Consider the following 72,089-nt stretch of genomic DNA (forward strand, 5'->3'; position numbering starts at 1 on the left):
TTTTGTGCACTATATAAAATGTCCCCAATAGTACATAAGTATTGCCATACTGGGAAAGACCAAAGGTCCATCAAGCCCAGCATCCTGTTTCCAACAGTGGCCAATCCAGGTCACAAACACCTGGCAAGATCCCAAAAAAGTACAAAACATTTTATACTGCTTATTCCAGAAATAGTGGGTTTTCCCCAAGTCCATTTAATAATGGTCTATGGACTTTTCCTTTAGGAAGCCGTCCAAACCTTTTTAAAACCCTGCTAAGCTAACCACCTTTACCACATTCTCTGGCAACGAATTCCAGAGTTTAATTACACATTGAGTGAAGAAATATTTTCTCCGATTTGTTTTAAATTTACTACATTGTAGCTTCATCGCATGCCCCCTAGTCCTAGTATTTTTGGAAAGCGTAAACAGACACTTCACATCTACCCGTTCAACTCCGCTCATGATTTTATAGACCTCTATCATATCTCCCCTCAGCCACCTTTTCTCCAAGCTGAAGAGCCCTAGCCGCTTTAGCCTTTCCTCATAGGGAAGTCGTCCCATCCCCTTTATTATTTTCGTTGCCCTTCTCTGCACCTTTTCTAATTTCACTATATCTTTTTTGAGATGCGGCCACCAGAATTGAACACAATATTCGAGGTGCGGTCGCACCATGGAGCGATACAAAGGCATTATAACATTCTCATTTTTGTTTTCCATTCCTTTCCTAATAATACCTAACATTCTATTTGCTTTCTTAGCCGCAGCAGCACACTGAGCAGAAGGTTTCAACGTATCATCAACAACGACACCTAGCTCCCTTTCTTGGTCCGTGACTCTTAACGTGGAACCTTGCATGATGTAGCTATAATTCGGGTTCCTCTTTCCCACATGCATCACTTTGCACTTGCTCACATTAAACATCATCTGCCATTTAGACGCCCAGTCTCCCAGTCTCATAAGGTCCTCATATTTTTTCACAATCCTCCTGCGATTTAACGACTTTGAATAACTTTGTGTTGTCAGCAAATTTAATTACATCACTAGTTATTCCCATCTCTAGGTCATTTATAAATATGTTAAAAAGCAGCGGTCCCAGCACAGACCCCTGGGGAACCCCACTAACTACCCTTCTCCATTGAGAATACTGACCACTTAACCCTACTCTCTGTTTTCTATCTTTTAACCAGTTTTTAATCCACAATAGAACACTACCTCCTATCCCATGACTCTCCAATTTCCTCTGGAGTCTTTCATGAGGTACTTTGTCAAACGCCTTCCGAAAATCCAGATACAGTACATCAACCGGCTCGCTTTTATCCACCTGTTTGTTCACCCCTTCAAAGAATTGTAGTAGATTGGACAGGCAAGATTTCCCTTCACTAAATCCATGTTGACTTTGTCTCCTTAATCTATGCTTTTGAATATGCTCAATAGTTTTGTTCTTAATAATAGTCTCTAGGTGGTTTATGAAACATAAAATACGGTATTTGAGAGTTAGAAAGGAGATTGCATTAATGATAGAAAAGAATAGCAGAGGAGAGGAAGGGTAGAAGAGGATAGGGAAGGTAAGAATATTGAAGTTACAGTGGTGGAAATAAGTATTTGATCCCTTGCTGATTTTTTAAGTTTGCCCACTGACAAAGACATGAGCAGCCCATAATTGAAGGGTAGGTTATTGGTAACAGTGAGAGATAGCACATCACAAATTAAATCCGGAAAATCACATTGTGGAAAGTATATGAATTTATTTGCATTCTGCAGAGGGAAATAAGTATTTAATCCCTCTGGCAAACAAGACCTAATACTTGGTGGCAAAACCCTTGTTGGCAAGCACAGCGGTCAGACGTCTTCTGTAGTTGATGATGAGGTTTGCACACATGTCAGGAGGAATTTTGGTCCACTCCTCTTTGCAGATCATCTCTAAATCATTAAGAGTTCTGGGCTGTCGCTTGGCAACTCGCAGCTTCAGCTCCCTCCATAAGTTTTCAATGGGATTAAGGTCTGGTGACTGGCTAGGCCACTCCATGACCCTAATGTGCTTCTTCCTGAGCCACTCCTTTGTTGCCTTGGCTGTATGTTTTGGGTCATTGTCGTGCTGGAAGACCCAGCCACGACCCATTTTTAAGGCCCTGGCGGAGGGAAGGAGGTTGTCACTCAGAATTGTACGGTACATGGCCCCATCCATTCTCCCATTGATGCGGTGAAGTAGTCCTGTGCCCTTAGCAGAGAAACACCCCCAAAACATAACATTTCCACCTCCATGCTTGACAGTGGGGACGGTGTTCTTTGGGTCATAGGCAGCATTTCTCTTCCTCCAAACACGGCGAGTTGAGTTCATGCCAAAGAGCTCAATTTTTGTCTCATCTGACCACAGCACCTTCTCCCAATCACTCTCGGCATCATCCAGGTGTTCACTGGCAAACTTCAGACGGGCCGTCACATGTGCCTTCCGGAGCAGGGGGACCTTGCGGGCACTGCAGGATTGCAATCCGTTATGTCGTAATGTGTTACCAATGGTTTTCGTGGTGACAGTGGTCCCAGCTGCCTTGAGATCATTGACAAGTTCCCCCCTTGTAGTTGTAGGCTGATTTCTAACCTTCCTCATGATCAAGGATACCCCACGAGGTGAGATTTTGCGTGGAGCCCCAGATCTTTGTCGATTGACAGTCATTTTGTACTTCTTCCATTTTCTTACTATGGCACCAACAGTTGTCTCCTTCTCGCCCAGCGTCTTACTGATGGTTTTGTAGCCCATTCCAGCCTTGTGCAGGTGTATGATCTTGTCCCTGACATCCTTAGACAGCTCCTTGCTCTTGGCCATTTTGTAGAGGTTAGAGTCTGACTGATTCACTGAGTCTGTGGACAGGTGTCTTTCATACAGGTGACCATTGCCGACAGCTGTCTGTCATGCAGGTAACGAGTTGATTTGGAGCATCTACCTGGTCTGTAGGGGCCAGATCTCTTACTGGTTGGTGGGGGATCAAATACTTATTTCCCTCTGCAGAATGCAAATAAATTCATATACTTTCCACAATGTGATTTTCCGGATTTAATTTGTGATGTGCTATCTCTCACTGTTACCAATAACCTACCCTTCAATTATGGGCTGCTCATGTCTTTGTCAGTGGGCAAACTTACAAAATCAGCAAGGGATCAAATACTTATTTCCACCACTGTAGTAGGGTGACAATCTTACAGTGCAGAAGGATCTACCAAAACACAGGCTGAAAATCCAGGTCTTAAGTAGGATTTTACATTTATTGAAGGATGGTTCGCTACAGATATGGTCTGGAAGGGAATTCCATAGCTGAAGACCCAGCTAGTTGAAGGTAGTTGTGTGTGGTCAGTGTCAAGCCAAATGTGAGAGGGTAGGGATAAAATTAAAAATGAAGCCTGAGAAGATAGAAGTGGAATTTAGGGGATGATGAAAGAGGATAGATAATCAGGAACAAGTTGGAGATAGCCCTTAAAAACAAGCATCAGAATTTTAAATTGAAGTCTGGCAGGTCTGATAACCAATGTTCTACTGAAAGAAGGGGTGTGACATGATCATATCTATGGGCATTGCAGAGAATTTTACAGCAGTGGATTGGATGAATTGAATTTTCTTGATACTTTTCAGGGGAAGAGCATTATAAAGAGAGTTGCAGTAGTCAATTCTAGAGATCAAAAGGGCTAATATAAGAGTATGGGTTAGGTAAGATGGAAGAAGTGTTTTAACCATATGAATGTAATGCATTACAAAAATGAGGGTATTAATCTGAGGGGTGAAATAAGGTGGGAATCGAATAAGATACCTAGTATATAGACTATTGCACAATAGGGAATGATGATGTCATTAATAATTAAGGGTGGTGGGTGTTTTGCCTGTGGGTAAGGAAAGTGAATAGCTTCACACTTAGCTGAATTTAAGAAAAGATGATTGGAATGAAGCCAAGCCAAGACTGCACTAAAGTAATGATTAAAGGATATAGAATCATCAGAGGGAGAACATGAAACAAGATCTGAATATCATCAGCATAACAATACGGACTCCCACTATGAGACTGAATAATTAAGAGAAGAGGGGAAAGGAAAATATTGAAAAGAGTAGGTGCAAGAATGGATCCCTGGAGAATACCATAGAGTGAAGGGTAAGAGGAGTAAAGAGCTAGAGGAAAAACAGACCTTAGCAGGATCTGTTAGAGAGATAAGTTTGAAATTACAGGAAAACAGAATATGCTTAGTCAAGAATGCATTGAATCTCATTAAATAATGCAGAAAATAGGGTCTCAGTACTATGAGACTGGTGGAAGCCCACTTGGTAAGGGTGAAAAATCACAGTGTTTTCTAGAAACTGGTGAGTTCAGAGGCTATGATACATACCAGAAGCTTGAAGATAAGTGGCAAGTGTAAACGGGCCCATAATTGGATCAAGGTTACATTTTTTTGAGTATGGGGATAACAATAGCATGCTTCCTTAGAAAGGAACTAAAATGGTAGACAACATAGTAAACATAGTAGATGACAGCAGAAAAAGACCTGCACGGTCCATCCAGTCTGCCCAAGAAGATAAATTCATATGTGCTACTTTTTTATTTGTACTGTCCTCTTCAGTGCACAGACCGTATAAGTCTGGCCAGCCCTATCCCCGCCTTCCAACCACCAACCCCGCCTCCCAACCACCAGCTCTGGCACAGACCCTATAAGTCTGCCCAGCACTATCCCCGCCTCCCAAATACCAGTCCCGCCTTCCACCACCAGCTCTGGCACAGACCGTATAAGTCTGCCCAGCACTATCCCTGCCGCCCAACCACCAGCCCCGGCACAGACCGTATAAGTCTGCCCAGCACTAGTCCCACCTCCCAACCACCAGCCCCAGCACAGACCGTATAAGTCTGCCCAGCACTAGCCCCGCCTCCCAACCACCAGCTCTGCCACCCATTCTAGGCTAAGCTCCTGAGGATCCCTTCCTTCTGCACAGGATTCCTTCATGCTTATCCCACGCATTTTTTAAATTCCGTTACCGTTTTCATCTCCACCACCTCCCGCGGGAGGGCATTCCAAGCATCCACCACCCTCTCCGTTATACAGGAAAGTAGAGGGGAAAGACTAGATAGGCAAATTTGCAGACAAGAAGGCCTGGCCAAGGATGACATGGAGAAGAAGTGGGATGGAGGGTGCTGACATGTCTCTCTAGGGCTGTGAGGGTCAGAGAATTGAAATGAGGACTATTTAGAGCAAGTGTTGGAGGGCAGAGATGGTTCTAAAGAGGGCATGATGGATACATTACAGTCAGGAATTGAACAGGAGGAGGATAACCCTGAGAGAGGTGCAGTAGATAAATTTCAGTCAGGAGTGAGATGGGAGGAGAATAAAGAGGCTGGAAAATGTTGGATCTAAGGGTGAAGACGGCAATAAGGGAAGGTCAAGAGCAGAATGGAATGAGGAAGTCTTAGTTTGTCATGCTTAAGGTGGCAAATAATTTCCCAAGGTGGTATCCAAAGCTAGATGAATACTAAGCTGCACAGAGAGGGACATAACCAGCTGAAAGGAAGAGGTGATAATGCCCTGGCCTGTCCAGGTAATTGGTAAGGGTTACTTGGAGTACAATGTTCAGTTTTGGAGGTTGTAGCTCATGTAGGATACAATGTAAGGAAACTGGAGGTGATCCAGAGAAAAGCAAACAAAATGGTCTAAAAGGTCTGCATTAGAAGATGCATAAGAAGAGACTAGAGGTTTTAAATACTGTATGTATATCTTAGAGCATAGGAGGAATAGAGGAGATATGAGATATTTAAATTAGCCTTGTCTAAAGGAGGGAAGTTGTATAACTAAAGGAAATGATAAGAAGCTACAAGCAGGAAGATTCATGGGCATACATTTTCATGGAAAGAGTGGTGGATGCTTGGAGTGCCTTCCTGAGAGAATTAAAAAAAGAGAAGAAAGGAGTAAGAGGATGCTTCAGCTCCCAACAGCAGTGAAATGACTTCTTTATCCTTTCAAAGAAGGCATGGGGGAGGTTGTGACTAAAATTTAGGTGTGACTATTTATGCCAGCAAACACCTGGTGTAAATGCCCGCTGCTAACTTAGGTGCGGATTGGGCATATTCTATAACAGTGCATGTCATTTTTTTGAATGCCCATGACCCACCCATGGCCACACCCCCTTTTGAGAGCCATGTGTTAGAATTTACACACACCATTTTACAGAATAGAAAGTTGCATGTGTATATTCTAATTAGTACCAAGTGGAGGGGCATAATCGAAAGGAACGCCCAAGTTTTTCTGAGGACATTCTCGCAAGATGTCCCTATGAAGGGGCGAGGAAACCCATATTATCGAAACAAGATGGACGTCCATATTTTGTTTCGATAATATGGTCGGAGACGCCCAAATCTGGAAATTTAGGTTGACCTTAGAGATGGTCATCCATAGACTTGGTCGTTTCTGATTTTCGGCGATAATAGAAACTGGGGGTGCCAATCTCAGAAATGACCAAATGCAAGCCCTTTGGTCGTGGGAGGAACCAGCATTCGTAGTGCACTGGTCCCCGTCACATGCCAGGACACCTACCGGGCACCCTAGGGGGCACTGCAGTGGACTTCAGAAATTGCTCCCAGGTGCATAGCTCCCTTACTGTGTGTGCTGAGCCCCCCAAAACCCACTACCCACAACTGCACACCACTACCATAGCCCTTATGGGTGAAGGGGGCACCTAGATGTGGGTACAGTGGGTTTCTGGTGGGTTTTGGAGGGCTCACATTTACCACCACAAGTGTAACAAGTGGGGGGGGGGGATGGGCCTGGCTCCGCCTGTGTGAGGTGCACTGCACCCACTAAATCTGCTCCAGGGACCTGAATACTGCTGTGATGGACCTGAGTATGACATTTGAGGCTGACAAAAAATATTTTTAAATAATTTTTTGAGGGTGGGAGGGGGTTAGTGACCACTGGGGGAGTAAGGGGAGGTCATCCCCGATTCCCTCCAGTAGTCATCTGGTCAGTTTGGGCACCTTTTCATGGCTTGGTCATAACAAAAAAAGGACCAAGTAAAGTCATCCAAGTGCTCGTCAGGGACGCCCTTCTTTTTTCGATTATGGGTCAAGGACGCCCATGTGTTAGGCATGCCCAAGTCCCGCCTTCACTATGCCTCCGACACACCCCTGGGAACTTTGGTCATCCCTGCGACAAAAACCAGTAGGGGACACCCAAAATCGGCTTTCGATTATGCTGATTTGGGTGACCCTGTGAGAAGAATGTCCATCTTGCGATTTGTGTCGAAAGATGGGCGTCCTCTTTCGAAAATAAGCCTTTTAGTGTCAATAATTGCTTGCTAGTGGCCAATTGAAAAATGTCTGGGTTTCCATTTTGAAAATGGCTCAATGATGGACATTATTGCATAGAAGACATCTAAAAAGAAGAGCCATTTTCCAAACTGACACATCCAACTTATAAACACCAAAACAAACAGACACAAGAGCGCCTGTGTGGCATCATTTTGAGACAAATGAACACATCTTAGTCTCTGCAGAGCAGAGGGACAGCCTAGTAGTCAGTACAGTGGACTTTAAACAATGGCACCCAGGTACAATTCCCACCATAACTCCTTTATTTTGTATTGTGAGCCCTCAAGGAACAGAATAAAACCTACTTTACCCAACTGTACACAATTACAATTTATTTATTTATTTATGCATTCTTGTAGCCCACTATTATCCAAAAACAAGTTTTGGTTCAAAGTGGCATAAAATATATTTTGGTGGAATTACAATTCATGCTTAGTAGTGTGGAAAGGACATCTGTGATTTGTGTATTTGTTCAGTGGAGTTTGTGAAGCGTTTGTGACGGGGAAGGTAATTAGTATTCTGTGGTTAGCTGTAGAATTTTTTGAAAAGGTAGGTTTTCATTTCTTTCCTGAATTGAGGGAGGTTTGCAATGCTTCTTATTTCTTTTGGTATTGAGTTCCACCATTTGGAACCCAGGTAGCTAAAACCTGCTGTGTAGATGGTTTTGTAGGTCATGTTTCTGCAGTTGGGTAGATGTAGTAGTAGGTTTCTGGGCTTGCACTTCTTGGGGATAACTCGATCATGTCCAGCATATAGTCGGATGCCATTCCGAATAGTATTTTGAAGATTAGGTTGCTCATCTTGAAAAAGTAGTCTTGCCTTAATTGGTAGCCAATGTAGTTATTTGAGCAGTGGGGATGCTCTCTCGTATTTTGATTTCTTGAATATCTGTGTTTTGGACTGTTTGTAGAGATTTTAGTGTGTTTTCCTTGTACCCTACATATGCTGTGGTACCCCACACTCTGAGATTCATGGGGCAGATATCTGGTTGGACATCTTCACTATATAGGATCTGGTCCTTAGATAGCCACTGAATCAAGTTGCCACTGCACCACTTATTCTTATGTTGTTGAGCAGTATCATTAGTGTAGTGTGGTCTACTAAGTTGAACCCGATAAACATATTGAATTGTAGTAGTAATATTGTTTTACCATTGGAATATTATGCTTCTGAATTTTGTTATAAGGGTGGTTTTGACCGTCTCAGTACTATGTTATGGACGAAAACCTGATTGTGAGTTATGGAGGATAAAGAATTTTGTCAGATATTCAGTTAGTTCTTATGTTACAAGATCCACCATCATTTTGGTCAGTAATGGTATTGAGGCCACTGGTCTGTAGTTTGTGATGTCGTTGATCTTTCTGGTTGCATTTTTGGTGTGAGTACTATGTTGCCTTTGTCTGTTAGAAATTGGCCAAGTTCAAACATGTATCTGATGTGTTTGGTGAAATTCTCGATGAACCACTCCGGTGGGTTTTTCATCATGTAGCTGGGGCAATTGTCTAGTAGGCAGTGTGTATATGCATATTTTGTCAGTAGTGGCTTTACTGTGTTTAGATGGGTGGTGTGAAAGTAGTCCGTATTCTGTCAGCTGCGGTGTGGTTGCCATTTGTTTCACAGTCTTGTAGGTATCCTGTGATAGTTGTTTGAGGTTTTGCAAGGTTGGATCTTGTATTAGCTATTTTGTTTTTGAAGTACTGTGCAAGCTCATTGGCGGAAGGTGATGTTTCAGTTGTCACAAGTACATTCTAGGTTTTCAACAGTTTGCTCAAGAGTTCAAATACTTTTTCATATTTGTCTGTTTGGGATTTGTGTATGTTCTGTAGTGTTCTGCTTTCGCTTTCTTTATGCTATTTGAGTATGTTGTTATCGCTTTTCACCATATGGTTTTGTTCATGTCTGTTTTGGTTTTGGCCCATTCTCTTTCAAGTTTCCTGCATAATTTTTTCATGTGTAGTAGTAGGTTGTCATTAAACCAGGGTTGTGGTTGTTCTTTGTTTCTTGTTTTGGTTTTGATAAGTTGTTGTATTTGTTTTCATTGTGGTCCAGAAGATATCGTTGTCCACTTTCCCTCTGGCTATGAATCTGTGTGGAGTTCTGGATTCTCTTTTCTTGCCGTTTTCTCTCCATTGCAATGTGAAGGTGAGTTTGCTATGGTCTGACCATGGTACTTCTTCCCATTTGTGGTTTTTTAGTTTTGTGTTGAGAATCTATGAGCTAGTATGACTAATAGGTGTCCTTTTGTGTGCATTGAACCACCTTGTGCAGCTATGAAATGCCATTGATTTAGGAAGTTCATGAGAGTTCTGGTGTTTGTGTCGCTTTGTTTTTCTAGGTGCAGGTTTACGTCTCCTATAAGTAGGACATTTGGATGGTTGGTGCAGATGTTTGATATGAAATCCATAAAGTAGTCTTGGGCATTTGTCCAGTTTCCTAGGGGGTAGTAGAATAGTATGATATATAGTTGGTCGGTTAGTGTTTTGTCAGTGGTTTTGCATGCCAGGATTTGGATTGCTGAGGATGCATGTTTAGCAACTGGTTCTACTGTGAAGGAGGATTTGTATATATTGCTACATCTCCTCCCCTCTTTTTGTTCTGTTGATGTGTATTATTTTGTATCCTGGTGGTCAGAGGTCGTCTTCAAGGTGTAGCCATGTTTCTGTAGTAATCCCAGTTGTTGTGTGTCTATCCAGTCTTTTAGTAGTGTTGTCTCATTTACAGCTGATCTTGCGTTTATGTAACCTAAGCTGATCTTGCGTTTATGTAACCTATAAGTATCTGGGCATACATGTCATGTTGGTGGTTTTCACTGTATGTAGTTGTCTGTGTGGTTTGTCTATTTTGATATTGTGGGGGTTTGGGGAGTTCTTCATGTTTGGTTTCATGTTGCCGGTTGTATAGGCTGTATTTGGGCTCTTCTGGTAGTTGGAGTGCTCGTCTTCTTCCTGTGATGCATTCTGATATTTTGTTCCATTCTTTGGGAGTTGTTGCTGACATTCCCAGTATCCACATTGTTATTGTGTAGTAAAAGAACCACGCTTTTATGTTGGCCATTATGGGGTTTGCTTAAGGCTCAGGGTTATGTGCGTGTGGTTGCTTGTGCATTTGGGCTCTGTGGTGTTTGTGTGATTTTGTGGTAGTCTTTATTCATCTACATGATTTTCAGATGTGTCTTTCTGTTGTTTCGGTTTATTGTGTTGAGGGACGTCTTTAAGTGTTGTAATTGATCGTTTCTTGCATGGGAGGTTGGCTTGTGGTTAAGGGTTCTATGCTGCAGTGCCCCATGGAGTCGCAAGTGATGTGCAAAAACGTGGGTTGTCCAAATAAACCAAATATTTACAAGTAGAACTCAGGCAGTGCTGACATTTCCATGTTGAACTATATCTTAATTCCTACCTCGTGGAGTGTAGAACCATGATTGTCCAAGTGAACCAAATATTTATGAAATTGAACACAGGGCTAAACTGACATTTAAAGGGTCACATCTTAAACTATATCTTAGTCCCTCAACTATATCTTACATTTCAATACGATTGGGAAATATGCACATAGAAGTGTGCACATAGAAGTGTGCACATAGAAATGTATACGTAGAAATATACACATAGGAATGTTCACATGGAAATGCACACATAGAAAATTTCTAACAGCCTTGGTTTCAAATTGAGCATGGCTCAAATTTGAGAACCAGAATTGAGTATTCTGGTAGGCATTGCCTTGTACCTTGGTTTTTAGGACAAGTCATTTAGGACCTGTTTAAGGGTCCCTGAGTTATTGCTTCAGCTCAGTAAGCCAGATAGAATCCTTTTGGTAGGCAGAAACCTTTTCCCATTGCAGGTCTAGTCTGGGTCTGTGTAGTTCTTCCCTATCTAGTTATGCCATGATTCTGCGAGTCTCATTGCGGCTCTTGTTCTGTCGCTGGCATCATTCTGCTCATCCAGTCAGCCAACCGGGAATCCTCTGGGTTTTTGCATTTCTTCTCGAGGATCCTTCCATCGCAGAGCCACTTCTGATGGGTTCTGGCTTTCCAGCCATAGAGCAGACTAGCGCTACTCCTCTCGCATGCCTCAAGCTCATCTGGTCCTCAGCCTGGCTGCGTGGAGTCCTGGGCTCAGCGCCTTCTTTCTGCTTGCTAGCTTCGGGCTGTCCCAGCACCTCAGCTCTGTCCAATCTCCATCGCCACTCCAACAGCTGGCCGCGCCACTCTGCCTCAGTGCCTCTAAACTTGTCCAGTCCTCAACCTGGCTGCATGGGGTCCTGGGGTCTCAGCTCCTTCCTTCTGCTTGCTTAGTGTCATGTAGCCCCAGCGTCTCAGCTCCATCCAGTCTCCGTCTCCACTCCAATAGCTGGTTGTGTTATGATTTCTGGCCAGCAGCAGTGCTTCTCCTAGTGCTGGGCCAGCCTGATGGCTTCACTCTATTCTGACTTAGGCTCCGGTCTAGCAGCTGGCTGTGCAGGGTCTCAGGCCTGCCACCGCAGGTCCGGCCATGATGTTCATCTGGCATCATGCCGATTCTGGCTCCAGTTCAGCAGTTGGCTGTATAGGGTCTTGAGTCTTCCATCGCAGGTCCGGTTGTGGTGCTCAGCTGGCGTCACACCGATCTGAGCATTCTGGTACCCAGTTCATTCAGCTGTTGCCTCAGCCGCGTTTGTGTTTTGGTTCCCCTTCTCCTTGGTGGGGCTCGTGGCTCCGTTGCCCGGTTCGGCCTTTGAATCAGGTGAGTGCCGTTGTGGTTGGTCGCTGCAGAGCAACCTAACAGGTGTTCCTCTCAGTCCAACATCTCCAGTAAATCACCTTTCATCTTGTAGGTGCCTCCTATGTTTAGGTACAATATGTTTATATTTATTAGGATTTTTTAAATCATTTTTTAAGGTGTAAATCAAAGTGATGTATGTTATAAAAATGAAAAAAATAACAACTGAAAAAGGAATGCCAATAATATATAGGAAAGCCATCAATCACATCAAAAAACTTTCAACCTCTTTATAAAACAGAAAGAGGGAAATTCTATATATGGTGTCTTAAAAATTGATGCTGTAAAACCATGCAGTTAGTGTAATTCTATAAACTACACCTAAAGTTAGGTGTACTTTATGGACTATATGCATGTACCTAAAATTTAGGTGCACCCATTTAGGCCACCTAAAACTAGGCCTAAATACCCGTGCATAACTTAGCTGCACAACGGGTATATTCCATAACAGTGCCATAGTTTTTTGGAATGCCCACAACCCGCCCATTCCACGCCCATGGCCATACCCCTTTTTGGCTGTGCGCATTAGAATTTAGGCGCATTGCATTATAGAATACGCCTGGAAAGTTGTGCATGTAAATTCTAATTAAAGCCAATTAGTGCTGCTGATTGGTTAAGTACCAATTATCGGTGCTGATTGGTTTGTTACTCAATTAACTTGTGCACACAATTTGGCCACAGGGCCAAATTAGCACGCACAATTTAAGGCGCCCTATATAGAATTTGGGGAAAAGTGCATGCCACTCCTCTCCTACCTGGAAAACAGAATAATCTCAAAAGAACACTTTGGTAAAGAAGCGGGTGTTAAGGTGGACTTTAAATTTTTGTAAAGATGATTCAGACCTAATACTCAGAGGGAGACCATTCCAAAGGAAGGGGGTCAGAAATAGAAGGCACTTTTTTGGGTAACTTCATAATAGGCTTGCTTGGGGTTAGGTAAAATAAGTATATGGTTATTTATAGATTGAAGACAATGAGAAGGAATATAGGGGATTATTAGTTTTGCCAAATATTCAGGGAGTCCTGTGTGAACAGCTTTATGAGTCAAAATAAGCTTTTTAAATAGAAGGTAATTTAGTGGTTTGGGAGGGTTCCCTATTTCCACCACAAATGTACTAAGCAGAGTGGGATTTGGACCTGGATCTCCTTGTTCATAATGCACTGCACTGACTCCTGGAAGCTGCTTGCTGCTGCTTTGGATATGCCCATAATACCTGCTGCTGTCATATCGCCTGGTATCCCCTTTCAGTTTCAGCTCTTAGGGGGGTGGTAGCCTTAATCCACCTAGTAGTAAACTGGTCAATCACGGCATCGTTTTAAAGCTTGGACATGATTGAAACAGGTCTAGATAAAAATTCACTTCTTTTTAGACTTGCTGAAAGACGTCCTATTTTTGGGCCCAACCTAGTCCCACCTAACACACACCCCCTTGCTGTTTGGATGAACTCAGTGGAAAACGTCCAAATTCTGCCTTTTCAAAAATCGTGATATCGATATTTTCAGTATGTGGACTTTTTGGGGGCCATTTTGAGACATCTATCTGCTTTGAAAATGAGCTACAAAAAAGGGCACACTATTTACCAGTAGTGCGTATGCTTAGCAAAGAGTGTGCACTACTAATGATATTGCTCCCGAAATAAAAATTAACATTTTCAAAACTAAACAAAGTGAAAATTCTCATAAATGGTGCAGGAAACTAAACAAAATGAAAATTCTTGGGCTGCACACCTTTAGCTGTTGCACTTGCTAAAGAAAGTGGATAATGTCACACTTGAAGCTATAGAGACATTCACATGCAGCAGAACCATACAATTCACACAACCTGTACTCACTGTCCTTCTATCAAGGATATATGTTATTGAATAAAATGATTCTGGGTGCAGTATGGTGGTGAAAATGAACTTGCAGCGCCTCCAGACCTGGAAAAGGAACCTAGCCCCCCCCCCCCCCCCCCACAAGCTTCAGTCTGAAGACTAAGCCAAGGAGAACCATATTAACAACTTATACAAACTGTGAGGTTGGGGACGGGGTGAGGGCAAAAGGAGAACAGGGACTGGATGAGGGAACAGAATGACTGCCTTGTTCCAAGCTCAACCCTTCCTCTCCTCTTCCCTGCAGGCTGTTCGGAAGGGAGAGGTTGAGGCAGAACACCTCTCATCTGGAGCCTGAAAGAAATGGTGGACTTCATTTCATGCTGGAAGGGGGTTGCAGCAGGACGCCCTTGCTGGTTTGGAATCTGAAAAGAAGTGGCAGATTTTGTTTCGGACTCCCCTCCTGTACTGTGGCTTGAAAAGAAATGGTGGACTTTGTTCCAGCTGGAAGGGAGGGAGTTGCAGCAGGACACCCCTGCTGCCCTGGAGTCTGAAAAAAAGTGGCAGAACTTTGTTACAGACTATTCCCCTACATATTAAACCCTGCTTATAACATTATATAACCTGTAATGTTGGATTAGTTAGTTGTGGACAGATCTGGCTAGAGTCTAAATGGGTGATTACTTTTCCCTGTTCTTTCATTTCTACAGCTATTTATTCCCTGGTAGTCTAGTATTCCTCCCCCTCCCTCTAGTCCCAAAAGAAATCCCTGGTAATCTAGTATGCCCCTCTATCCACTCACCCCACGACCCCAAACCAAGGCCTCCCAATCTCATACCTTGAACAATGCAGAAGTGATCTTCATTTGCTCTTGCCTCAGTTGCCATCATCTTCAAAATGGTGGCACTTGTCCCACATGGTGCATCTTGGGATGTACTTAAATGGTTAACTGGCCTGACAAGTGCATCCGAGGATGAACTGTGTGGGGCAGGGCATTGCTATTTTGAAAATGACAGTGACTGAGGCAGGAGTGAGTGGCTAATGCTCCTGCCTTGTTTTATGTAGGGGGTCAGTGGGCTTCAGTTTGGGCTTGTGGGATAGATGGGGGGGGGCAGTAGATTACTAGGGATTTTGGGGAGTGTGTGTACGTGTGTGTGGGTGGGGCTTGGGGGGCCACTAAACCATTGGGACATCTCTTTTTTTAATATTAGGAGGGGGGTTGGGTCAGTAAGGAGGGGTCAGTCGTATGTTGGCAGGGTGGGTGCCAGTAGACACCATGGAAATGTTTTGGGGGAGAGTGGAAAGAGGTGTCAGGTTGGGGGGGGGGGGGGGTAAGTGGCTGATGCATGCTGTGATATGCTTGTGTCTTTTTTTTCTTTTTAAAAGTCAACTTTCCTGTCAGTTTCTGAGTCAATCACCGCTCAGGCACTGACAGGAAAATTAACATTTAACGATGAGCCGCAGATTACTGCTGCAATTTTAATGTGGCAGTAATTTGCATGTTCACTGAATATAGCATATCGTGGATTTTATTTTTTGCGGTAATTTTGTGGTAGAATGCAAGCTCTACCGTAAAGCTTTCTGCATGGGCCTCTCAGTCATGCAACGAGGAAACCCATTTCAGATGCTTGTGGATGAAGTTCACATGTGTGGCCACAGAGGCAACACTGAAATGGATTTTAAACCACCAGGTCTAATTCACACATCTGATACAGGTGAGAATATAAAGGATTTCCTTAAAAGGCTCACATCCTAAAGAGGCCAAGGTTAGTGATGTGACTTTGTATACACTTGCTCTTGATATAAATGGTTCTCAACCCAGCCATACAAACCTCTTTCATGTGCATTCACTGTGGACAGCTTGCAAACAAAACCAGCTGACTGTATTCTGAGGATGTGGTTAAGAACCCTGGCTACATAGGACAGTTTTGCATTCCAGGGTCCTGATATCAAGGTTCTAATTATACTTTTATTTTATTTGTCTCCATTGAATCTCATAGAGTAAAGCACTGTAAATGATACTGAACACATTAAAATGAAGCCGTTTAGGTGTAGGCAAGAGTTTTGGACTTCTTAATTTAAGCTAACATCCTAGTGGGAGCCTGCTCAGTGAACTTCCTCTGCCCACTTACAGATGATGTGATGTCAGCAGAGTGACTCCAAAAATCTGAACGGGGACCATAATTATATGTTGATAATACACTATGGCGCTTATTTTTGAAGCATATAAATAACTCAGAATTCCCCAAATAGACATCCATGTGCATTTTGCAAAACCAGAAAAGGATCATCCAACACTGCAGTATATCCAAACAGCAAATGGGTATGTTGTGAGCATATTTTGGGTAGGACTAGGGAGGGCCCAAAAACAGGATGTCCAACAGCGATAAATGAATGGGAAGAAACATCCAAGTCTAAAAAGAAAGACATCCTAAGTTAGACCTGTATCAGTCACATCCAGGGTACAAAAAGGTGCTCTGATTGGACAGCTGACCACTGAAAGGGTTAAGGCATGAAACCTCCTTAATCGTTCAGTGGTTACTGACCCTTCCCTCTCCCCTGAAAATGAAACTGAAAGGGGGGCACCAGGCTCTATGATAATTTCAGGTATTATGGGCATTCTTGGCAAAACAGGAAGCAAGTCTGTGAAGCAGCCTAGTGGTTATTGTAGTGGACTGTAATCAAGGGACCCAGGTTCAAAATCTGCTTTAACTCTTTTTTTTTTTTTTTGTGAGCCCTCCAGCAACAGAAAAATACTTACTGTATCTGAACATATAAGCTACCTGCAAGTCTGAAAGTGTACATTCAGGTACAGTAGGTATTTTTCTGTTTCTGGAGGGCTCACAATCACAAAATAAAAGGGTTAAATTGGAATTTGAACCTGGGTCCCTTGGGTCACAATCTACTGCACTAACCACTAGGCTGCCCCTCACCTCTGATTAGATGTTTGCATGGCCATTTGCTAAGAATGCTGCCATACTGATATCCATGTTCCTTGTTTCACACTGTTCATAATTTGGGTGTTCCAGTATGTAAAATGGCTGTTCATGCCACAAGGACATCCTTCTCACTTATTTTCAAACAGGAAATCTTGATGTATTTTCTGTTCGAAAACACCTATGAGATGGACGTATGTTTTGGACATTATGACCTGGATGTCCTTTCGAAAATGCCCCTTTGTGATTCCAAGCCTGGACCAACTTGAAAGCTTGAATATTGAGAGCTTATATGTTGTAGAGCCTGTAATCCACAAGGTTTAACTAAGATGCTATTCCTTGAATTTACACTTGTGCCAAATATCTTTTGGCAGTTGCGTTTTTATGTCCTGGCTTGGGTTAATTATGCCAAACAGAGATGTGATCCCAACAGAAATAATAATAATAATGGGCCAAGCCTTAAATTTTTACACCTGTTTAATGTTGCCCATGGGTGACTGCGTTAATGTGTCCTATTAACTAATCAGTATAAAATGGGTGGTAAGAGATGAATCACAAACGCCTGCTATAAATTATAGCTTCCTGCAGAAAATGATGAAAACTTCACAGGGGTGTCATGCAAAGCCTTCCTAGCAATGAGATATTGCTCAATAATTCATTCCATGAGTGAGCAAATATTCAGCTAACCTCCCAGGATTTACTACAGACACACAATAAAAAGGAGTCTCCCTCCTGTAGCCTTACAAATTTTATCAGCAGAGACATGGAATCTGAAAGAGAGTTAAAAAGGGATGCACCTTCCCGAAGACATAATGTTGATTCCATGATTAAATGGGTTTAAAGTATTCACTTGAAAATACAGCATTGGTCCAGCAAAAAAAAAAAATTGTCACTGTTATTCTTTTCTTCCAAAGGACTTGCACTGGGACAGCCTGCTTGAGAAAAATGTTTCTCAAGTTTAAAAACACACAAAGCTGCACAATTTTTGCTAATAACGTTAAGGGGGGTGTGGGGGTGTGGGGGGGGAGACAACCCATACAATGCTTGTGCTTTTGGAACAGGAGTCAAATACATTTTAAGTGATTTCTCATCAGAGGCAAAAATAATCGGCCAATTCACTTTTCTCTGTATGAATGTTTTTGGCTGCCTAGGAAGAAGTGGTAGTGATTTATCAAAGCCAATTTTATTATGAAATGCGATTTATCTTCAGAAATATATACAGTGACGTGAACGTGCCTACTCCTGCATTAATAAACACATGCCAGTTGGTCAAATAAATCTATTTTATTTTTTTAACTATTGATGTCGTGTAAGGTATATAATTCTGGTAAATTTACATTATTGTGTACACTAAACAGGGGGAATGTTAAATCAGATCTATACATAAATAGTCTTAAATCACTGCTACTCTGTTTAAGACAGCGGAAATGCAAGCGAGAGGAAAAAAGGTTTGTACCATGGCAATGAGCTGTCACAGAAACTATTGCCCACACGGATACAGAAAATGACCTTCTCCCCTTCCTTCATCCACTCAACAAAGTCTCTCTCTTTTAAACAAAAAGCCCCTTGTATTTTAAATGTATTCTTGGTTTAATAAAGAGTATAATCGGAAATAAGAACCCTCCTTTTAGAATGTACTAATTAGAGAATAGGAGACCAAGGGCAGAATTTGCTAGACTATTTATCTATACTGTGGCTACTTCAGAATGATTGTGGTAATGGCACAAAAATTACAAACGCAGAGCAGTTGAATTCTCGGCCTTTTGCAGCTCCGCTAGCAGAAGAACAAACCCCCTAATACAGTCGGTTACAATCAAACACGTTATGTGTGGGGTCTGGGACAGTTGAAAATCTCTCCTCTTTCATGCAGGAGAGAAGGAACAGAGAATATTCGGTTCTCTCACTTCAAACAAGGGGAAACGTCCTGCTGATCTTCACGTTTCTCTGGTACAACGGTACAAAGTTATTTTTATGGCAGTAGTATTTTGAGACTGCAGTAAGTGACTGCGATAAGGTGAAGGGTGATGGAGGACAGCTGTGGTTGTCTAGCTGCTGGGAAAGAGAGCAGCTCATCTTCTCTACACAGGAAAAAATGCCTGGCTTTTACCACAACTAGAAAAAAAAAGTTCTTTCTGTTGGTGTTTTTCCACTTATTTGTTTTGGAAAATAACAGGTTTTAAAGAGGACTTGGTTGGCCAATCAAGCTGCTCATATAAACACCTTTCTATGTCTCGGCAAATGACGGTGTTACTCTGCCCCCCCCCCCCCCTCCCTCCGACAAGCGATGCGTTTCTTTGAAGCCTCAGGCTGCAGGAGTTGAATATGTCCCATAGGTGGCGCTGATGTTAACGTATATCCTACGTTTCCATTAGTGAAAACGATTTACCTTTCACCATATGAAACTCATGTTGGGAACCTCAGACGTGGACGCGTCATATCAGAAAAAAGCTAGGTAAGGTTATACTCCGAATCGATCATCGGGATGACTGCTATAGTATTTCTTTAAAAAAAAACTTTCTGACTGTCGCACAGTGGTACTAGTCAGTGGCTCTCTCCCTGCACGTTACCATTTGTAATCTCTCGACACAGACTATTCGGTTGTGCTTTACCGTATGGTAAATGAAGCAATAACATCCATTAGAGGTAGGAACTTTTGCAGGACTAATTACGCTGATAGAACGATGATTACTTGTACATTTTTAGTAATTTGTCAGGTTTGCGTTGTAGGGCAGTACTATTCTTCAATACTACTACTGATCCCATGATAACATTCCTTCCCTTAACTTCCTTTTTTTTTTTTCAAGTTGCTTTCCTTTCTAGTGGTGCCATGTTTTAAACAATTTAACAAAAGTGTATTTGAATGACACAATTCAGTGTGGGGTATTTTCTTCACATATACCTTGCAGCAAGCAAATCTGCACGCGATTATAATACAGCAACATATCCGAGACCTTTTTTCAGTCAAATAGATACTGCAAAGTTACACTACCACAGTGGGGACATTAAAAAGTTGTAATGGAAAGCTATAACATCACTACTGTGCAATTATAGCTGCTCCTGTGAATCATTTATCTTTTAGATCAAACCTTCATTGCTGTCTTCTAATCCCCATAATCAGTATTTTAATTATTAAATGCCTTACCTTTCCACCAGACCTGAACTACAGTAACCAGAGAGGAATATAGCTCCACAATGTTCGATTTTATCTTTTAAGACCTGCTTCCATCATCATAGCAAGGTAAAAGTCCAGGTTCTTATTAACATGGTTTGGGGATGAACATATGTTTCTGCTTCTTTTGTACTTGATTCACCTGGCTGCCCTCACAGATTGGAACCCAACAGTAAAGCCTGGGACCTTAGCTAGCAGCCTTCGATAAATAAAATTGTAACCTGCAACACATAATATGCACTTAGGGGGCAAATCCTGACTAGATAGGAAGGCATCAGATGTTTCAGGCAGGGTAAATGTAGTTGGAGGGAAAGTAGTTAAAGTAGATGAGAGTGAAAAGAGGCTGGATGGGAAAAGGTACTGATTTATAGTAAAGTGAAAGATCAGTTTATATTGTCGTGTTTATCAGTAGAAATCAAACAAAATAAAACATGGAAAAGAAAATAAGATGATACCTTTTTTATTGGACATAACTTAATACATTTCTTGATTAGCTTTCGATGGTCGCCCTTCTTCGTCAGATCAGAAATAAGCAAATGTGCTAGCTGACAGTGTATATAAGTGAAAACATTCAAGCATTACTATGACAGTCTGACAGGGTGGGAGGAGGGGGGTGGGTAGGAAGTATGCATGGGGACATCAAAGCATATCATTGATATTCTAACAGGATAGGTGTGGATAGGTGAGGGGAGGGTGATCAACAGAGAAATACAACTTTATGGTTTACTAGTAACGAAGGCCCGTTTCAAATTGCCATGAAATGGGCGCTAGCAAGGCTCCCCTCCGTCCCTTTGTGTCGCCGCCCCCCCTGCAGCCTCCGTGCGAGAGCTACAGTGCAGTACAACGTTGGAGCTGAGAATGTGCTGCGCCCTCAACGTCATAACGTTTGACGCGAGGGCGGGGCCCAGAGACTGTGATTTTGTGTGGCTTCAGAGCTTCGAACTTACGAACCTGGCTTCAGTGACGTCAGTGCAAATAGAACGTTGAGGGTGAGTTTTATATATATAGATAATGGGCTAGGAACCCCAGATCCTTGTTAAGTCCTTTCTGTTGGGTGTTAAAATATTCAATCATTCTTGTCGTGTTTAAAACAATGTATGACCTGTAGTAAGTTTAAAAAGAAGGTTTTTCAATCACTGTTTTTTTTTTTTAATTGAAGGGAGATGGGATTTTCTGTGGTTACAAAGTGGTTTACATATTATATACCGTACTTATTTTATTATTTTATTTAAGTACATTTGTACCCCACGGCGTACATAGTAAATGGAGTTACAAAGTCTTGAAGAAGAGTAATAACAAGTTGTAGTAAACATAGTAAGAACAGGGTTTTAAGGATATGTAAATTGAACAAGGAGAGGTAAGCAAGATAGGATGATCAAAAGGAGAGAGACTGGGAGGGGTAATGAGTAGGAAGGATGAATAGGAAAAGGTAGGGATAAGCATAAGGAGATAGGGAGACTTGGTTTAATGTATAATAATGGTAGGACCGGAATCATGTGGGTGGGTTTAAGAAGTTAAGTTGGGTCATTAGTGTAAGCTTTCTTAAAGAGGTGAGTCTTTAGCATTTTTCTAAATGGTAAATACTTATTTTGTGCCTGGGACAATGGAGGGTAAAAGGCCCCTTTTACCACCCTTTTATCACAGTTGGTAAAAGGCGTGTTCTCCTTTAAAAAAGGAAATGGCTATTCCTTGCCGTGCAACCATTTCCTGGGTAAGGGCTCCCATTCTTACCCGGTGTTAATCCACCGGGTAAGCCGTTGGCATAAAAAAATTCATTGATGCACCAGAAATGGTGTGCGCTGGGGGCAGGCACTACTGCCCGGCAATCGTGCCAGAATGACACACGTCAACATCGGTATAGTAAAAGGGGCCTTAAGTGACTTACCCAGAGTCACAAGGAGCTAAAGTGGGAATCAAAAGCATTATTAATGTTTCATTATCAATAGTAAATATTGTTTCCTTTATAATATTAAATGGTGTTATTTGTCTTTTAAACTACAGGCCTAGAATGTTTTCTGCTTTGAGCGGAGAGACGTGGGGGAAGAAAAATTAAGACTATGGGGATGGGGTTACAAAGTCTGTTTGATCACAGGGATGGGGTAGGAATGGGAAAAAATCTTTTGTTGTGGGGAGAGAATTTTTTTTATTTTTTGTTACATTTGTACCCCGCGCTTTCCCACTCATGGCAGGCTCAATGCGGCTTGCATATTGTATACAGGTACTTATTTGTACCTGGGGCAATGGAGGGTTAAGTGACTTGCCCAGAGTCCCAAGGAGCTGCCTGTGCCCAAAGTGGGAATCAAACTCAGTTCCTCAGGACCAAAGTCCACCACCCTAACCACTAGACCACTGAATCTTTGTCCCTGCATCACTCTCTACTACTCACTACCTTAGGAATATTTTGCACAGCTTCGTATGATGATGACAGGTTTATGAACAAAATATATAAACAAAAACACAATGTGCTCTTTTTTATGATGATACTTTTATTTTTTAGTTGTGGGAGACTGAACATAGTTTTTAGATATTTACTTTTCAGCATCTACAAGAAGTATCGTTCTCGGAAATTTCTACACTGATCCAGCCTAACTCACTTATAGGCAGGTACAGAAAACGTTCATTAATAACGATCAGAATGCTAATAACAAGCAGCAGGATCAGACTTTGTCAGAGCTACCAAACTTTTAGGCCAGTCCTGATTTGTATGAACCCTATCCAGATGAATTCAAGGGGAAGAGTCAGGGACTAAAATCACCACCCTGCCTTAGCAAACATGCTCCTAGAGTAGGGTAGCTTGGCAGCTCTGCTTGTTACCTTCTTTTCCCATTAAGAATGAAATTTTGAGCAAAAGGGGTATTAATAATGATTGTATACCTCAAAACACATTTTGCAGATAATCCTAAGGGAACAGCTGACAGATACCTAATGCATGTTACACCTCAGTTAGGCGGCTGCCCTGCTCTCCTAATAATTGATAACGGGGAAGGAAAGTCGATATGCTAGAAAAAGGGTCATATTACCTATTACTGAAGAAGAAATTAGTTTTCTGTGGTTCTAGTGCTATGCATGTGAGATGAACTTTGATGCCATCAAACCAGTGACCTGAGTCCTGATGTAGTGCTTAATAAAGGCCAGAGGCCATAATGAATAGGGAGTAATGCAAAGTTATCAGATCCTTCTAGTGAAATGACTTGTTAAAGAAAAAAAAAAAAACAACAACACTTTCCCTTTGTTCCTTCAAAAGTTTTTTTCAGTATCTAGCAATGGGCCATAGCTCTCACCACCCGCCTGAAAAAAAGTTCTCATTGTAATGCAGAAGTGGGACATCCTGCCCTCCACCCCTGCTCCAACTATGCTCCCTAAGCCACACACCTAATATTCCGATCCTGTTGCTATGTCTCCATCCCACTTTTTGCCTCACACCCTCCTGTCTGGCTTCCCTCTATGTATGTAAGCAGGTTTTTCTTTCCCTCTGTCTGATTGGCTAGAGGTGTTAAGTGTACCTGAGTAAGCTGCTCCGAGATTGGCGGCGGCAGGTGAACATTGGAGAGTAGTTGGGGTTTTGCTCTGCCAGTAGCATGCATCCGGGTAGTGCCACAGTGGAGGCAGCAGAAGGTGGAGGAACGCAGACGGAAGCCTTCAGGCAGTAAACTACGGCCACCGTTTCTCTTCGGACAGTGAGTCCAAATGCTCTTCTGAGTATATGTGAGGTTCAGGTGAGGAATATACAGGCAGAGGTGCAATGATGACAAGGAGAACAACAACAAAAGTGAAGTTTCTGTGATTTGCAGCTGCGGGCACACTTGTGCTGGAGAGGGGTTGGTGTAAAAGACAGATCCAGAGGATTCTCGGGATCTCCCGGATTACTCAAGTTCTACCTTTATGAACAGAGTGCATTTGTGTTTTAACAGCTGCTGTTGATTTTGGTATGCGACGAGCCCCTGCGCTGACATGCTTTGTCCCTTTCTGCCGAGCTCTGGCCCCTCTGATGTGTAGTTCTCTTCCTGTGAGGACAGAGAAGGACAGAACACATCAGCGTGGGGCCTCCTTGCCTAATGAGAACAGCATTGGCAGACAAAACTCAATAGCACACCTTGGTTATCTACTTTACAATCCAGCTTAGTATGGCTGAGAGAAGAGAATTCTCATGGCTGGTAAGAACAGGGAGGGTGGGAGAGGGGAAGCTACTGCATGGAGGGGTAAGGGATGGAAGGGGGAGAGAGAGATAGAGAGGGAAAAGTTGGACAGTGATAGGAAGGAGGAAGCAGACATGCCAGATAATGTGGGGTGGGGGTGTGTGGGTGGCAGAGGAAGAAGATGGGCTTACCTGTATCCCTGGTGGTCCAGCGGAGTCATTGGGGGCAGGAGCGCAGCCCCTTCGCTCCTGCCCCTTGCGGCACCTCTCTAAAATGGCTGCAGCAAGGTCATGGCAGCCATTTTAGAGAGGCGCAACAAGGAGCAGGAGCGAGGGGGCTGCGCTTCTGCCCCCAACAACTCCACTGGACCACCAGGGATACAGGTAGACCCGGAGAAGGGCCTACCTGAATGGGTGTCTTCTGGGGGGTGGGTCTTGATTGAGGGGAGGGGAGAGGGAAAGAGGGGACATTTTGGGGGGGGCCTCAGGGGCTCTTTTTTTGTTGTTTTTTAAACCAAAAACAAAGTTATGTGGGCCCAGCCTGATATTCAGCCAGGGCCACATAACTCTTATGTGGGCCCTGGCTGAATATCGGTCAGGCCCGCATAAATTATGACATCCAGCCTGCCCCAAATTATCCCCTGATATTCAGTGCTGGTACCCGGACATGTCCTGGTACAGAATATCGGGGGATAATTTAGCCAGTGATTTGTGTTTAAAAAACCGATGACCTCGGATGGCTGAATATCGGGAGGTGTGACATATTCTTTTCTAGTCATTGATACCAAAGTTATACAAGAGCACTATACCAGGAACGGATTTTTAAAAAAATAAGCCCTCCTTCCCTACCCACCCCCAAAAACCAGGCCCACCTTTATCTCAGCACTTTCAAGCAGAAAAATAAAGGAGAAAAAAAGGAAATCCCCAAATATTATAAATACATTTTATAATAGTCTAGAAAATGATGGTCACCCATCCAAACATCTACTCTAGTGGAATCTTCTTTACTTCTTAAGCAAAGCCCAAAATATAATACCTGAAACCTATAACTTTTTTGAATAACTTTGACCTGACTTATATAAGATTGTTATGTCTCAGACATATACTAGGTAAAAAAAAACAAAAACCCTTGCATGCTATTGTTCCTCCTGACCCCAAGAATGAGGCTCCTTTTTTCACCCCTCCTTAGCAACAACGAGGCTCCCCTTCCTCCTGCCCCAAAAACCATGGCTTCTGCACATTACCTACCTAACGCTTGCCCCAGCACATGCAGCCAGCTTCTCTGTACACAGCCCACTTGAAACAATATCCAGCCATATAGTACTTTTCATGGAGTCAGAAGGGCTGTGTCCAGCCAGATCTCACTGTTTTTTGCAACTTAAAACCATGTACATGAAGAGATGTGTTATTCCTTTGGGAAGGATAGATCCATTTTGAGAAAAAAGGAAATGGCCCCGAGTACCTGAAGAACAGGATGATCCTCAACACACCTCTAATGACACTAAGGTCCTCTCAAGGACTATCACTAACCACGCCTCCTCCAAAAGACATTACACAATTTGATATCCGCAAGCGAGCCTTCTCCGGAGTAGCCCCCACACTCTGGAATGCACTCCCTGAAAGGCTCCGCTTAACACAAGACTATCTCTACTTCAGGAAGTAGGTGAAAGCTTGGCTCTTCAACCAGGCCTTTAATAGAAGAAGTAACTAACTTGCTAGTCTCACTCACAGACACGGGGAGTGACATGGACTGCACATACTGCAGCAGGACATGTTTATCCACTCGTACTCTACCATCTCTCTGACCTCAGGTGCACCTTTAAATTAGTCACCTTACTTTCTAACTCCTCTTACCATCTCTCTGACCTCATGTGCAACTTTCTTTAAATTAGTCACCTTATTTTCTAACTCCTCTTACTCTTTTACCTATCTATATGTTCCATCTTTGCTTATACCCTATACTGTCAGTTAAAATGTTCTATTACGTATTGTGTTAACATTGTAAGTAATATACTATGCCATATTTTGTATTGTTATTTGAATATTTTTACTGCTGTAATTGCTCATGTTTGATTTATTCTTACTGTACACCACCTTAATTCCTTCAAAAAGGCGGTAAATAAATAAATCATGGAATCTCTTTCCGGGTTTCAATTGTTGTTGGATATGGAATGATCTAGTCCTCCAGGTGTGATTTTGACCTGGGGCCAGCTGGATCCATCCCTTCTGACTCAAAATTGGTGCTCTTTTTGGTAGGATCCAGAGCTAAGGGTTGAATTTATTGCTGATTCAGGAATATCCTGCCCTTCCTTGTGTATGGAATGAGTGCTGTATCTATTTAGATCCAGTCCTTCGTGGTGTAAACGAGTGCTGATTTAGGTACATTGAGCCCTTCAGGGGTGCATTGTACCTGGATCTGGGTCGATCTAGCCCTTTGGATAGTAAAGTGTGCTGGATTTGAGTAGATGTAGCTTTTATGGTGAGAACTGGGGAAGGATCTGTGTGTATTCTTCACTTTGGGTGGGAACAAATGCTTGATCTCGGTACTTTATAACCTTCTGCTGGGATTGTTTTGCATATTTGGGTGAATCCAGTCCTCTTGGTGGTCATCAGTGCTGGACCCATGTAGATCCAGACCTTGTTATGGAAAAGAAATGCTGTACCTGGGTGCATACTGCTCTTCTGGTGTGATTCAGTGCTTAATTCTGCACATTCTAGCCTTGTTGTTGATTATGAAAATCAAAGGGAAAAAGGCAATATGGGCCACAGGAGTGACTCACTACCAGAGAAGAGGGTTATGGACCCATAGCTACTTGCCTTTTGTTCTCTTCTTTGAAATCTTTACATTTGTGGCTCGAGTGACCTTAAATGCTTTTGTTTTAAGGGGGGCTAAACTCCTAAAGAACCCCACTCCCACCAGTAAACCAGCTACGCTCATAGACCCTTCATCTCCCTCTCCCTTCACTAAATTCCATTGTTCGATAAGTAGAGAGGTGTGGTAGCCGTGTTAGTCCACTCTTAAGGTTATCAATAGAAATTGTTCGATAGAAATTGCCTGTATCTCCCGTCTCCATGCATCCAGTATCTTGTTCCCTCTCTCACTTTTCTCCTGTGTTGTACACCACTTCTATGTTTCTGCCCCCCCCCCCCCCGCCAATGCCCAGCGTCTCCTCCTCAGAAGTACAGCATTTCTCTTTTTTATTGCTTCTTTCCTTCTCCCCTTCCATGATCTCAACCATCTGTCTCTCTCCTTCTCATGGATCCAAGCTTCTCTTTTCTGTATTCTGCCTTTCCATGATTTCGATATTCTTTTCTTCCTTGCTTTTCCCACATGATTTACAGCATGTTTCTCATTCGATCTCCTCCCTCTCACTTCCCAGCATGTATTCCAGACCTTCTCCTGTCTTGTCCCTTTAATCTCCATTATGTCTCCTACCTTCCTTCCATTATCTAAAGCATCTTTTCATCACACTTCCCCCCCCCCCCCCATGGTGTTTTCCAAGTGTGTCATTACTCTTCCAACCAATGGTGTTTTCCAAGTCTGTCATTACTGTTCCATTATCCAGATTATTCATTCTCTCTCTTTCCCCCTAAAATCCCCTCCCTTGTTGCTCCCCCCCACCCCAGGCATAACAGTTCCCCTATCTGAGCTGCATCAACCTCAATTTTAAATAAATAAAGGAGTACATAAGAACATAAGTGTTGCCATACTGGGACAGACCGAAGGTCCATCAAGCCCAGTATCCTGTTTCCAAGTGGCCAATCCAGGTCATAAGGGCCTGGCAAGAACAGTACTGTTCTCCTTTTTTTTCTGCCACTGCTGGTTTTGTTATTCAGCAAGTTCCCATTTCATTGTGTTCTGCTTTTTCCTGTCATATCCCAACCCCACAAGAAGTTAACGCAAACCATATTGGATCCATATTTTACCTATTTCTAAGCCAGCTCCAGTCTTGAGTAAAGTGGTGTGGAAGATGTGTTAGTCCACTTTTAAAGGTTATAAATAAAAATAAAGGAAATAAGATGACACCTTTTTAATACATCATTTTCTTTTCTTTTATTTATTTTTATTACCTTTAGGCCAGCTCATAATCAGTAACCAGCTCCATAATGCTAGTTGCTTTTATATCAGCTCTTGTTGGTATTCAAGCAGTTTTAATATATTTAAGCCTTAGGATTATTTTTAAAATGTAATTTCTATTCTGGCTCATAAATCTAACCAGCTGCTCTGCTATATTTTTATTATATCTCCCGATTTCTTTAAAGTCATCAAGCACCCCATTTTTTCTAAAAAAAAATAACAGCTCTCACACAGAACCGTCTTTCTTAACTTTTATTTCATTTATTTTTTATATCTCTAGTACAATAAATCCAGAATACGTCACCTTTCTTTCAGCCAAATCCAATTCAGTTACACACTCCCTGCTTCACACACTTTTTCTTTTCAAAGTCAACACAGCGCTTGCTGAAAAAAAAAAACCCCATAGCTCTCTCTTCGATCTTTTAAATACCGAGGTATCACAGTAGCAGAGTACAAAAAAAACTGCTTAGCACCAGCCTCTTCACGCCGTAGTCACGTGCCTTACAGCAGATCAAAAAGCTCCCTCTGCACTGCATGCATGAGCCTTACAGCCAACCAAAAAAAGCTTCCTCTTCACCCTCCCCCCATCTCTTGCAGCCAATCAAAATGTTTCCTCCCCACTCTCCGCTGATACATGTACTCGCACTGTTGCACTGTAACAAAAATACATTTCAAAAGATAGTTTTCAGTATTTTTTTCTCTCCACACTCACTCCGTTTTTGTTTGTCCTCTTTAGGCCCGCCTCCACATACAAAAGCCGAGACCGTTCAATGGTAAGAGGCACTTCGTAGGGCCCGATCGGAAATCACCCCCCCCCCCCCCGCGCAACATACGGGTCGGTGTAAAAGACGGATCCTCGTCGCGAGTCACGCCCCTAGTGACGAAAGGTAGCTTGCCTGTGTGGGAGGGGCCAGACATAAACGTTAGAACGGGGGCTCGCGCTTGCTCGCTGTGTGATAGCAGCAGTAGGCTTTGAGCAGCACGGGACAGCAGGAGGATAAGGGGACTCGGCCGCAGCTTTACGGACATGTAAAGGTATTTTTTTTTTTTAAGGTGGAAAACATGCCGACGATCTACGTGTCAACAACGGAAACAGAAACAAGTCCGCTTTTAAAGTTTTAATTGGTGGATCCGGGAGAATCCACAGGATCCCGCACTTATCCGTCTTTTACCTTTTTCCTGCTGGGGGTGGAGCGCGAGGGAGGAAGTGAGGAGGGGCGCGAGGGTGCGCTGCTCCCGGAGCTTCCCACCGAACACAACAGTCAGCTCAGCCGCCGCCGCCTCCTTCTCGGACTCCGCTGGCGGGGCTGGAGCCAGCGGGGGAGTTCACAACACTGCGGACCCCGGGAAGAGGAGCGCGGACCTGCTGGACTCTTTTGACTGGCGGAGAGGGGGACACGGCGAGGTAGGCACGCGGCTTTTTTTTCCCCCTTTCTCCGCCCCGCCTTGCATATCGCGCGCGGGTCTCGCAGGAGCTGGAAAGCGGCGGCGGCTCCGGCAGTCATTCTGTACAAAGGGTTGCCTGCCTGTTCCCCCGCTTCCTCCTTTCTCTCTTCCAAGGGAAGGGGGCTTTCCCACCCACCCGTGGCTGCTTCGAGCTCGAATTGGAAAAAACCTGCTTCCCTTTCCAAAGAAAATATAGACTGCACTGGTTTTGTTTTGTGGAAACAGTAGCAGGAAGATTGTAGTGAGGTCGTAGTCGCCAGCCTTTGTGCGGCACCCCCCCCCCCCTACCAAATCCAGTCAATTGCCTAACCTAATTAAAATCAAGGCGTGAATTAAGCTTCCATTTTTTTTGTACTGCTGATTGCTAGCTCCGCGCTGCCCCTCTCCAGGTCTCTATGAAAATAACAGCAGAAACCTTGTGAAAAAGGGATTATTTTTGCTTGTGGCTGTCGGCTCTGTTTTCTGTTCTACAAACTCCTAAATAGCTTGGCTGCATAATTACAAGAGTAAGCTTATTTAAATTAAAAGCCTCACCCCCCTCCGCTTTCACTCGAAATGAAACTTGATGAGGGCTTGTCTGTAGTTATCTGGGGAGTCGCTTTCTGGTTAGTCCATTTGATCTCTGATTTAATCAGCGTTGAGGTGTTGCTTGTCTTTTTAGAGCTTTGGCTGATGGGGTTACAGGATGCTTTAGCGTGAGAGTTCATTTTTTTTTATATGTCTATTTACCTTTCACTAAAAGGTTGGCCATATGGGTAGCATGGAATTGTTTTAAGAAATCCGAGGCGTCGGAAAACAGTTGTAAAAGGCTTGAAGCAGGAAATGTAGGATCGTGTAGGGGAGGGGATGAACCTGTAACAAAAGCAAGTCCAGAGGTAATGCATCAGATAAATCAATTTACATAAAGGTATGATGTATTCGGATAAATACTTTGCTAATGGCTTTTAGAGTGGTTCTATTTTCCAAGCTCCAGTGTTTTGTTACAGTCTAACTGGTACAGTTCTGATTCTGGTTTATCGTGTTGTTTCTATTTTCAGTTTGTGTGTATATAATACACACACACAAAATGTACTGAATTATCATAGCATTGCTATTCAGAAATCCGCATAACCTACTTTGGCCGGGGTTGTAAAAAGTTCTCCCCTTCTTTGGTGTTTAGGCTTAAAACGTTTCTCGGTTATCTAGATGCTTTGGTAGGAGCACCTAGGGCTTACGCAGGATGAAGTCAGGCGTGTTTAATTTATTAGTGAACAGTTTGGTCGTCTTATAAGTTGACCCTAGGAACAACTGAGTTTTATTTTTATTGGACTGTGCATTAGAGGTAACAAACTTAATCAGTTTAATTAAACTTGATAAATTGATTCATATGTTGTCCCTAGTAGATACAGTACACTGCTTTGCATAAGCCATTCATTGAACCAGTTAAGTTAGCTCCTTCTGGTGACAGCAGCCAGGCTACTTTTCAGTCTTAAATTGTAACCTCCAATTGTTCGAAATCTCTCCTTTCATAGTATTATCAGTGAACGGCACTCTTGTGAAGGAACAAAGCTAATGCATTTAAATTGCTGATCAAGGACAGGTTAGCGAAACAAAAGTGGAGCCTGTTTGTATAGGAAGTTAACAAGCATCCTAAAGTTCAGTTCCCTGATCTATTATTCTGGCCACTGTCCTAAATAGGAATGGCCATTGATCTTCAGGATGAAATGAGATTCAATGAAAGTAACAGAGAAATCAGTTAGTATGGTAGCCAAAACAGCCGTTAAAGGTGTTGAGAGAACCAGTTTCTCAGGTTCTTGTAGCAGAGAACATTCTTTTCATTAATCTCAACAGCTAACCCCTTATAAGTTCTAAACTTCAGTTAGGCAAGTCCCTTTTCAATTGAAAGGAAGCTCTGGAAGGGGGGTGGGCAAGAGGGTAAGGTGGATTAATTCAGGAACAATTTGAAAGAAACTTAATGGAAAGGATGTTGGATGTGTGATTAAGATGCAGTGTTTCTGAACTGAAGACAGATTTGGTCAAACACATCTGTAAGGGAGAGGAAGGGATAGTAGATGGTATGGATGGGTAGATTAGATACAGCAGAAAGACCATATGGCCTCATTTTCTGTTTCTGTGTCAGACTGTTGAAATCCTTGTGTGTTAAAGGATGAGGCCATGGTGTTATCTTCAGCACTGTATCACTATTCAGCTTAATTTTTATATTGTGGCATTTAATTGCTTTTTGATGGTTCTGCACAACCTAGCGGTTGAAGTGGAATGTGAATTGATCCAGAAAGATGGGGCAGTGTGACTGCTTGCTGACTTAATATGAAGTTTAACTGTTTGCTACTGCTGCTAGTGTGTGTGTGTGTGGGGGGGGGGGGGGGGGCAGAGCAAAGAGATGAGGTGCTTATCTGTGTCACTGTATCGTCTTGGGTGTGGCTTTCTTTTTGTATGGATACAGTTATTGATTGAAATATGCTGACACTGTCAACTTCTCTGTTTTGCAGACCATGGTGAATCCTGGTAGCGGCTCGCAGCCTCCCCCAGTCACTGCTGGCTCCCTCTCCTGGAAAAGGTGTGCAGGCTGTGGAGGCAAGATTGCTGATCGCTTCCTCCTTTATGCCATGGACAGCTACTGGCATAGCAGGTGCCTTAAATGTTCCTGTTGCCAGGCTCAGCTGGGGGATATTGGCACCTCTTGCTACACTAAGAGTGGCATGATCCTCTGCAGAAACGATTACATCAGGTAAGACACCAGCTGCGAAACTTGCCTGGTTCTATAGAAGATTTGTATACAGTAGGTGAGAAAGGAGCATGCTTGGGAGAAAGGGAGGAGGTAGAACAGTTGGAGTAACTAATGAGAAATACTGCTTGTGGGACTGTGTAATGAGTTGAGTGGTATGGTATGAAAAAGAGGGTTTCTTTGGATTGAGCAGGGTAGACCGCTATGCAGAAAGAACAGAGCGTTGATGTCTATAAGATTATACCTAGGCCTTAGTTTCTCGTTCATATTGCTTATTTGAAAATGCGTCTCCACTTCTCATTCCTACTGCAAAAGACACATGTTTATGTGCTTTTAAACCTCTTACATGCTGGAGAAGTGGGTGCCAGATATGCGAGAACCCCCCCCCCCCCTTCAGTGAACTGGGCTTAGTCTGCCTTTAAGTGGTTTAAACAAAATACTAAATTGTTGAGTGCCGTCCAGATGGTGACTGCTCACCACTATGTGTAAAATAGCTGATCAGAGATGGTGTAGCTAAAAAAAAAAAAAAAGTAGCTTTAAATAGTCATTGGAATCTTATCTGTTTGGGGCAAGGGGGCGTACAGCAGTTTGATTTTATTGTTATAGGAAACATTGGAATTCAGGGAAGTAGGTCAGTATATGACAGATTCCATTGTCAGTTGATCAGAAGTCTGTTTTGCTAAATTTTAGACACTTTTAGACTCTTGGTTATTGTATTTTGGAGGAAATGGTCTTTCCAAGTGACCTTGAGCTTTCTAGTTTCCTTAATTTGAAAGAAGGCATTTTGAAGGATTACATGAGTTTGTGTAAATGGTTAATATTTAAGTGCATGAGTGCTTCAGTAAGTTCTGCTTTGACATCTATTAACTGAAAAAACTAAAGAAAAACCCTTGTTTATGTCAACAGGAATTGCACTGCTTGGTTTTAAGAAAAAAAAAGTTGTTTTTTTTTTTTTCAGTTTGATGTAAGTGACAAGGTCTGTATTTTCTTGTCACTAACATTTCTCTAAAAGCTGTCTCATTGCTTTTACTTGTTTTTAAAGCACTGTTGCCAAGAATTGGTATAAATCTTAAGTTGCTTCCTTTAGAGAGAATGGTGCCTCCTCAGATATAATGTGCCTTGGTGTTCTGTGCTGCATTTCTAAATATTGTTGGATCTCAGTTTTAAAATGACTAGGAAACTTCTGTCCTGTTCTTCATCTACACACTTGACTAAATATTCGGCTGGAGGAAATAGAGTGCAAGATTTAATTTTCTTGCAGGGGATTTTTATCCTTTTTTGTTTTCTTCTTCTTTTGTAAGAATTAGGTATTAGAAATATCAGCATACAGAGAGGTTAGTAATAGTTTTTAATCTGCCTCTTCTGAAGCTATAGTAAGCTTGACAGAATTTTAATTAAATAGCGTAGAATGTGGGGAAGAAGCAGCATTTTTTTTAAGTGGAAAAATTGGCACCATTGCGCTTATATACTATTATGGTTCAGATTTATCTTGCAGTAAATACCATCAAACAAAGCTTCATTTCTGATTACTACTAATTAAAAAGAATATGTAACCTCCGTATCTTCCATGCCATTTGTAGGCAAGCTTATCAAAGCATTCCTTGTTCTTTGAGACAAACACATATATTGATAAAGCAGTTTGTAATGCTGTTGATCCGAGTTTTGGTTTGGAGCTGCATTCAATCTGTCCATGCAAGGAAATAGTATAACTTGCAAATGAGTAGTAACTGTTATCTGGGCTTCCACAATTTCTTACTGTAGTTTTGGGATAGTGTTTTTGTTGTTGTTGTTTTCTATAGATGCTAGTTCTTAACTTTCTGTGAGCCTTTCTCCCTCCAATCCCATCCCTACCTCTTTGAACACTTAGGGCATTTTCATTTCATTAGACATTCAACTTCAGAATATTTAGTGTATCTTTAGGGTGGGGGTTCAGGGAGCTTTCAGGCAGTGATAATTTAAAACTAGGATAGCTGTTAAGGCTGAAGATGGATATGCTACCAGACCACAAACTTGTTAGATGTGTGGTGTTTGTATTTGTTTTGTTAACACAGCAGCTTGAGAGCTACTTTTCTGCAAAGTATCTTACAGATAGGGTTAAGAACTGCTGCTTTCATTTTAAATCCAGAAGAGGAGGGAATCTACTTCTGTTCCATTAATGAGAGTGCTTTCAGTGGGAGACTGACATTCAACTCTTAGAACCCTAGATTCAAGATAAACCATCCTGACAGTGAATCCACACAATTAAAACCTTTAATTAGTGGCTCCTCCATTTTCCCTTAGTCCTGATAGGTTTTATCTAATGAGATCTGGGCTCTGGCTTAGATCTGCTGGCAATGATGTGTCTGAAATGAATGAGAGCTGCATTGCAAACAAAACATTTAATTAACAAAATTGGCCTGTAAGAGAGGGGATTATTAACTAGAGCCAGGGCGGTTGGTTCTTAAAGGGACAGAATCAAGCAATGGGGGAAATGACCCAGGTTTGTAGTGAGATTTTTTTTTTCTGTCCCTGAGAGCTTTTGATTCATTTATTCTTTGCTATTGCTAACGTCCACAGGTGTGTGTGAGATTTTTATTTGTAGCTCTGCGAAGATATTACAGTGCACTGGGAAATCCTCCCCTAATGTTTGCCGTTGGCAGTCATACATATCTCCTGTATGTTTCTCTACACTTGAGCCCATTGCCAGGCATTTCCTCTCTGGTTCACAGCCCATGGTGCATACATGTGCAAGGAATTCTGGGCCCTTTGACATTCGAATTGCTGGAGGTGCACTTCTGGCATCTCTTGACTTAGTGGTTGCTGCAGGTCTCTACAATTGACATTTTCACTGTTGTGGTTTTATAAAAGGAGCTGAAGAGACGCCATGCAGAGTTCATTTCCCTAGTAATCAACAGCAAGCTGCTATATTCAGGGAATGCTGTCCCTTTAATTGAACTGGCTAGGTAATTAAATGGCGTTTTTCCAATAGGACGTGCTAGGTAAATCTAATAGTTGGTTATTTAATATCACTTTGAAGTCTGCCCACTCAAGCACAATGACAGCACAGGAGCATGTGAACTATTAGCTAGGAAAAAAAAAAAAACCTCGGGATCTCAAAAATTAATTAAATCGCATGCAATTTAGGGGGAACGTTTATCTTGATTTGTCATAACAGAATTAATTCAAGGCCTCCAATTCACTTGGGGGCAGATCTGTTACTCTGAATTAACCAAGCGTAATTTGGTTGATATTCTTCCCTCCCCTCCCCCCTTTCCCTGTGAAGCACTTTCCATTATGCAGAGCTCCCTTATAAGTATCAAACGCTTCTGGTGCTTTTAAGGTGCCCAGTCTCCAGTTTTTCTGAAGTACCTTTAATGGTGTTGGGCTCCAGGCAGCATTTCTGTGTTGCATTTCTTTCTAATGTTTTAATAGAGTGCAAAATTCACATTAAATCCCGATGAAAAAGTTTGTCCCTTATCTGTGGCGCATATGCACTTTTTTTTTTCTTGAAGTTTTTTTGGGCTGTGTCAAGAATAGATGTATGTGCACCCTTTTTTAGCTACAGTATTTTTCCCCAAAAAATGTCAGTGTAAACCTGGCCAAAGTTTCTATATGTGATTGGGTCTTCTCTGTTTTATGTAGCACATCTTCACCCAGGCCCAGTCATAACAAAAAAATACTGTATATATTTCCCTGTCATCTAAAATTGAGCTGCAGCTGAACATGTCTATGCTTGCAAGGTTGATAGAATAGAGTAAGTTAGAGAGCTTAACTTTCTTGCTTATTACTCAAAACATACCAGTTACTAAACACCTCAGGAATTCACTAAAAACTAACTTAACATGCATGGGAGGTTTTTTGCCATATAAGGAGTCTCTTGATGTTTGTGATTGCCTTACCCAAATGCTGAAATATTAACGACCTTCATGGGCTGAGGACCCAACCAGGAAACTGAAACCGATTCTGTCATCACAATTAGAGTCCCCTGGCTTTAATTAGCCCATCCTGGGATATCTCTCCCCATTGCTGGAATTAGAGAAGAAAAAAGCCCATTAAAGTCCAGTCTGAGACTGATAGCTACTTAATTGAGCACCTAAAGCCTGGAGCCTTTTAAATCAAACAGTGTCCTGGACAGTCCCTGCTTAGATAATTAACTCTCTGGTTTCATTGAAAGGATGTGAAAACAACTTTTCAGAGCAGGGGTAATGTTACAGTGGTGGCCTTGATCACCTGATTTAGATTTACAGCCTTCATTTTTTTTTAATGTTAGTGCTGCCAGAACCAGACTTATCAACTTAAAGCCTTTTGTGGTCACCTATATTATCCTCATATTTAAATATAATTCTGGTAATTTTTTTTGTATATAAAGAATTTATATTGTATTTCATTCCCCCACATATACATTGTGAAACTTTTATAATTTGGTAGATATACATAACCAAGAAATTATTCGCATGACGAGAAATAAACTAGTACCCTGTAAATCAGAGCATACCAGTACTACCAACCCCTTGTGGGAGGGATGATTATTTTTCACATAGCTTACATTAAATCTATTAATAGGAACTGGCCTTTAGCTTGTGCATGATTTTTTTTTTTATTTACATATGTTTGACTTCTTGTTTTTTACTTTTTAGAACTTAGTTTTGCCACCCACATTCTCCAAATTCCCCCCCCCCCCCCCCAAATACTCAAACCTGAAAGATGAGTCTGGCATTTCTGGGGGGGGTTTTCTTCCTACCCACACTTCACCAGTTTTTTTATTTTTTATTAAAAGGTCTCAGATGTATTGTGGGATTTTTGCATAGCTGGCAACTAGTCAGAGGTGTGAGGAGCACAATTGTGAGTTTATAGGGATGTTAGACGTGCTAGGGGACAGGGAGGAAGAAACAATCACATTGCAGACTAGTTGAAGGGGGGTTATTGGGGGCTGCATTAGCTCAACCCAGCCGTCTGTGTAACCTCTTGGATTCTGCAGAAATGTGTCGCTGTGTGATCGTGGATCTCAGACTAATTAGTTTTGAAATGGAGTTTTGATTGAACACTTCAAATCGATGCTGCTGCAAAATTTGTTTCTCAGGCTTCCTATTAAAAGCCATCTTAAGGGGCAGTTTTACTACTCTCCCTGTCGTTCAGTCAATACATTTAATAACAACTTACAGGCTACTTTCAATAAAGTGGCGACAGCAAATTAGTAGTTTGAACATGACAAGCTGCTTCTCCAAGATCGGAGGCAGAAGACAAGTTATTTTTTTCTGCAAAATAAGCTTGCCGGCGGCCCTTTTTGGATTTAGGAGGAAAAGGGTGTATAAAAACAATTTGGCTTATTTGGTTGGGCTGGAGATTTACAAAATTAGTACTCGAATATTGACCAAGTTCATCCTCGTACCACCCCACTCCCAATAAGTGGTGGTATCTTTTTTTTTTTTTTTTTTTTTTTTCTTTTCACCATAGATTCATTGTAAATCCCACTACCACTATTTCCATAAATATTATTTGTGGCTGTCTGAAACACGCAGGATAAAAGCAAAAGCAGCCTTCCGAAATTTAGCTAGCACTCCGCTTAAGGTATTGAAGGTTCAGTATTGAAATAGTAATGCCCCACATCAGTATATTTGCCTTTTTCAAGATATTTAAGGAATTGTGTGTGTTTCTTCACTCTGGCCCGCCTTCCTTCACCTCCCCCCTTCTTCCCCTCCCCATTGGCAGATGTTGTGGTCTCATTTGATTGCATAGGAAAACTGCAGTGATACAGCAAACACCCAGAGAGATATGATGACAAATGGGTCCAGATCCCGGTAAATTACTTTCTGCTCAAATCGAAATTTCATTCAGTTTGTTGCTAGCAGAGATGAAGTAATCTAAATTGTGGACTCAGGAGCAGATAGCGGGAAGTTGGAGCAAGCATTTCATTATCGGGAGAGAGAGAGGAGGTTAGGATGAAAGAGATGAGCAGAGGCAAATCTAAAGTGTTGACACCATGATTGAAAAGGTTAACCCATACACATTATATATCAACCTGGATAGCAGAGAGTTTCTAATGGAAACTCTGTACTGATGGAGGTTTACTGTAGTTTAAATACACTGAGCATGATGTCTTCTTCGATATACAATCAAATCCTCTTAACCCTTTTGATGACTCATATCTTGAGATATGATTAAAGTACAGGAAGAGTTGTTCGTATAATTTCAAGGACACAGTGCATTTAAACTCCAGTCATGAATTGTATCTTTTTATGATGAACACAGAAATCTGATAAAATGTGTGTAGAACAAAATTGTTCTGTATTTGCAATAGGTGTAAGTCGTGTTTTTTGATTAAATCTTGTACTTCAGTGCAGGGAACATAGCCCTATTTACTGCCTGTGTGGAGGGAAAAATGGTTTTTATTCAGTATGTTGGGGGGGGGGGGGGGGGGGGGGGAGAAGCTCACCGGCTGAGTAGAGAAGCTTTATTCTACTATATATTAAACTTTGCCGCATTATGATGAGTCTATTCTGCATTAAATTAACACTTCGCTTTTTTTTTTTTTTTTTCATTGCAGGTTATTCGGTAACAGTGGCGCTTGCAGTGCTTGTGGACAGTCTATTCCAGCCAGTGAGCTGGTGATGAGGGCACAAGGCAATGTCTATCACCTTAAGGTAACATTGTTGTGACTGCCTCTAAACAAGAGGAGTGATTTCATTGCTCATGTTTCTTCTTTCCGTGTTAGTAAGGTCTCCCGTGGTTTACTTGTAAAATAGGAATATGAAAGGATGTGCATCTGGATATATTACTACTACTACTATTTATATTCTGTAGGTACTGTTCCCATATTGTGGGAGCTGTGCTCATCATTTGGTTTGTATATTTTGACATTCTGTTAATGGCATATAATGTACCGGCGCCAAGCTCTCCTTTACTAAGTATGTTTTTCCCTTTTCAGTGTTTCACCTGCTCTACCTGCCGGAATCGCCTGGTCCCAGGAGACAGGTTTCACTACATCAATGGCAGTTTATTTTGTGAACATGATAGACCTACAGCCCTCATCAATGGCCATTTGAATTCACTTCAGAGCAACCCACTACTGCCAGACCAGAAGGTGAGTACTCTGTGTGTATTAAACCTTGCTGCTAAATGAAAAGGCACAGCATGTATTCCTAAAGTGTGCTCTTTACCTTTTGTAGCTTCTTTTGTTGTTGAAGATACAGTTTAGATCCTGTGCATGTATTCAGGTTGTGGAGGAATGCCTTAGTGGTTAGAGCAGGAAGCTGAGAATCCTGCTTCTACCACATGACACCCCTTGTGACCTTGGGCAGATCACTTCACCCTCCATTGCTTTGAATACAAACTTAAATTATAAGCCCCCAGGGTAGGGAAATAAAGTTGGGTGTAGCAGGTAACTTGCCTTGAGCTTAGGTTTAGAAAGGTGAGTAATGTTTAAAATCAAAATATTTTCCATTTCACTCTGCTTTGTATGTATATATAATGACGAGCGGTCACTTGTATAGTGCCAGAGGTGTAGTAGCAAATGGGCATAGCTTTTATCTGGGAAGTTTTTACGTATTTTAACTGCATTTATAACTTGAAGTCAAGACTACCCAAAACTCCTAAGCTTATTTGCCCAATTATATGGTATATCTTACTAAAGTGGAAAGCCTGATTAAAGTAGGTACAGATTCTAAATAGTTTTAATCTGTTAGAATAAATGTAACATCTTGCAGTACTTTAATATTGTTGTATTTCCTTCAAACTCGATTAATATGTAATAGTTTTACTCCAGTGCAGCTCTGTTTTGTGAGAGTCTGATATGTTTCATCCAGTTTTAAAATTTGGACCATGTCCAAAAACCATGAGCACAACAAGTCGGTGCAGTTTTGGCAGGGGGGGGGGTTGTTGGAGAGGGGTGTCCAGAGTCAAAATTCTGATCAACAGTTGTGCATGGTTTCCCTGGTACTGGCTCATTTTGAAACCTGTTTTAATCTCTAAGTTGTATAGGTGAGTAAGTGAGTGTAGTTTGATAACTGCTCTGCCTAATTTGTAACAATTACTGTCAGCTGTTAGCACAGACTGCTCACTCCACACTGGCCCAGGAAAAAAGCAAATGCATGACTCTTGCACATAATTTTATACACATCATATTTCATACTGATTATGTATTGATGACATTGATTCATTTACTCTTTACAGCACCACTTGCATGGATATTAAATCTTATTGACCACAGATGAATTTTAATTTCAGATTGGCAATAGATTTTTCCATCAGCTCTGATGGTATATTTGACTTTTTCATCATTAAGCTAGGCAATCGCACAGTACTGAGTTATTGCAGTGCAACAAAAGTGCACACTTCAGTTGGTAATTCTCCATAGATTTACAACAGGAACTTCATTTAATGTCTGTTGTAAAGATCACAAAGAATAACATTTTGTCTGCAAACAAATTCAGCAGTTGTGAGCAAAGATGAAAAAATGTATTCTGGTTTTTTTTTTTTTTTTTGCTTTTAGTGCAGTCAGAGCTAGGGCTGGAATCTGGCTCCATGAGCCGTCATTCACAACTACCCAGACAGTGCTGTATCCCTTTCCAGTCTGTTTTTAGTCCATTCTGATAGGTCAGTGGCTTAGAGGATTTTTTTTTGGGGGGGGGGACAAAGCATAGAAGTGTGACCCATAGAAGTTGAATTTTTTTTCACCTTCCTTGCCCCCTCGTATCAGCTTCCCTTGTGCTCTTGCCCATCTACCCAACTTGCTCACTTTCTCATCCTCATTACAACACCCCCCCCCCCCCCCAAGCCTTCCTGTGCACCTTTTGTTTCCCTGACACATTTGGGCTTTTGCTCCTTATCCAGGACCCTTCACCAATCCTTCCCCTATTTCCATGACTCTTTTTAACTACCCTGCCCCAATAGGGGGGAAAAGCAGCAGTACTTGTCTGCAACTGACTGCTTTTTGCTTGCTGGTTCACTTATGTTTGGCCCCCCCCCACGCAGGCCCTGCTGGACCTGTGCGCATTAGGCCTGTGCTCCACAGGAGGAGGAAGCAGGTGGTTGCATATAGTACTGCCATTGTTTCTCTTAATGCCAGTTATTGGGGAAAGGTGTACCAAAGGATTCTGGGTGTGGCTGCTGTAAAAGTGCCCTAATACTTTCCTGGGGTTGTGAACATTTTTAGCATTTGCATCTTCGGCTGACCCGAGTGGAGGAGTGGCCTAGTGGTTAGGGTGGTGGACTTTGGTCCTGGGGAACTAAGTTCAATTCCCGGCACAGGCAGCTCCTTGTGACTCTGGGCAAGTCACTTAACCCTCCATTGCCTGCCGCATTAAGCCTGCCATGAGTGGGAAAGCGCGGGGTACAAATGTAACAAAAATAAAATAAATCTCTGCATGAAGCTTTGGACAGAATTGGACCTTGCAATAACTATCAGTTTGTAGGTAAATTTAGTACAAAATAGCTGTCAATGGCTTTTGTTTAGCCCAGCTCAGTTCTCTTATTAACCTGTAAATTGCAGCAGTGCATTACTTTCTCTGCTTAAATTTATTTCCAGTTTCTTCCTAGCTGCTTATGTGAGCACTTTTAAACACAGAAGAATCTAAACTCTTCTGTTTACTTAATCAAGTTAACACGGTAAATTATGTCTTAAGTATAAGCATCTTAATGACTTGCTCTGCATAACTATTTTCAATTGATGAATGCCTATCTATGCAAAAGTAAAATTACATTTGATTTGCACAGTGATGAATATTAATGAAAGATTAGTATAGGGTGGAAGCAGCAATATGGATCTAAACAATTTTTTCTCTGAATAGGTATTTAAAAAAAATGCTTTTGTTCATAAGCACCTAAATGTTGGGATTGAAACTCCAAAATAAATGGGCTAGAATGCAAGCAATTTCATGGAGGTTCCACCCCCTTTTTTTTTTGTTTGTTTTTTTGTTTTGGGGTTACAGCTTGGTTTTTTTTTTTGCCACAGAATATGGTTTAAGTTGATAACTTTACCTTTGCCTTTAATTGAGGAGAGTTCAATTAGCCTTACAAAATTAACAAACAAAGCTGAGTTTTGTTAAGTTCAAGAACTGTTTGTAGGTTGCCAGGTGTAGTTAATTGAAGATACGATCTTTCAGAAATAGATTTGAAAATTGGGCTCTTTTTTTTTTTTAATTGCTAGTTGCATATAACACATAGATGGCACAGTTATTGTAAGCAACTTCATTTTGACTAACTGCTTTCTTCACGTGGTTGCTTTTTGATAGTATTAAGAATTTAAGAACTACCGTTAGATCCTAAAACTGCCAGTTAAAAAATATTAAGAACACACATTTATATGAACTTCTGTTTCATTTTCTGAAGGGGCACTTTTAATATTTTAAAAGCATCTGAAAATGCCTTCTACTTATTCCCATTACTGTGAGTTTCAGTAAATTGAAGTGCTATTGATATAATCCTTACATGCCTGCCATGCATGGGGCTCATGTAAAGCATGAATATAACATGAGCAGCTAAGAGTGAACTAGTGAGAAAAAGGAGAAAACAAAGATCATGGCCATAGCAGAGGCACTTAATTTCAAAAAGTGTGAAACTAGGGGATAAAAATACCCCCAAAGGGTTTATAATCAGGAGTTAGCACTTTTGACCAAATCACATCCATTGAAACATGACGGCAGATAAAGGCCATATGACCCATCCAGTCTGCCCATCCTCTGTAACCCCTAATTCTTCCTGTTCCTAAGTGATCCCACATGCTTATCCCATGCCTTTTTAAATTCTGGAACAGTCTTCGACTCCACCACCATCCATATTGAATTTTGAAGAATTAAATTGTGCATCACTTTTGAACAGCCTATCAAAACAAAAAAGTAGCAGAAAGTACAAAAGGAAAACAGTGTCCAATATAATATAAACACATAAGTACTGGACATCTGTCATCTATGAAGCATTTCTTCAAAGTGAAGGAGAGATGGGGAATGAGAGGAGATTCTCAGATATCACCTTGTAGAAGCCTGCTTGAGCTTGGATTCTCAAACCAACTAGAAATCAATGGCCTAATTTTTAGAACATTTGGCAGCATATTGTGCCCATTCAAAAAATGTCGGGTCCTGTGGAGTTTGATTTGTCATTGAAATCTGTTGTGTAGAATACAGAAATCAAATTTTTGTACAGATGTAGGCATGAATCGGCTCCATGATGTGGGGGCTTGGGTGGAGTGGTTATGGAGGCTTATTTATGCTATAGTTGAAGTTTTTTTGTTGATTGCATGATCAAGAATAAAGCATGGCATCAACTTGCCCAGGTGGTGATGTGTACGTGGACTACAGTTGAACATTTCTAGTTTTGAGTACATGTTTTTCCAGTTAACTCTTATTGGGATATCTACACAGCATTAAGCAACTAGCCTGTTTAGTAGCAGTTGGCAGTGATGTAATGAGCATCTATATTTACATTTCTTCTATAATTTGAATTTGACCTCTTTTTAACCATATTTCTGCTTTATATTTGTCTTTCGGTGTGAAGTAGCTTTTCTGTGTTTGTAACTGTACATTGAAGGTTACATGTATAAGTGAACTATCAACATAGTCCCGATTACATTCATACAAACTATTAACTTTCATGTTTTTTCTTTTGAAATACTGGTGGCTACAGTATAGATGAAATGGACCATGAAAAGGAGGGTTAAGCAAATTTGTCCCTTTCTATGTGAGTGAAACATTGGTAAGGGCATAAATTTGGTCTAGCTCTTTATTCTTAGCTATCTAACAGCATTCATAGTTCTAAGAATTTCATGAAATGTCAAGTCATACATTACTGTACCACCACCCAGCATATTAGCCATTTCTTTGTCAAATGTGATCACTTGTACAGCTTTAGGGGCATATACGTTTGTTACTGTTGATTAATTGCTGTTAGATAAGTTTTGGGATAGAAAGAACTCTATACAATCTAGCAGTGTTTTTAGGCTTTTAATTTCTCTTAGCTCTTATTAAGTTGTGAATAAGGTATGAGTGTGATAATGTTTCACTGTTCATTTTATAGTAGCTATATAAAAGAGCTTTTGGCATGTATATCACTCAGCAGTCCTATTGTAGTTATATAATTGGTGTTGTCTGTGTCCATAGCAGAGGACATTTGATGCTCATTTATTAAATACGCTTGCTGGTTGCTCCCTAATCTCTTTGTTCTGGACAGACAAATTACCTTTCCCACACTGAGCTTCAACTCTAGGGAATTAAGCCTCCAAGCCACCACCACTTTAATTAGCTGGAAAGTGGGGGGTTGCAGTTACTAATAGACCTCAGGCTTTTAGTAACTTAAAGGGTGAGCAGAGAACTTCCTGGGAAGCTCCAAATGCCATTTAAACCCCACTCCCAAATCTAATGTACTTAATTTTGGTAATTGCAAACAGATTGCATTTGAAGACTGATTTATCTACATATTTTTTTTTTTTTTTATCCATCCAGCTAGGCACTTTTAATTATCAGAATTCATTAACATATCAGCATGAAAGCACATGCTTCACTTTTATATACTTGAGGTGATTTTTTTTACAAGTTTATCCATATGTAAGTATGTTTTACACTTAGAAAAGGGTTCTTCTAAAATCATGCAGCCTAATTCATGTGTGTAAATACATGTCAAGAGTACTATACAGTACATGTACTACACATAAGTGTATTCAGGGGCATAGTTTCAACTCTACCAAGCTTTTCCCTGAGTGTGCATATTTTATGAGCTATGCACACTTAACACAGTTTTGAGCAGGAGTAAATTTATACTACAGTATTTGTACTATTTTTGGGAGGGGGATCATTATGCTTATTTGGTAAAGTACTTAGGTGCTTATTGTTGCCTTTTGTGAAATAGGCATTAAATGTGCATTTTTGGACTTTCACCAAGGCATCCTGTTACACAATTAGTGTATAACTAGTAAGGAATTTGGTTAACTCAAGTTGCATATAGAAGAACTCGAATATATTCTGTGTGTAGAAAGCATTGTGTGTTCTCTAGAAACTGTTGTAGAATACTTATTGGTCTGCTAACTGAGCTCCTGTAAGGATACTCTCCTTTTCTAAACAGTATGCAATAATGTCTTTAGTGGATCAGGATGTGGGAAAGTCTTAAACGATTAGCAAATACATGGTGTCTGTCCTTGTATTGTCTGTTACTCAGCATTGCATATTTTATTTGTTCTTTTACAGGTCTGTTAAAGGGCCAGAATAATGCAGAATGCGTGCCTTCATCTCAAATTTTGTTCATCACAGATGGATCCCATATGTCTCCAGTAGACAAGTCACTTTTGTAGCTAGCACCTGTGCCAGCTCCATGCCATTGCACCTTCTTTGGTCTTGATTGCCCTTCCTACATTTATTGGTGTATTACAATGACTGAAGATAAACATTAAGGACTCCATGAACCTGGGCTAATAGGAGACTAGAGAAAATGAAAATAAAAGCAAGAAAAAATCGGGACATTTTGTTTCAGGAGGGGTTTTTTTTTTTTGGGGGGGGGGGGGGTGGAATATGACAAATGAAGCTAATTAAAAGAAGCATTCAATTGTGCTTTCTACCTTCATTAACGTTTAGCAGGGCACTGGCTGGTGTTTGTACCCTGTAATTTACCTTAACAACATTCTATTTGCTCTCTATATACCTAGGTGTTGTAAGGAAATGTTTCAATCAACCTGAAACTAAGCAAGGAGCGAGATGTGGCTTTTGTGGTATCCTATCACAAACACTCTTAATGTATCTCTGTACAATACAATGTATGTATGCATGTAAGTGTTTTTTGTCCTAATGTTGCTACTTCCCATGGCAAAACAAACCGGATCTGGCTCAGCGTAGCTCTTGTGTAGAGATTTTCACCTACTTGCGAATGAAGAATCTTTTATTTGTGATATTTTCAGAGACATTTGCTCTAGTATGGTGTATTTAAATAATAAAAAATTTTAAAAAGAAATGTCTGGGCTTTGAATGTGTTGGGGGGGGGGGGGGAGTTTATGGTGTAACAGATGTAAGTCTCAAGTTGACATTTGCACAAATTAGAATTGTTAAAATTAACACCCACTTCCTCAGAGATGAGGACTTTTTGGTAGCTAACAATCTCTAGGGCTTTTAATTTTTAAAAAAATGCTGGTAAAACCAAAGCATGCTATGTAACGAATCTATGGAAATGATGGATGAAACTTGCCTTGCTCTAAAATTTCTTCATGAACAGTTTTTCTAGATGTTGAGACTCTTCCAACAAGCTCCATGTAAGATTTCTATATCTATATAATGCTTCAAGCCTTAAAAGTTAAGTAGCTATCTGGGGATGAAGAGCATGGATGTTTGAGGTGGGAGGAAAAGGAGTGGTTTGTACAGTTACCATGCCTTCCTGACAACCTTTTTTTTATTTTTTGGGCTTGGCCTTTTGTTCTTCCAAATGTAACTGGAGAGTCTCGTATGCTGCTGTGTAGGAGATTACGTGGATCCTTTTTTTTTCAGCTGTCACAGTACTGCACTCTTAGTTAAAAGTATGAAAAAACCTCAAACGGAGGTTTTTGTTTTTTGATAGGACCTTACTGCAACCTGTCACTTAACCACCCCTGGAATGTTGAGAGATGGTGAAAATACCTAAAAGCACAAACTTCTCATTTGGTAACTTTCTTTTGCATGATAGAAAAAAAGGCTGACTAAAAGCAAGTTTTGTGATGTAGAAACTGTATGAGGAAGAAAAATTCAATTTGGAATGGGAAGTAATAACAAAATGACTAACTTCAAGAGCTTCCTCATCAGGGTTGGCTCTTCTATGGTCTTATAAAGGAGACAGACCAGTAAAATACAGTCTAGATCACTATGTAAGGTTTGCTCTGGAGCTTAGGGGATGCTGTTTGGGGGGGGGGGGGGGGGGAGGAGAACTAAAAATTTATGATAGCAAGGAGGTAGAGCTGTGCTTAGTGTAAAACTGCATCTGGCTGCTTCAGCCATTCAACTGCTAAAAAGGAAATGATCTGGTGTAATAATGGTTGGTCACTAAAAGGTGACTAGGCAAGAATAGAACAGTAGCAATAGCTAGACTATGCTGAGATGCATAAAGAAAAACAGAGGCAACAAATGTTATGGACCTTGTAAGAGTAGCAGTATTCTAGCATATAAACTTGGGAAGCTATAACTTTACAGGGACACTAGCTTCCGTGCTGGGCTGAATAAGCCTTTGTCTTAGGAAAGACAGGATTGTGGAGGTGGGGGGAGGCTCCTGCTACTAGGGCAACAACCACCCTGACATATCAAATGCCGCCAAACCATTGAGCATGATCTCCAGAGCAAACCTTTGCTGATCTAGACTGGGTTTTGTTTTGTTTTTTTAACTGGTGTGTCTCCTTTACAAGAGCATAGAAGAGACAACCCTATTAGAGTTCCAGGATGAGATGTGTGATGGAGGAAGCTTGTGAAGTTAGTCACTTTTTTTATTACTTCCCATTCCAAGTCTAGTTTTTCTTCCTCATCCAGTTTCTACACCACAAAACATGCTTTGTCAGGCATTTTTTTGTTCCTATCATGCAAAAAGAAAACTACCAGATGAGAAGTTTGTGCTTTAAGTATTTTCACCATATCTCAACATTCCAGCTTATGACGTCATTAGAGACAGTGAAAGAAGTAAACAGTTTACAATAAGAGCTCCAACCATGATATGGGGCCTACTATAAATCATCTATGTTGACTGTTAATTTTGAAATGTGTAGAGGAAGAAAGGTGAAAAAATTCAGTAAAGTACAAGTGGTGCAATTTTCCATAGAAACATTAATCTAGGGGCAAGGGTTTTAATACAAAGTTGTGGATGAGGAGGCTCGGAGAAAATACTTGTACAGTAGTTAATTTTGGGGAGTAGCCTGCCAGCACGCACATTCTACAATGTTTGAGAGGCATGCAGAGGGTGGTGATAAGACAGAGTTTGGAGAAATCTGGTGTAGGACTGGATAGCAGGGATTTTGGTGTTGACTTAAGTACATAAACACAGATGCTGATTAATCCAGAATAGAGTGTGAATGATGCCAAAATCAAGCTAGATAAGATAACATAGTAGATGATGGCAGGTAAAGACCTGTATGGTTCATTCAGTTTGCCCAACAAGATAAACTCAGCATAAGCTTTGATTCAATGCTACGTATGCGTACTTGATCTTGATTTTTCCTTGCCATTTTCAGGGCACACACTTTAGAAGTCTACCTGGCACTGGCCTTGTTCTCAAACTACTGAAGCCATCAGTGAAGCCTCTTTCCTACCCATCCAAATCTGTCCAGCCATGATCAGGGCATTGGCTTTGCTGGAGTTGTCATCTAAGCACTGCTAAATTTCTTTGGTTCTATTCTTTCCATACATGATTCCTTTGTGTTTGTACAGGATCCCCAAGAGTGGAGGAATAGCATAATAGGAAGTGGGAAATGGATTATGGCTCTTTGAAATCAGACCAAAGTATACCCAGCTATTAAATGACCTCTATTGTGAGTATCTTATAGGTGATGTCACTATGTTTTGGCCAAATGTGCCTACTTCATTTGTTTCTTACCAGCACATTGCTGGCAACATCTTTCTTTGGAGTAATTAGAAAGTCTTTTTAAAGACCAGCACTTCAAAGCCCCTGGTTGTGAATAATTGAGATCCAAATTGTATAAAACACTCTTAACACTTAGACTCCTGAGGTAGGCGCATTGGGTTGAAACACAGTGCTGTGTCAAGTTTAAAAAGCTACTATCAATAAAGAGAGTTCATTTAATAGTTGGGGTGCCCTTTGGTCAGATTTTGAAGAGCCATAATCCATTTCCTTCTTCCTTTGTACCATGCATTTTTTAATTCAATTACCGTTTTCATCTCCACTACCTCCCACAGGAGGGCATTTCAGGTATCTACTACACTGTGAAAAAACTACTTCCTGATATTCTTGAGTTGGCCCTCCTTAGGAAGACACTGCTTTTAAAATTGAAAATAATCAAGTAGGGCCTCACCAGTGCCTTGTACAGGGGCATCAACATCTCCTTCTGCTAGTTCTACCCATCTCTGTGCAGCCTAGCATCCTTCTGGCTGTGGCCACGGCCTTGTCACATTGCTTCATCAACTAGAATCTTCAGATACCATCATCCCAAGGTCTGTCTCCTGAGCTGTGTGTATCAATCTCTCGCCAGATGATCAGTTTGCATGGGTGCCTGCTAGGAAAGATCATAAGTACATAAGTAATGCCATACTGGGAAAAGACCAAGGGTCCATCGAGCCCAGCATCCTGTCCATGACAGCGGCCAATCCTTTAAGAATTTATTTTTATTTATTTTATTTGTTGCATTTGTATCCCACATTATCCCACCTCTTTGCAGGCTCAATGTGGCTTACAATACATCATGAATAGTGGTAATACATGAGGAATTATACATTTAGTAATAGCAGAAGTGTTATGGTACATGATAGTGAAATGACATGGTAATATTATAACAAGCAAACATAAGAGATATATAGGAGAAATATAAGAATTTAAGAAGAGTGTGCATTTAGTGATAAAAGATTTTTGGGTAACATGAAACTGAGAAGAAAGATGAAAGTAACATGATGCTGAGAAAAAAAGATGGTAGTAGTTTGACAACCAAATAAGGTTGGGGCATTTCTGGAAATGTGTATAGCGTTCATGTTTGTTGATCATTTTTGTATGTCTTGTTGAAGAGGTGGGTCTTCATTAGACTTTGGAAGTTAACTTGCTCATAGGTCATTTTTAGGTTTCGCGGTAGCGCATTCCAGAATTGTGTACTCAGGAAAATGTTGATGCATGCATTAGTTTGTATTTAAGACCTTTACAATTTGGGAAATGAAGATCAAGGAATGTACAGGATGACTTTTAGCATTCCTGGGTGGTAAGTCTATCAGATCTGACATGTAGGCTGGTGGTTCTCCGTGAATGATTTTGTGAACTAAGGTGCAAATTTTGAACGTGATACGTTCTTTGAGTGGTAGCCAGTGTAATTTTTCTCGTAAAGGTTTGGTGTTTTCGTATTTTGTTTTACCGAATGTGAGTCTAGCTGCCGTGTTCTGGGCTGTCTGAAGTTTCTTGATTATTTGTTCTTTGCAGCCAGCGTAGAGTGCATTGCAGTAGTCTAGATGACTGAGTATCATTGCTTGTACTAGGTTGCGGAAGACAGATCTTGGGGAAAAAAGGTCTTACTCTTTTTTTTTAGTTTCCACATTGAGTAGAACATCTTGGTTATGTTTTTTGCGTGATTCTCAAGTGTTAGGTGTTGGTCAATGGTAACCCCAAGAATACTGTTGGCAGTAAGGGTGTGCAATAGAAAACCTGTTTCATGTTTTCAATTGTTTAATGATTAATGTTCACCATTTTACACCGTGTGCACTGATAGCTCCCCTCTCCACAAAATTTTCAATTATTACATTTTGAAAATGATAAAGGAAATGTTTAGGCAGGAGCAATTTGTTATATTTTTATGTACATTTTAGAAAAAAAAAAGCCTTCCACCATCATGTGGAGGGTAATAATACTGGCTGAGCAGCCAGAGCCACAATAATCAATTTGAAGGATAGTGAGGGCAGAGAAAGGTAATGCTGGGGTTAAAAATTAGTTTTGTAAATAAATAATTAAATACAGGTTTATGAAAAAAGATGTAGGAAGGATATGAATGGGAAATAGAGATTGGAGGAATTATTTTATTTTTCATTTTTGTTACATTTGTACCCCGCGCTTTCCCACTCCTGGCAGGCTCAATGCGGCTTACAGGGGGCAATGGAGGGTTAAGTGACTTGCCCAGAGTCACAAGGAGCTGCCTGTACCTGAAGTGGGAATCGAACTCAGTTCCCCAGGACCAAAGTCCACCACCCTAACCACTAGGCCACTCCTCCACTCCAATTAGGTGGTGGGGCGGGGTTTTGGAATGTGGGAATTAAGAGGAGCATTGAACAGAAAAGAAGAGGAGAAGAGGTAGGGGGGGTAGTTGGGGTTGAAGGAATTTCATCCAATTCAGCCCCCCCCCCCCGCCCCCTGGTGGAGTTAGTGGTACATTAGGAAATGTGGGAGGGATAGGGGGTTGCAGCTTAGTAGCAGGGTATTATGTATATTTTGAAGAAAAATTGGACAGAATTTTGAACATAGTCACTTTTTGGGCCTAGCAATTTTTGTCTCATGTGAGTCACCTCCACAAGCAGAAGATGGGGGTACGACCCTGTGACACTGACGATTGTGGGGTGGGGAAGTAAATTGTACAGCTAGTACATAGGCTTGTTGGGGATAGAGGAAGTTTTCATGATGTTTGTTAAAGATTAAAACTGTAAGTTTAATTAATAAAGCTGCATCCAATGTCTTGCCAATTTTGAACGTAATTTGCCTGATGTCTATTATTCAATAGAGCAGCGTGTGTTGATGTGGTGAATGAGGACTTGTGAATGCCAATGTTGGTGCTATTACATAAAGAATATATGCAATCAAGAGAGGTTTATTCTTGCAGCCCAAATTTAATTGATAATATATTGTTTTAACGGAGTTAAATTTATTTCTCTCTTTACAAACTTTATTATCTATCCACATCACCCACATACCTCTATTCAGTTTAAGATGAGATATAAAAATATCAGTCAAAAGCCAAATACATAAACAAGTATCAGCACAATACAGATAAAAAGATCAAACATAGGGCAGAAATCATATCCTTTTAATAATGACACAAGCTCTGGAACTCATTACCAGAGGATTAATTACAGTGGTTAGCATATCTGGTTTTAAAAAATTTGGACAAGCTCCTGGAACAAAAGTCCATAGTCTGCTATGGAGATAGGCATGGGGGTAGCCACTGTTTGGCCTGTGATTGGTAGCATTGAAGGGGGGCAGACTCAGGAAAGATGTCAGGAAGTATTTTTTCACAGAGAGGGTGGTGGACGCTTGGAATGCCCTCCCGCGGGAGGTGGTGGAGATGAAAACGGTAACGGAGTTCAAACATGCGTGGGATATGCATAAAGGAATCCTGTGCAGAAGGAATGGATCCTCAGAAGCTTAGCTGAAATTGGGTGGCGGAGCAGTTGGGGGGAAGAGGGGGTGGTGGTTGGGAGGCGAGGATAGGGGAGGGCAGACTTATACGGTCTGTATCAGAGCCGCTGATGGGAGGCGGGACTGGTGGTTGGGAGGCGGGCAATACTGCTGGGCAGACTTATATGGTCTGTGCCCTGAAAAGGACAGGTACAAATTCAAGGTAAGGTATACACATATGAGTTTGTCTTGGGCAGACTGGATGGACCATGCAGGTCTTTTTCTGCCGTCATCTACTATGTTACTATGACTCTTGTTACTATTTGGGATTCTGCCAGGTACTTTACTTTATTGGATTTATACCCCGTATTTGCCCAAGTCGGTGACTCGGTTCTATGTGGTATACATTAAGTTCAATCGGAATTACAATAGAGTCATATGTGCAAATAAAAGTCAATCAGGTTTACAGGTAGCAATTTGATGTGCAAATAGAAGTAGTGTTAGATTTTATTTATTTATTTATTGCATTTGTATCCCACATTTTCCCACCTTTTTGCGGGTTCAGTGTGGCTTACAATATGAGTTAAATGATGGAAATACAATTTGTTACAGATTGGTTATGGATTACATTGTGCAGAGTTATGCGAGACAATCGAGGTGTCGTTAAGGAATGTAACAATGGAACACAAACATTGAAACGTTGGAAGGAGACAATGGGAGCTTAGAGGGCGATAATAAGGCATGAAGACATATGGTATATATCTTTGTGAGTAAAGGTATGGGTGATGTGATATTACGGGAATGAGAGTTCAGAAGTGGATGTATGATGCATTAATGAACAGTAAGTATGGACTTTATGTGTTTTGGTTCTTTACGTAAATTTTTTTCAAAAAGATGGGTCTTCAATAATCTGCGGAAGGACGCTTGCTCGTGGATCGTTCTTAAGTTGCGTATAAATAAGAGTCAATCTGATTTACAGCTAGGAGTCATATGTACAAATATGTCAGGTATGCAATACAGTTGTGTCAGTTGCATGTCAGGAGTGCATGAGAGGGAGAAAAGATGTAGATGTGAGGGACTGTCTCTCTTCGTGTTTGACTGTTCAGCGCTGCGTAAGTCTGGTAGCGCTTTAGAAATGTTGAGTAGTAGTGTAGTATCGTGTTCTGGGTACATTTGTTGTGCTTTCTGCTGTTAGGTTATATCGATCATCGGGAATTTTTGTACAGAAATGTCTTGACTTTTTTGCCGAAAGTTTCATAGGTGGTACCATGTTGTGTGTCTTTTGGCAATGCATTCCACCATCTGGCGGCCTTATATGGGAAGTTAGCGGTGTGAGCTACTGTAGGTCACTCTTTTACAGCTAGGATGATGTAAGGTGAGGTAGTCTCTTAGTTAATTCTTGAGGGTAGGTTGTAATAGTTCGACTCATGACATCATGTAATTTGGTGCGGTGCTATATACAATCTTGTATACAAAGGTACAGATTTTGAAGCTCACTCTTGCTCTTATTGGTAACAGTGTAGGTATTGCAGTAGTAGTGTGGTCATATTTGGATGCTTTGCAAATCAGACGTACTGTAGTATTTTGTGCTGTTTGTAGTTTTTTGAGTATGTATTCTCTATGTCCAACGTAGACTACATTGCAGTAATCTATCTGGGACAGGATACGGCTTTGGGCTAGAATTCAGAAGGCAGTTTTTTAAAAGTATGCTCTTATTCTTCGCAATTTCCAGAAGAATCTGAATACTTTTGATGTTAGAGCAGACGCTTGTGGTTCTAGAGTCAGGTGTTGGCCAATTAGTATTCCTAGTACTTTGACATTTGATTCCAGTGTGCATTCTGTTGTGCCTATTTGAATTTTGTTGTTTGTTATTGGTTTGGAAGGGTTGGTTATCACCATGAACTTTGTTTTCTCTCTCTTGAGTTTCAGTTTGAAGATTGCGGCCCATGTTTCCATCATGTCAAGTGTGCGTACTATTTCTCTTTTTGCGATCATGGTACTGTTTGAGAAGGGGATGCAAATGATTACATCGTCAGCGTAGATGTATGTTTTAAAGCTGCTCATTTCTAGTTTGTGACGCAGGGGTGCCAGCAGAATGTTGAATAGTGAAGGTGATATGAGAGAGCCTTGGGGCACTCCACATTCTGGGACCCGTTCTGCCGATAGTGATCCTGGCATCTTCACTTTGTAGGATCTGTTGCTCAGGAATCCCACAAACCATGATAAGGCCTTGTCACTTATTCCTATATTGTTCAACATGTTCAGTAGCAGCCCGTGGTCTACCAGGTCAAAAGGTGATGACATGTTGAATTGGAGGATCATGGAATTGTGACCCGTGCTAATCACTTTTCTTAGGTCTGCTACCAGTGATGTTAGTATGGTTTCAGTGCTGTGGTTTGGGCAGAATCCTGATTGAGAGCTGTGTAGTATGGGAAAGCGTGTCATATAATCCATGAGTTTGGTTAGCAGCTATGCTCTCCATAACCTTGGTGAGTAGGGGGATGGACGCTACAGGTCTGTAGTTGGATATGACATCCTTCATGATTTTGTTTTTTGGGGGGGATGGGGGTTAGTATGATTCCTCCTTTTTCCTTTATTGTTCTGCACATGAGCAAACCCTACCGCTCATGCCATCTGGGCATGTGTGCCAGACTGTGCATGCACACAGATGGCCTGGTCTCACCACCGTGGGAAGCATCAGCTGCTTGCCGGCTCAGCGCTGCTCTTCGCAACTTGCCGGCTCCCGCTCCCCAGTGCGAACTGCAGCTCCAGGCCACTAAGCCAGGTAAATGAAAAAATGTTCACCCATAGGGTTACATTATGATAGAGACGTTTAAATATCTACATGGCAAAAATGCACAGGAGGTGCGTCTCTTTCAATTGAAAGGGAACTCTGGAATAAGGGGGCACAGGATGAAGGTGACAGACTCAGCAGTAATCTCAGGAAATACTTTTTGATGGAAATGGTGGTAAATTCATGGAATGGCTTCCCAGTGGAGAGCTTGGCACAAGTATATTGGATCTCTAAGGGGCCCTTTCACTAAGCTGCATAGGTGTCTACATGTGCCCAACGCGTTTCAATTTGGAGTTACCGCCCGGCTACTGTGTTGCCTGGGAAGTAATTTCGTTTTTTTACGCGTCCGCTATGCATGCCAGAAATTTTTTTTTAATTTTCCTGCGCGTGGCAGAAACCGGGCGGTCATTCTACGCACATAGACGATTACCGCACGATTACTACATGAGACCTTACCGCTAAGTGAATGGGTAGCGGTAAGGTCTCAGACCCAAAATGGATGCACACCAATTTTTATTTTGCTGCATGTCCATTTTCAGCAAAAATTTAGAAAACTGCCTTTTTTACAGGCGCGCTGAAAAATGGATCTGCGTGAGCCCAAAATACACCTACACTAGCGCAGGCTAGCCCATTTTCCAGCGCTTCTTAGTAAAAGAACCCCTAAGGGTGAGGAAGGGGTAGTGGATGGGCAAACTAGATAGGCCATAGAGTCTTTATGTTCCTTCATTTTTCTATGCTTCTATAAAACGGCAATAAAAGCTGGCATATAGTATGCCACTTATGGATTTAAAAATCATAAATAAGTGTTTCAACTGACTATGTTAAAAAAAAAAAATCAAAGTAGTATCCTTAAGCTGGGTATAATATGCTCATATTTCATTATATTAAGTATTCACATTTATGTTATGGGTATCCAGGGAGAGGTATTGTACGTATCTGGCATGTAGACATGGTATTGTGCAAATCAATGTGAGAACTTAAGTCCATTCCATTTTTAAACAGTATCTACTTTGACGCAAAACTGCACACATTTGCATAGCTCTGATTTAACTGTAGGGCTGAGTAGATTTTGGAGAACAGTGGAGATATGTATGGTACTGGGAAAGTCATGTCCCTCCCAGTGCTTGTATTATTAAACTCTGAGTAATATGGTTGTCTTTCTCATTTTAGACTTTAGCTAATAACCTATTTAAAAACAAATTGGCATGCAACAAAGTGTTAACTAACTGAAAGGACAAGCAAAATGTGAGTAAACGGGTAGACTTTGAAAAGCCTAATGTGTTAGGTTTTATTTACATGCTGGGCTGTATGTCCCTCAATATATTTCGCATGCTCTTTCCACTCCATAAATATTAAAGGGTCCTTTTACTAAGGTGCGCTAATGGATTGAGCGTGTGCTAAATGCCGCACAGCCAATTGTATACTTCTGGGCTGCATGACACTTAATTCACACTACTTTGTTAGCGCATTTTAGAAAAAGGATCTCTAAGTGAGTTTATCATAGGCTGGAAGTTTTCAAATAATGCTTTTCATCACGTAAGAACATAAGCATTGCCGTACTGGGACAGACTGAAGGCCCATCAAGCCCAGTATCCTGTTTCCAACAGTGGCCAATCCAGGTCATAAGTATGTGGAAAGGTCCCAGAACAGTAAAATAGATTTTATGTTGCTTATCCTAGAAATAAGCAGTGAATTTTCTCACGTCCATCTTAATAATGGCTTATGGACTTATATTTTGGGAAATTATCCAACCCTTTTTTAAACCCTGCTAAGCAAACTGCTACCACATTCTCTGGCAATGAATTCCACGTTTAATTACATGTTGCGTGAAGAAATAGTTTCTCCAGTTTGTTTTAAATTTACTACTTAGTAGCTTCATTGCATGCCCCCTAGTCCTAGTATTTTTGGAAAGCATAAACAAGCGATTCGCATCTACCCATCACATGTTTTTAGAAACAAAAACAAAAATATGATGAATCTACTAAAATAGATTCCAGTTCAGCACTCTGTACTGACCACAAAGACAAAATGCAGCTAAAAATGGTTTTGAAAGGAAGTGGGTAAAAAAAAAAAAAAATCCCTACACATCTGACGTAGAATAAACATTGAAAACGGATGAGTATAAGAATCTAAAAGTGAGCTGCAATAGAATGCTACCTCTGGGTGCTACTTTCAGGAAGTGAGGTGGACGCATTACCTGGTGATGTTGGCACCTGGATGAATCATCCTGATGTACTTTCATGGTGTTGTAGTAGCTAAATGTTTGAACATGTGACTTTTATGTAAAACTCTGAAAATTGAGCAAACCTGACCTGAACAGAATATCGGTTGCATGAGGGTTTGCTCAAAGAGGTATTCCTCTCCAGGTGGCTATGTTAGAATTCCTGCTTCATGCTCTCTCTTTCGGGGGCTGTTACACAGGCCCCAGGTTCTGAAGTAGGCTATTGTAATCTATCTATCTGACTGCTACTTTTATAACCATGAAGGGATTTAGTCAATACAGCCTCTATTAATGCAGGCTAAACATTCCAGCTGAAAAGCATTGAATAAGCCCCTGTGCACACTTCGCTTCTGGTGTGTCAAGGCACAATGGAATGAATTCTATAAATAATGCTCAAAAATGGGCAGTGAAAAAAATAATTGCTGAGCGCTATTATATGAAGGATGTGCATCATTTTTTAGAGAATAGAGTGTTGCACCGATTCCTGCACGTAACTTTGGGCACCAGACTTACTCTTGCTGAAACCTGTTGTAAATACTGGCAACCAAGATAGGCGCATGAACCCAGTATTATATAACTGTGCGCGTAACTTTTCAGAACGTCCTTGACATGTCTTTGCTCCTCCCGTGACCACGCCCCCTTTGGGTTACACACTACGGGAGTTAGGTACCTTGCCTTATAAAATAATGCGCAGACAGATGCATGTGCAGGTTTTAATGAGTGCCAATTAATAATGATAATTGGTTGCTGGCACCCAATTATTGATGGCTACGAGCTTGTTAGCCAATTAATTTGCATGCACATCTCGGCAGCGTACCCAAATGTGGACGCCATACATAGTATCAGGGGTATGTGAATCTTGCTGAAGGGTTGGAAGGAAAGGTTTGCCTTTTTGCGGATGACACAAAGATAGCCAAAAGAGTGGATACCCTGGAGGGAGTAGAAACAATGAGAAGGGATCTCCAAAAGTTAGAAGAATAGTCGAGGGTCTGGCAGTTAAAATGTAATAGTTTAACTCCTCTGGGGTATATATTAACCTCCGGTTTTTCTGTTTAGAAGATAATCTTGATAGCAACCCCCCCCCCCCCCCCCCCCCCCCCAAAAAAAAAAAAAAAATCCTCAGAAATACTCAAAAATAACTTTAAAAAAATCTATAATGCAATGTAAAAAGACTCTATTTTTTGTTTATTTTTATATGCTAGTGGTGCTCAGTTCCTGGGTAACTTTCGCTGGACCGACTGGCGATCCTCAAATACTCGGTACCCACCCTAACATCAAAGCACCGGTACCCTCCTCCTGCCTATACTATAGGTCACCTCTATTAACAAAAAGGGGTTTTTTTTTTAGCAAAAAAAAAAGTTTTTGTGCTGCCAAAATAGCAGTCAATATGGTAGTGGAAAATGTGTGGAAGTTCACACAATAGGAGGAGATTGCTTAGCTCAGCGTGATGGATCCTTGTCTCAGTGCTGTATAGGGGTGGTTCATCACATCTCGTCCAGCTAGAGCCCCAGTCCAATCAACAACGGGCCGTGAAACAAAAGTACAGACAGTCAAAGGTGATCCACGCAAAATACGCTTGCATGTAGGGAACTGAAAAAACAGTGGATCACCTTTGACTGTCTGTACTTTTGTTTCACAGCACGTTGTTGATTGGACTGGGGCTCTAGCTGGACGAGATGCCCCTCTATAAGTCGTTGGTGAGGTCCTGCTTGGAGTATTGTGTTCAGTTTTGGAGGCTGTATCTTGCTAAAGATGTAAAAAGACTGGAAGTGGTGCAAAGAAAAGCTATAAAATGATATGGGATTTGTGTTGCAAACCACACAAGGAGAGACTTGCTATCCTGAACATGTATACCTTGGAGGAAAGGAGAAACTGGTGACATGATACAGACATTCAAATATTTGAAAGGTATTAATCCGCAAACAAACCTTTTTTGGAGATGGGAAGGTGGTAGAACTAGAGGACATGAATTGAGGTTGAATGGGAACAGACTCAGGAGTAATGTCAGGAAGTATTTTTTCACGGAAAGGGTGGTAGATACGTGGAATCCCCTCCCATGGGAGGTAGTGGAGATAAAAACGGTAATGGAATTCAAAAATGCGTAGGATAAACACAAAAGAATCCTGTTTAGAAGGAATGGATCTACTGAATCTTAGCGGAGATTGGGTGGCAATGCCGGCAATCGCGAAGCAAAACCAGTGCTGGGCAGACTTCTACGATCCACACCCTGATCGTAACTGAATAGAAATGGATGGGCTGGAGTGTACATTTTAAGGGGCTTCAACATTAGCTCCAGAACATTTAGTACAAGAAGAGTGCTAGGCAGACTTCTACGGTCTGTGCCCTGAGAATGGCAAGGACAAATCAAACTCGGGTATACATATAAAGTATCACATACCATGTAAAATGAGCTTATCTTGTTGGGCAGACTGAATGGACCGTTCAGGTATTTATCTGCCATTATTTACTATGTAAGACAACTTTACTACTTGAGGTTTGTGAACTACACTGCACAAAACCAGTCCTGAACAAACTGTGAAAGTAATCAGCCAGGCTATCCTACCCATTGTACAGAAAAGGTTCCTTAGTAATATATGTAACTTACCATTCTTACTCTTTTAAAAATGCTAGGGGTGTGCATTTGTGAGCTCACATTTGATTCATTTGGGTGCCTAATAATTTAAAGTATGCAAAACTGGTTGTATATGTGTATGCCAAAAGAAATTCATTTTAAATGTGCATTAACTGAAATTGTTTTGGTTGTGCACCTCTTGAAACTGTACTAAATAACAAGTATGTTTTTACACAGCTAGTGAAATGTAAATATGCAAACAAAATTAGGAATATGCATGCATTAGTGCACATTTAGGGCCAGATTCTGTAAATGGAATCTAAAATCAACACAAGTCCGATTAAAACATCTAGTGCTATTCTGTATAATGTGCCTAAAGTTAGGTGCGGTGTATAGAATAGCGCATAGGACTGGGGACCATGCCTACATTTAGGTGCAGCCATTTACGCCACTGAAAACCTGTTGTAAATACCTGTGCCGAAATGTAGGTGTTTTCCCCCAAGTTCTATAACAACGCATGTAAATTCAAGTAATGCCCCCAACATGCCCACACTCCTCCCATGGCCCTTTTCAGCTACGGGTGTTGGAATTTACATGTGCCTCTTTTTAGAATACGTCAAAAAAGAAGCACATGTAAATTCCAATTTTTGCCAATTAGAGATAATTGGTTGTGATTGGCCAATTATCATCACTGATTGGCTGATTACTCAATTGAGTAGCATGTGTAAATTGGCTGCACACACCATTAAATGCAGGGCTGCCGAGAGGGGGGCAAGATTCCCCAGGCCCGGCCTCTCAGGGGGGGGGGGCTTAGTGCTGGGGTCTGTCTCTCTCCTGCTCCTGTGTGCCGGGACCCGGGTGATTATGTTAACATGATTACCTGGGTCCCAGCACATAGGAGCAGTGAGAGTGAGAGACCGAGGGAGGAGAAGAGAAGATGCAGGAAGGTACAGGGCAGGGGGCGGCAGCTACCCAAGTAGAGGAAAGCGAGGGGTGGTGGGGGGCCCAACTGGGGGAGGGGGTGACAGAGCGGAGGTGGCAGCCCTGCCCTGAGCCCAGTGCTGTCTCTCGGCAGCCCTGATTTAATGCGTGCTACTTGCCGTACCTTATATAGAATCTATAAAGTTATATAGAATTGTATAGAATTCTAAAAAGTTGTTTGCCAATTTTGGCACTCCATTGGTACATGTGCCAAGATTCTGTTATAAAAAAAACTAGCACAAGCCACCATTGGTGCACCAAAAATGTAATGCATCAGTTAGCATGGCATAGACATGGTTCAACTGTTGGAACATTAGTACTGTAAGGGTGCATGTAGCTTACAGAATTTTGTAAGGTATGCATGTTAATTGGCACACTCACTCATGCTCTACCCATTGGCATGCCCCCTATCCTTACACGCCAAACCATGTGCCATCGTAGAATGATGCGTAGTGCACTTAATGTGTCTAACTGCCAGTTTTCTTGCCATTGGTGCAGTTAAGTGGTGTGTAATTGTAGGCACCAATTTATAGAATTGCCACCCAGCTCCTTAATGTGCCTTAAATTTAGTGCATGCTAAATTGATTTAAGGTGTGTTATTCTATGAATTAGCACTCGGTAAATTGATTAGCAGCTGTTAACTTCTAATACATATTAACAAAAATATTATTAAAATGAATGCATGAAACCGACTGAAAAATGAAAATGTCCAAAAATCAAGAAAACAGTTCTAAACATTTTTGCTTTGCCTAGGTAAATCAGTTAATTCTGACTGGTTCTGTGTCATGACTATACTCAGATCCAGACTGAATGTTTTTAAAATGCTCTGATGCATCACAGAATAGTAGACTACTCAACTAGAATTGTCTGTATGTGCATAAACAAGAAAGACAGCAAAATCAAATTACATGTGGAACCTGTTCTTGCTCCTACACCATCTATAAGTCAGGTCTCTAAGATCCACATCTAAAAAGAACCGGATCAGATTAAGGATTTCACCCCAAGACAAACTTTTCCCTTCCTGAAGGATGCGGACTTGGATGACATCTGAAATTGTTGACCCATTGGAATAGTGCTAGATGAGGTTTGAGCTAGTTGACCTACCTAAATTGATCTGGATAATGTCTCAGTTCCACCCAACTGTATGTTAGAGCATTTGCAAGTCATGTGCTAGTTCAGAGCTTCCCAAATTTCTCTTCGAGGCTTACCGAACTGGTCAGGTTTTCATTATATCCACACTTAATATTCTTGAGATGGATTTACATAACTTGGAGACCCAGAATGTACAAATGTATCTAATGCATACTCATTGTGAATATCCAAGGCTTTTTTTGAGGGGGTACTTGGAGGTACTGAGTACCGGCACCTTTTCCGTTGTTTGCTAAAATTGACCCATGGTCCCCAAGTTTTAAAGAACTCAGGCTCTACATACCAATTCTGTTTTGTCATAGATTATGTGACTGGTTGCAGGGGACCTGGCTATTGTGGGGTGGGTCCCTCAATGATTACCCCACCCCTGAAAGGTGGCCTGTCTTTTGAATACTGGCACTTTTTTCACTAAAAAAAAACCACTGTGAATATCCCTAAAACCTGATTGGCTGTGGGTTCCCATTAGTGCACTTTCAGTGTAGTAGTATTCCGTAAAGAACTGTAGTGCGCATTAAACTAGGGGCCCTTTTACTAAACTGTGGTAAAAATAGGCTTTATCATGCACTTAAGTGGGTCTTTCTCGTGCCTTAAGACCATTTTTACTGTGGCTAGTAATGTGCTAATGTTGTCATTAGTGTGCTGTCATTTTTAAAAAATATCACAGGAGCCCTTATCGCCTTCTATTTTGTAGGTGGTAGGGGCTCATGCACTAACTAGTTAGAACCAAATTCTATATATGGTGCCAAAAAAAAAAATGAGCGCTATAAATGGTGCTCCGTGTTGGGCGCTGTTTATAGAATAGCGCCTAGTGCCGGTATCTGTGCCTAACTTTTACGCAGAAGGATTTACACCAACTGAAACCTGGTGTAAATCAATGCACCTAATTTAGGTGCAGATCTGCTGTATTCTGTAACACTGGGCACAAATTCTTGGAATGTTGTTTTACTCCAAATCTTGTGCACTGCTTATACTATCTTAAAAACTGTTACATTTCTGATATTTGATTGTTTACCACTGGTCTTTATCTGTGGCATTCCTACTTAACTTTTAAAAGTATTTTGTACTAGCCTTCCTGCCCCCTCCCCCACCTTTTCTCCACCCATTGCTGAAGTAGTCACCTGATCTAGTAGGCAGGGTTTTGTTGCAAAGCAAAGAGGTGTAGTGAGGTGATTTAACACAGCATTGGAAATTGGTTTCACAGCTAACACAGTCCACAAATTTTTGGTTGTATTGGCCCTCCCACCCCACCCCTCAGCCCACTTACCCCAAGGTTGACACCTCCTATACAGAATGGAGTGGAGGAGTAGCCTAGTGGTTAGTGCAGTGGACTGTGATCCTGAGGAACTGGGTTCAATTCCCACTGCAGCGCCCTGTGACTGTGGGCAAGTCACTTAACCTTCCATTGTCCCAGGTATAAAATAAGTACCTGAATATATGTAAACTGCTTTGAAAGTAGTTGCAAAATACCACAGAAAGGTGGTGTATAAAGTCCCATTTCCCTTTCCCTATATAGACTGCCTAATGCACTACCTATCTCCATTCAATTAATTCTAAATTCCAGCCAGTTTTGAGAGCAAATCATTTCTGATTGCAGTTAATTTTGAACAGGGCCATCGAGAGGGGGGGCAGGGGGGACAAAATTCCCTGGGCTCGGGCCTCAAATGGGGGCCCGGCGCCACAATCCCCGGTCTCACCCGCCCACCCTCAGCTTCGTCAACAGCCCCTCTCCGTCCGCCACCAGGCCCCCCCTGCATTCAAATCGGTAGCGCCTCACCTCCGTGTGAAAGCGCAGTGGCAGATCGCCTCCCTTTGGGCCTTCCCTCCCTGTGTTCCACCCTTGTCTGATGTAACTTCCTGTTTCCACAAGGGCGGGACACAGGGAGGTAAGGCCCGAAGGGAGGCGATCTGCTGCTGTGCTTTCACACGGAGGTGAGGTGCTGCCGATTTGAATGCAGGGGGCCCGGTGTCGGACGGAGACGGGCTGGGGTGGGCGGGTGGAGACTGGGGACTATGGCGCTGGTGGCCTGAGTAGCGATTGGGTTGGCGGCGGCGGGGCCCCAGGGGCGGCCTTGCCCCAGGCCCGGCTCAGTCTCTCGGCGGCCCTGCTTTTGAGCTGTTAGCTATAGATATATATAGATACAAATATACCATACATAAAACCAGTTTTACTGGTATTTTCCTTTATATACTTTTATATACCACAAAGCTTTCAAAACACAGTATCACGTATCTACAAGCTCATCGGACCCCGACAGACACCTGTTTCACTGCCGCCCTTTCAGCTTTGTGCTAATTGCCAGTTATTCTGTTGAGGCTTTTGAGTATCGACAATGATTTATTTTGAAGTGTGAAAGAAAGATAAAATTAAATAATTATATAAAAAGATATAATACACAGATTTAGGCAGGAGGGGGTTTTCGTCAATGAATATATTAGTCATGAGTGGGATCCACCTATTCATTTGGTGTTGATGTTTAATATCATGTCCCAGAGACAATATGAAACTTTTTCCCCCCTTTATAATAGTTTTTGAGTGAACGTGGGGTCTACTATTTGTTGAGTTTATTATTTTTGTGGCAGTAGACTATCAGAGAGCCATTTTATTTCTTTAAAGCATTTTTATATCATGACATGACATTCTATTGAAATCCTGAACCAAACTTTGAATAATATTACGGTTTGACTCTCATTAAAGCAGTGCTGTAGTCCGGTGAAGAATTTGTATTTGAGAGGTTTAATGCCCGCACCTTATATATTCTCTTTCACTGTTAGCACTCAAGATGTTGCAATCCAACACAGGGAACTCTTCACTTTCAGTGGGCCAATGAAACAGACTGAATAAATACTCACAAGGTAGTTAATGACGTCTAGTCAGTAATACAGTATGGCATTTACTCTTATTGAGGTTAAAGTTCATCACAGACTTTAAATGAACTATTATAGATTGAGTCTTTAAAGCACCTCTACCTATTTAATTGCAAGCTTTAAAAGCATTTCTCAAGTTGCAGACCTATAAGATTACAAATGTCACTCTTGTTCATATAATCCACACGTGGTGAGGACGCCTTTGCTTTGATGTATAAAACTGAAGAAGGACTAATGGAGCTATGAATATACAATGGAGCATTTAAGTAGTATTTTTGCTTAAGGTTAAATACTCTGTTGGAAATATTTTCAACACTGAATAGATTCCATTGGGGGAATCGTTTGCTATGTACAGGAGGCGATGAAATGAATTGAAATCTTCAGTGAAAAGCATTCGGGTTTAAGTTTGTTTCTCATGAAAACGTGCACATGTCACCTCATCTGTTTTCTTGTATTCTTACATGCAACGTTCCGATGAATTGTTAGCATTCTTACTTGGCAGAGTCCTGTCACCTGTACAGGCTGTCACTACGTGCGAAAAAGGCTCCCCTGACTTCTTAAAAAGTTAGCGCAGTCAAAATAGCAATAAAAAGGGGGCCATGACTTAACTGGGAGGCTCACTGTGAGCTCTGTAACAATGTTATTGTTTGACGGTGATGCATCGTAAATATGAGGATTGTGCAAGCTATATCAATCTTTTTAATGAAAAATTCTGTCAAAAGATTGCCCTCTGAAAGGGTTTAACGTTACTACCCAATCTGCCTCTTGGGTTCAGAGATTTACTCATCCCATCAGACACCGGGACACTAATTCCTTACCAACCAAATTCTGTTTGCAGCCAGATATTGTATTTCCAGCTTTTGCTGAGATCTTTAATGATTTAATGCTCAATATTTAAAATTATGCATCATCCTATGAAATATGAAAAATGTCTTTCAAACAGGAAGACCGTGAAATCAGGTTATATCTTTAGAGCATTAACCATGTTTGCTTTATCTCCTCTTTGTTAACACATAAAATGCATTGAACCAGTGACTTTACATGAAATATTTGACACTCAAATAGAAAGCAAGTTGGTTTTTTTCCCCAGATAACCAGATGGTTCAAGTTTAATAACACTGTAAATAATCAGGATTGACATGATGCAAAAAGTATTTCTTCAACTTTACAGCATAACAATGTGTTAGTAGATACTTTATACTGCCCAAGGATAATATATCAGAATCTGACAAAAGAAAGTATATCTACCAATGCCGGTCAGTATCACACTATTTTTGAAGATTAATAAGCTTTTCAGTTAAAATTGCTTTAAGTATTTCCGGCCAGGTGCATGTAGATGAGGTAACAGGAAATCAAGTATCAGATATAAATTGGTGGCTGCTTTTATCACTTTGATACCAGATACATAACTGTTTTGAGAATATCCCAAGCCCAGGGAAGCTTAGTTTAGATAAATAGCATTTTTGTGTCCAGAAAATTGCAGCACAGTAAAAGGATTTTAAGTTGAAAATGCTCTGAACTCATTAACAGGGTCCAAATTCTCATTTTGTCTGTGTAGGGTACATAGTAGTGATGTGAAATAGGCCTGTGTTGGCCCACTTATCAGCTTGAAAGGTATGTGATTCCTCAGCGAGGTACACTGATCTCCTCCTGAACTGTGGCAAGGCAGAACAAGTTGGGGCTGATCTTCCGAAGCTGAACTTGCAACCTTTGTAAAGTTGAAAGTGCTGTTAGTCATGCGATTTGGAAGAGTTGGGCTGTGTATGGTTTCTGAAGGGAATGTGTTAAAGTGTAGATTGATTTCTGTGAAGAACAGGAGCCTTGAGTTTATCAAGTACTACAAGACCTGACATGTCGGAGCCGCATGTAAACAGTGGTGCCTTTAAAACCACAACTGGTAAGAACACGGAGAAAAGTTTATTATAAGTTTTTGGAATAAGACAGGAAGTACAGCAGACAAATGAATGTCCATCATGCACTCACTTGTCGGATTGGCAAGGCTCCTATGAACTATCAAAACAGCAGCTTAGTCATGCATAGCTAACATCTTTTCTCGGTATTATCATACCATGGTCTTCTCGAGAACAATATCAGCAGCCCTGGCTTAGTACATGCTAAAAGTAAAAAAAAAAAAAAAAATCAAAGGGGAGGTGAGCAGTAGTGACTGATCTGTTGTTGACCTGGTACTAGGGTTGCCCACTAGATCCAGATTTACCTGACAGGGTTGATCCAGTCCTGGGCTTACCCCCAATGCATGGAGGGACTTGTAGCCTTGCTTTTCTTAGGGAATCCAATGGGGAAATCAGAACCACAAGTCCCTGCATGCATTGGGGTAAGGCCAGGACTGGATCAACCCTGCCAGGAGGATCTGGATCTAGTTGGCAACCCTACGTGGTACTAGAGTGCTCAGAATGTGCATGGTTCTAATTCAGGGGTTCTCAACCCAGTCCTCAGGACACACCAAGCCAGTAAGGTTTTCAGGATACCCAAAATGAATATGCATGAGATAGACTGGCATTAAAATGGAGACAATGCATGCACATTTATCTCATGCATATTCAGTTTGGATATCATGAAAACCAGAGTGGCTTGGTTTGTCCCGAGGACTGAGTTCAGAACCCCTATTCTAATCGTACCATAGTTTGATTTGTTGTAGTGGGATCATTTTAGATCAGGGGTGGGCAACCTTTATACACAGAGGGCCACATGAATGTCAGTACCATCCCTAGCAGACCACAACATTTCCTAATATAGGAACTGCAAATGCAGAAAGTTCCATAGGCCTGTGATAAATAAATAAGTAAAACTTTAAATAAACACAAAGGAAGCAAACTGTTAGAATGGCTATTTTGGAAATATTTGCCAAATACAGAATTTAAAATCACCAAAACACTGGTTAATGATGTTTTCTGTATATACTTCCTATGGTCTTGTGGGTCACATAAAATTCTATGGCGCTGGTTCACAGGTTGTCCATCCCTGTTGTAGATTATTGCCTTTGTTTTTCATTATACTAACTGCAGAAACTTACCTCATCTGTTTTACAGCTATAGAAAACTGACACGAGTTAAGCAGTAAAGTACATGTAGTCTGTGTGCCACACTCACATACATAAGTACAACATAAGTAATGCCATACTGGGAAAAGACCAAGGGTCCATTGAGCCCAGCATCTTGTCCACACCAGCGGCCAATCCAGGCCAAGGGCACCTGGCAAGCTTCCCAAATGTACAAACATTCTATACATGTTATTCCTGGAATTTTGGATTTTTCCAAGTCCGTTTAGTAGCGGTTTATGGACTTGTCCTTTAGGAAACCGTCCAACCCCTTTTTAAACTCTGCTAAGCTAACCGCCTTCACCACATTCTCCGGCAATGAATTCCAGAGTTTAATTACACGTTGGGTGAAGAAAAATTTTCTCCGATTTGTTTTAAATTTACTACACTGTAGTTTAATCACATACCCCCTAGTCCTAGTATTTTGGAAAGCGTGAACAGACGCTTCACATCCACCTGTTCCACTCCACTCATTATTTTATATACCTCTATCATGTCTCCCCTCAGCCGTCTCTTCTCCAAGCTGAATAGCCCTAGCCTCCTTAGTCTTTCTTCATAGGGAAGTCGTCCCATCCCCGCTATCATTTTAGTCATCCTTCACTGCACCTTTTCCAATTCTACTATATCTTTCTTGAGATGCGGCGACCAGAATTGAACACAATACTCAAGGTGCGGTCGCACCATGGAGCGATACAACGGCATTATAACATCCTCACACCTGTTTTCCATACCTTTCCTAATAATACCCAACATTCTATTCGCTTTCCTAGCCGCAGCAGCTACTGAAATAGATGACACTTATTTGTTTAAGTATTTATACACCACCTAGACCTAAGCGGTTTACAGTTTCTTACAGGTATTGGCACTGGCCCTAATGGGCTCACAATCTCAGTGGTATTTTGTATCTGGGGCAATGGCGGGCTAAGTGACTTGCCCAGGGTTGCATGGAGCTGCAGAGAGAATTGAGCCTGGTTCCCCAGAATCTCAATCCACTGCTGTTAGGCAACAGCAGGAATCAAACCTGGTTCTCTGTGTCCACAACCTGCTGCTGCATTAACCATTAGGCCACTCCTAGAAATAAGCAATGAATTTTCCCAAGTCCATCTCAATAATGGCTTATGGACTTTTCCTTTAGGAACTTATCCAAATCTTTTTAAAACCCTGCTAAGCTAACTGTTTTTACCATATTCTCTGGGAACAAATTCCAGGCATCTACGTGTCTTTATAAATTGCTTCACCAAAGGTTCAAAACTCATGACTAAAGTGGAGCTACGGACATCTACGCCAGCTGGGGCATTCCCTTAACATGCGTGCAGTGTTATAGAATGGTGGAATTAGAAAAGGTTCAAAGAAAAGCAGCCAAAATGATAAAGGGGATAGAACCCCTCTCATATGAGGAAAGGCTAAAGAGGTTAGGGCTCTGCAGCTTGGAAAAGAGATGGCTGAGGAGGGATATGATGAGGTCTACAAAATCCTAAGTGATGTAGAACGGGTAAAAGTGAATCGATTTTTCACTCTTTTAAAAAGTACAAAGACCAGGGAACACTTGAAAAAAATGGAAATACTTTTAAAACAAATAGGAGGAAATGTTTTTTCACTCAAAGAATAGCAAAGCTCTGGAACTTGTTACCGGAGGATGTGGTAACAGTGGTTTAGCGCATCTGGATTTAATAAAGGTTTGGATAAGTTCCTGGAGGAAAAGTCCATAGTTTGCTATTGAGACAAATATGGGGAAGCCACTGTTTGCCCCAGATTGGTAGTATGGAATCTTGCTACTAATTCGGTTCCTGCCGGATACTTGTGACCTGGATTGGCCACTGTTGGAAACAGGATGCTAGGCTAGATGGACCACTGGTCTGACCCAGTATGGCTATTCTTTTGTTCTTATGTGCAGATCCGTGCCCAGTCTGCATGCTGGAATTTACACCTGGCTTCAGCTGGTGTAACTCCTCGTACTCAAAGTTGAGTGTGGATCCCAGTGCTACGCGCTATTCTATAAAGGACACCCATCCCGGAATGCCTGTTATACAATACCATTCAATGCTGATTTTTTTTTTGGCGCTGAATTTTGAGTGCCATTTACCAAATCCAGCCCAATATGTGGTACAGTATGGTGCACTAGCTGTTAACACAGCAGATTACATATTACAGTTAATGCCACCTCAGTTGGTGGCATTAAGTGCATTCACATGATCTGCAATGCAGTTAACGTGCAGTAAAGATATTATTTCTCTGTTAATTGCATGGTAAAATGCTGAGCAGGCCACCAACAGTTAATGCACAGGCTTTATACTGTAGTGACAGTGGGTTCATTTTGGCCATTAAACACTCCATAAATGCCAACATTTTAACACACTTTAGTAAAAACGTCCTTAAATAAGAAGGATAATTGTTAACTTTAAGAAAAAAAATTATATTGTGCTCAAAATAATAAACAAAAGGCTTCCCAAATGTTTTAAAAAGTGGATATAGAATCTCATCAATTCATACTTGCTGCAAAGCAGAAACAATGATTTACGAAGCATATTACACTTCACATAATGATGGAAATGAAATCTTGGTGCACCTAAGTTTTCCTGCCTGATGTGTGATTGCTTTTGCTGCATCAGTCAGTCCTCATAAACTGATAAATGAAGCAATCATATTGCAAATGAACAACTTAATATTATTAATTGTTATTTTAAGAAAGACTAGCAGTGAACTATTCATATGGAACAGATTATACCTTTAATTACATCCTTACAAGATATGAAGCTGATTTCTCACTTAACAGCTGCACCTTCTATTTTCTCTTTAATTGTTGTGTGTGAGAAATAGATGAATCACCCCCAAAATATCTCATGGTCATTAACTGGGTTGATTACAAATGCAGCAAAAAAAAAAAAAAAAAGTTCCAGGAAGCTTAGTTTCTACTTTATTTTCAATGTTACAAGAAAGGAGTGTTTTGGATTGTAACCCATAAGTAAAAGAGAGTCATGTAATTTATCTAATGCTTTAACAAGTTATTTCCTCATTGTAGAATCCATACATTAAGATAAAATAAAAAGTTATTTTTTTGCACACATCTTTAGCTGAAACTGGACTGGTTTCCCACACTGCTTTTATGTTCTTCCAGACAGTAATACCAATGTTAAATTACCCTCTTTAGATGAACTTATCTTCTCCCAATGATTTGGCACATGGAAAACTGGAGTAAGGAAAAACCAGCAGAGTTTGTCTGTCTGTGATAATACACCAGTAAGTAATGTTTATCTTCAGAATAGAAAGGAACAGAAGTATATGGGAGGTATCCTTCAACTCAGGATATTGAATAGGCTTTCAATTAATCACACAAATAGTTGGGTTGTCATATTGCACTGTTAAAATCCTCCCCTCTTTCCGGTTCTTGCTCTAAGTACTGTCTCTCTCCCTTTCCCCTAGTTCCTCTAGTTACCCTTCACCTTTAACTGATTGTGTTACTGCTGAGTGATACTGTCTATCCTATCAAATATTTATTTATTTATTAAAACATGTATATTCCGCACTATCGCCAAAGTTCTAGGCGGATTATAAAATTACATACACAATAATACATCTCATACATATTTTACAACATTACAAACAGACCCAAAACAGACATAATTCACTCTTTAATATACATTATTCTCAATGCTCTAGTACTGAAATATAGCAACAAGTTGTGCTTCCAATATTGAACAAGCTAGGATCCTTCATAGGTCTCAATAAATAATAAAGTTTTAAGTTCTTTCTTAAATTCAGTCAAAGTCTGAAGCTCCATCAACCATTTTGGGGTTATATTCCAGAAAGCTATAAAAAAGATCTTATTTCTATATTTCTCCAGTCTAATTAAGCCACATCAAACAAGTATTGCTCTCCAGATCTCAATGATCGTCTAGGCTGGTTCACATGTAGCTTTGATGACAATACAGGAGACACTACTCTTATTTTGTACTTTAAACATCAAACTTAACACCTTAAATTTAATCCTTAGTTCAATCGGCAACTAGTGTAGTTCTCGCAATATTGGAGTAATGTGATCACATTTAGATTTTCCTGTCAACACCCTTCCTCCTGCCTTTTGAGCTACTTGTAAAGCTTGTAATTGAGTCTTTTTAAAACTGAGCATTAATCCATTGTAGTTCTTTTCTGAATT

The 72,089-nt window shown here is 41.2% G+C and overlaps 1 protein-coding gene and 1 long non-coding RNA gene across 4 annotated transcripts; one reads left to right on the forward strand and one right to left on the reverse strand.

The window, feature by feature from the left end:
- Positions 1-14,047: 14,047 nt before the first annotated feature.
- On the reverse strand, positions 14,048-28,982 carry LOC115471894. 2 transcript variants are annotated; one of them, XR_003942438.1, is made up of 3 exons: positions 28,906-28,982; positions 23,484-23,984; positions 14,048-14,425 (listed from the first exon to the last, which is right to left on the reverse strand). It is a non-coding gene; the product is annotated as an uncharacterized LOC115471894 (long non-coding RNA). The 2 variants fall into 2 exon arrangements; XR_003942439.1 differs by lacking the exon at positions 28,906-28,982 and adding an exon at positions 28,498-28,757.
- A 127-nt stretch (positions 28,983-29,109) lies between these two features.
- Positions 29,110-46,264, forward strand: LMO4 (LIM domain only 4). 2 transcript variants are annotated; one of them, XM_030205805.1, is made up of 5 exons: positions 29,110-29,228; positions 32,129-32,367; positions 38,888-38,984; positions 39,269-39,424; positions 45,513-46,264. In XM_030205805.1, exons 2-5 carry the CDS (start codon positions 32,132-32,134, stop codon positions 45,519-45,521), a joined length of 498 nt encoding a protein of 165 aa, XP_030061665.1. In that variant the 5' UTR covers positions 29,110-29,228; positions 32,129-32,131; the 3' UTR covers positions 45,522-46,264. The 2 variants fall into 2 exon arrangements, with proteins under 2 accessions (XP_030061665.1, XP_030061664.1); XM_030205804.1 differs by lacking the exon at positions 29,110-29,228 and adding an exon at positions 29,236-29,598.
- Positions 46,265-72,089: the final 25,825 nt, after the last annotated feature.

The sequence above is a fragment of the Microcaecilia unicolor genome, chromosome 6, assembly GCF_901765095.1.
Source record: "Microcaecilia unicolor chromosome 6, aMicUni1.1, whole genome shotgun sequence".
Classification (NCBI taxonomy): Eukaryota; Metazoa; Chordata; class Amphibia; order Gymnophiona; family Siphonopidae; genus Microcaecilia; species Microcaecilia unicolor.

Coding starts and splice junctions, on each gene's coding strand:
- LMO4 (XM_030205805.1), top strand. CDS start 32,132: ATGGTGAATCCTGGTAGCGGCTCGCAGCCTCCCCCAGTCACTGCTGGC. Junction 32,368..38,887: donor TGCAGAAACGATTACATCAG/GTAAGACACCAG, acceptor TTTTCATTGCAG/GTTATTCGGTAACAGTGGCG. Junction 38,985..39,268: donor GCAATGTCTATCACCTTAAG/GTAACATTGTTG, acceptor TTCCCTTTTCAG/TGTTTCACCTGCTCTACCTG.